Genomic DNA, 51,287 nt, shown 5'->3' with positions numbered 1-51,287 from the left:
CCGTAGCCATATCCAAGTTGGGAATGTCCAAGGATTCTTTACTAAATTTAGTTATATAATCCCTTAATGATTCATTATGACTTTGAGTTACCCTATATAAATCACTGGTTAATCTTTCAAATTTTCTACTACAAGAGAATTGGTTATTGAATAAATTAACTAAATTAGCAAATGAAGTAATAGAGTAAGGGGGAAGACTTAGCAGCCATTTAAGAGCTGATCCAGTAAGAGTGGATCCAAATCCTTTACATAGGCATGCTTCCTTTAGCTTTTCCGGGATTGGATTGATCTCCATCCTTTCCCTGTATTGTGCTATGTGCTCCTCAGGATCCGTTGTACCATCATACAGCTTCATAGTAGGGATATGGAACCTTTTGGGTACCTCTGCATCACAAATTGGTGGTGCAAAGCGAGATACCTTATGGCTTCCATCTGCGATCTCTGGGATAGGCTTGACTACCCCTGGAACACTTGAGATCATATCTTTTAGCTTCTGCAACTCCCTGGCCATAGCATGATTGATACCTGTATCCTGCATGAATCCATGGTTAGTGGTAAGATAATTATTTAAAGTGTTACCTCCTATTGGGTTCAAGTTAGTGAATCCATATTGCTGGGATTCTGAAATAACGGAGGGACCAGTGGAAGCAATGGTCTGCATTGGAATGAAGTCCCCTTGATGGACATCTAGACTTCCTGTTTGCAAACTCTTTAGGGATCCTGGCATCTGGGAGGATCCTGGTATCTGGAAGGATCCTGGTATCTGAGATGATCCTGGAACGAAGGAGGATCCTTGAACCTGGGATGATCCTGGAACAAAGTAGGATCCTTGAAACTGCTGCGCTCCCGGGTAGGCTCCTGATTTCATGAAGGATCCCATATGCTGGGGATAGGATCCTGCCGGCTGAAAGTGTGAGCCTGATGTCTGAGTCATTGCTGTTGATCCGAGGTGCAATCCTCTTGATTCTCCCATAATTTGCACGTCTGGAATTTCCGATGGCTGAGAAGTGATCATTGGAGTATCAAAGCTCAAGGATTTGGGCATCAGTGGGGAATGATCCTCTGCCGTTCTCCTTTGTCTTTTGAGATCTCCAATTTCCCTGAGGATCCTTTCATTAGTTTCATCATGCCGCTGCATACGATCCTTCATCTGCAAAATCAAAGTAAATACATCACTAGTACTGGGAATATAAGAATTCATAGTAGAAGAAGATGGAGGTTTAGAGTTAGTAGGAGTTTGTCTCTTCTCAGCATTCTTCTGGGATCCTGCCGGTGGAGGAGGCAGAGTGTTCTGAGACGAGGTGACTGCAGACATCGCCGTGGACATGTTTTTCAATGATGAAGCCATGTAATTCTTTGAAATGATTTCGAACAGAAAGTTTTCTTATGAATGAAGCACCAATTGCCCCACGGTGGGCGCCAAACTGTTTTGGTCAAAAATCACACAAGGATAATGCAACCAAACTTTATGTAAATGGGGTATGATGCTTGGTTTATAGAAAAAGTAAAGGATCACTTCAGTAAGAAATATGCAAAGACACAATGATTTATACGAGGAAAAAGCCCTTGATCAATGTATGATCTCCGGCATAAAAAACCTCGGGTGATGGCAACTACCGATCACCAACTTCAATATATCAAAATATGGTTACAACTTTGGATGATAATGAGCTGAGTACAAGGATCACTATCGTAATGTGTGTCTAAGCGTGTGAGAATTGTGTTGTGTCTTCTTCCGAATGAGGAAGAGTGTTATATATACAAGTGTAGGTGACCTATTTTAGGTAAAAAGACTAATAATCAGCTCATTACCCTTTAGAAATAAAAGTAAATCTAGCCTAAATTATCGCCCTTAAATCATGCCAAGTTTCCATATCCTTCACAACGTCCATCTCCGATTAAGCACATGCCATAGTTGTAAAGACGTGTCCTTTAATTGTGATGCTTAAGAGCGGATCCTGCTAGATGTCCTGCAAAACAACATTAAATTCAACGAAAGCAACTGTTAGCATGAGGATCCTATGATGGTCCGTGATCCTGATCCTGGAACTCTGCTGAGGATCACTATCTGCCAAAGAAATAAGGATCACTGGTTAGGATCACATGTGAGGATCATGTATTGTAAAAATCCAGCCCTAACACTTCCTATATATAAATGTTTGTATAATATTACATATCTTAGCGTTATCTAAATCATTTCAGTTTAGACATATAACATTTTATACAAATAACATACTTTTCATAAAACATTGTCTTACAAAACAACTTATCTTATTCAACTCAATTTACTAGGTTATTCATTTAACCTTACGTTTATCTATACATATCATCTGATATTATCGTTTTTCAAATGGTTTACAAAGCAAGACAAAGTACAAGGTTCATGACTGACTGTTATTAAACATTCTTTAAACTCAAGTCATGAATCCCATTTTCACAAAACCTATGTATCTCACAGGCATTTTTATGCTGACGTACCTACTTTCACATGTGTTTTCAGGAGCTGTTCCATAAGATGTTGATCACAATACTAGGGCGGACCTGTGCCTTAGAGACTAAAAGTGAAGATAGAACTAGTATAACTATGTTTTGAATCATGTACTTCCATTTAAGACAATGTAACACCCGTGTTTGATAAATAAAATGTGACTTTAAATTTCCATGGTTGTATAACAATTAATTCTGTCCACAACACTCCCCGACGTTTTCCGCCGCGATTGCATGTTATACGCGGTCGGGGTGTGACATCTCCGATTTCTTTAAGGATCCTTTTGTTGGTCTTATCCTGCTGCTGTATATGCTCCTTCATCTGCAAAATCAGAGTAAACATGTCACTAGTAGTAGGAGTATAAGAGGCAGAAGAAGTTGGAGGTTTTGAGAAAATGGGAGTTGGTTTCTTCTCGGCATTCTTCTGAGATCCAGAAGGTGGTGGAGGCAAAGGTGGAATGCACTGAGATGAATTGACTGCAGACATCGCAGTAGAAGTATTATTTGATGATGAAGCCATCTGCTTGGATGCAATGAACCGAAATGATCACGAGAATGAGAATCTTTATGAATGAAGCACCAATTGCCCCACGGTGGGCGCCAAACTGTTTTGGTCAAAAATCAGACGAGGATAATGCAACCAAACTCTCTGTTATGGGGTATGATGCTTGAATTGGCAAACAACAATGAGGATCACTCAGAAATGTATTGCACAAGTGACACAAAGATTTATACGAGGAAAAAGCCCTTGATCAATGAATGATCTCCGGCATAAAAAACCTCGGGTGATAGAAACTACCGATCACCAACTCAAATTAAACAATAATTCTTTATAACTTTGGATGATAGCGAGCTAGGTACAAGGATCACTATAGTGTATCGTGTAGAAATGTGTGAAAATTGCTAAGTGTTTTGCCGTAAGCTGTTGAGTGCAGTTGTACGAGTGTGTGTAGCCAAAATTAGCCAAGTGTTCTAAAACTAGCTCGCTACCCCTTTAAAAATAGAAGTTAACTATGCTAACTAAAATCCCGCAATTCATGCATGCCTTCCCATGACTCCATAACGTCCATTTTCAGTCAAGCACGTGCGGAATAACCGGGGAATATTCTTCAGGGACGTTGCCAAGACTAAGTCCAAGCTGTTACTCCTGCAAAACAATACCGAATTCAAAGTGAGCAATCGTTAGTATAAGGATCCTTAGGATGATCCATGATCCTGATCCTGAAGCACTTCTGAGGATCACTATCTGTCACAGAAGTAAGGATCACTAAACAGGATAACACATGAGGATCACAGGTCATTAGGAAATCCTCCCCTAACAATGACAAGCTGTGATTACACACGTTCTTTGTGGATAAGAAGCTACTAAGTTTAATCACAAAGTGAAGAAATACTCAAGTATGTCATGCACTGATGCAATATCCTGCACAGACAGGGGACATCCATGCTGGGGACATTGCAAAGGATTCAAAGGTTAAGGTTGGAAATTATTGCCTAAGTGTTTCTGGTATGATTTATTATTTTTCAAGTCTTGAAAACCTTATCTAAATTGTTTTGGTCAAAAATCACACAAGGATAATGCAACCAAACTCTATGTAAACGGGGAATGATGCTTGGTTTGATGAATAAAGTAAAGGATCACTTTAATGTAAAATATGCAAGTGACACAAGGATTTATACGAGGAAAAAGCCCTTGATCAATGAATGATCTCCGGCATAAAAAACCTCGGGTGATGGCAACTACCGATCACCAAGCTTCAATATAACAAACAATGTTTTTACAACTTCGGATGGTAACGAGCTAGGTACAAGGATCACTATAGTATCGTGTGTCAAAGCGTGTGAGAAATGTGTTGTGTCTTCCGAATGTTCAAGAGTGCCTTTTATACAAGTGTGTGTGGTTCTATTTTAGGCAAATCACCTAACTACTAGCTCGTTACCCCTTTAGAAATAGAAGTAAATTTAGCCTAAATAATCACCCTTGAATTGTGTTGAGTTTCCATATTCTTCATAACGTCCATCTTTGATTATGCGTGTGCAAAATTAGCGTGATAGATTCCTTGTTTACGTTGCTAAGACCAAGTCCAACTCGTAATTCCTGCAAAACAACATTTAATCCAAAGAGAACAATCGTTAGTGTGAGGATCCTTAGGATGATCCGTGATCCTGATCCTGGAACTCTTCTGAGGATCACTATCTGCCAAAGAAATAAGGATCACTGGTTAGGATCACATGTAAGGATCATAAGTCATAAAAATCCAGCCCTAACAATTGCCCCCAAAATATAAGGAGTATTTATCTAATATAAACGAATTATATTTTGCCGGTCTTATCTCTAACTGACTTAACGGATATATAGCCGTTACAATGGAACTATCCGTTGCAATCTGACGTCACGGAAGTGACAACCCTGCACGAATCATCATTATAAATAGAAATAAAGATAGGATCGAATGCACTTAAATTCGAGAACTCTTCCCTTTATAACCGCGATCAGAGAATTGAACAGGTATTCCCCTTCTCCTTCTACCTTGCTTGCTCTGTTTTTCTTTTTCTTTCTATCGTCTTGAAAAGATGTTGCTCCGGAACTCCCCACACAAGGATCCTAAGAAGAACAGTCCCTTGAAGGGTCAAGGGATCATCAAGGATTCTCCCACTGAGAGGTGTTGTTTCACCGATCCTCATATCGATGGAATCCGTCATTGCTTTCCGGCGAATACTATCTTCAAGTCTTTTACTCCCACTGCTTTGAGTGATTTTATTTCTGATACTTGGGTAGCTTTCCCGGTTACTCCGTTCTTGATAGGATATTCGTATCCTTTCCCATAGTTCACTCAATCCTTTTTCTCTCTTACCGGCATCTGCTATATCCAGGCTATGCCCATGATCTGGAGGGTGTTATACACCCTTGAGAGGATCATTGATCAAGAGGGGGTTGACCTTGGTATGGCGGAGTTGGCCGAGATGTATGATCTTACTACTTTCGGATCCCATCGTTATTTGTTTAAGCGAAAAGCTGGAGAGGATCACCCTGTCTTCAAAGTTACCAAGAACGACACGAACTGGAAGCGTCGGTTCTTTTTTGTTAGGAGAGATTCCATTCCTGATGGGAAGGATTTGCCCAAGGAATGGGCTACCCATGGTACGATAGAGGATCCTGGAAGGATCACCATAAAATTTGTTCCTTAGGATGAGGATCACTGATATTTTCTCGTTTGTTGTGCAGCTATCTCCATCTCTCATCTGAAGTTGACACCTGCTGCAAAAGAGAGACTTTTGGCCTTTAAGAAGCTTGATCCGGAGACAAGAACTTTCCAAGTTGCCACCCAGGATTCTCAAGAAGTGTCTTCTGCCTCTGCCACAATGTCAAGTAAGTATTCATATTTATAAAGTAATTCTGTGTAGGATTTCAAATTTAATTAGAATACTTATCTTATTTTGGTTGTGTAGGTGCTGGAAAACCTTCTAAGTCTACCTCAAAGTTTGGCATCGATGATCTGACCAACGTGAAATCCTCAAGGAAGAAGAATCCTGCTAGCCCAAGTGCTTCAGCCCCTAAAGCACCTATTAGGGGTAAAGGAAAGAAGAGAAAGGCCTCTGAGGATTTACAAGGTCTGCCCCTGCTCCGCCAACAGTTTCTGGACTATTTCAACGAGGTAAGGATCACTGCCCCTGTTTGTTATCCTGGCAGTTTTGAGGATCACTTGTTTCTGATGTTATGCCTTGTTTTCTTTGCAGAAATTTGCTGAGATAGAGACTTATGTTGGCCACGTCGAGGATCAAGATCGCCAAATCGCTGACCTCCAACAGATGGGTGTGCTGAAGGATCTCAAGATTGCTGATCTTGAGAAGGAGCTCCGGGCTACCAAGGATGAAGCTGCCAAAATGCTAATCAACTTTGATTATGAGAAGCATGACATCACCCAGGACGCCAAGGTCTCTGCTGCGATAGCCATGTATAAGATCCAACTGCAGATGGCTGCGGAAGCTCAGGATCCTGCCTTCGACAAAAGCACGTGGGACGTGGAGGGCTGGAAGGCGAGGCTGGCAGAGTTGGAGGATGATGAGGAGGCTGAGGAGATCCCGATGCTTGAAGGTGCTGGCAAGGATCATGCTGGGGAGGCAAGTGGAGCCGGTGGTGATGGTGCAGCGAAGGATTGAGCTGCAGGATTGGGCGATGAAGGAAACTTCTAGACATAGCCGGAGCCCAATTTTTTTTGTTTAGTGGTTGTGATGTTTTAAAACAATGATGGTCTGTAACTTTGAACAATAGTTTTAGGATTAAGGATCCAGGATCCTTCAGACAATAGGTAGGATCGCAAGTGGTGGAGGGATCCTTTGTTTGGGGGATGAAGCCATTGTGATCCTGCCGCCTTTTATTTACCTGCATGAAATGACCGCACAAACAATGGACAGCCTTTGCCAACCCATGTGGACGGGCCACGTTTTGCTGGTAGAAACGTGGGTTGGCAATTTTGACAACTTTGAAGGGTTTTAAACCTTTGTTAATAAAATAACTCTAATCTTTTTGGCTTATCTCGTATTGTTATCCTTTTAATTTCCAATTGTTTTTATACATATTTGTTTGAGTAAGAAAAGTTAAGCAAATTATGTTTAAGAAATTTAGGATATGATCCTGGATCAAATATCCTATAATCGAAAATTTTCAAAGTAGTTTATTTTAAGGATCATAGGTTCAGTTGTCAAAGTCTATGGGTTATTCAAACAAATAATGTATGAAATCGAAAATAATTAAGGATCATACCTGAGGATCCAAGTTAGGATCCTAACCTCTAATCAGGATAACCATAAATGAAACTTTAATGGATAATAAGGATCAAGGATCCTTAATTGTTTAACTTTGACAACCTGAAAAATAGAACATAACTTGGGACTAAGCCAATATAAAAGATAAGTTAGTAACTGGGGACATGCCCAAAGGATAACTGGGGACAAGCCCGAAGGATAACTGGGGACAAGCCCAAAGGATAACTGGGGACAAGCCCGAAGGATAACTGGGGACAAGCCCAAGGATCGTATGTAAACTGGAGTATAGCCCTCACTGGCGACTATCCAAACTTAGTGACATGAAAATGCCAAAACCTTAGCTAACGTGAAAACGTTAGAAACCTTAGGAACGGATGTATGGTACGTCTACCATTATACGTAGGATCCTAGGTATAGCCAGTACGATGAGGTTATCAGCCCCTAAAGTGGGTACTGGTCCCAAAGACATGAACTATACCAGGATCATCGTGCGCTACAGGCGAAAACTGGGGACAAGCCCAAGGATAACAGGGGTCGAACCCAAGGATCTAAGATGCTTTTGAAGATTTTTAATGATATGCTGAGGATACCTGGACTATCAGAACTCAAATTCTCGTGAGAGGAGGATGAAGGATACATGATCCTTATCCTTAGGTAAAAATAAGAAAATGGAATAGTTTAGGATTAGGACATTACCAGGGTAAGGATCATTGACATCACTGGGATCCTTCGAGGATGCTTTCAATGTAAGGATCATATGTGCCAGGAGGATCCTGCTCACATGAAATATTTCTTTAGGTGAACAGCATTCCAGGCTCTTGGTAACAAATTTCCTTCCATGGTTAGCAATCTATATGCCCCCTTTCCTGCTTCAGCTTCAATCAAGTAAGGGCCTTCCCACTTTGGTGCTAATTTCCCATCAGCAGGATTGATGGTATTTTGGAATGCTTTTCTCAATACCATATCCCCCACTTGGAATTTCCTTATCCTGACATGTTTGTTGTAAGCACCAGCCATTCTTTGTTGGTAGCTCGCCATCCTTATCCTAGCCAGATCCCTGATTTCCTCAATAGTATCCAAGTCCTGAGCCAAGTTTGCAGAATTTCCTTCAGGATCACGAGTACTTGTTCTAGCAGTTGGAACCACCATTTCTGTTGGGATCACTGCTTCTGCCCCAAACACTAAAGAGAAGGGTGTTTGACCAGTAGCATTCTTGGGAGTTGTCCTATCAGCCCAAAGCACATAAGGCAATTCCTCTGCCCATCTCCCCTTCTTGGATCCCAGTTTCTTCTTCAGATTGTTGATGATGATCTTGTTGGATGATTCTGCTTGGCCATTGGCTTGTGGGTGGACTGGTGTTGATGTTATCATCTTAATCCCCCAACTGTCACAAAAGTTAGTAGTCCTGCTCCCAATAAATTGGGAACCATTATCACATACAATTTCAGAAGGAATGCCAAATCTAGTTATAATGTTTCTCTTAATAAAGGATATAACTTCCTTTTCTCTGATTTGGGCAAAAGCTTCGGCCTCTATCCACTTGGAGAAGTAGTCAGTCATGGCAAGCATGAATACTTTTCCACCAGGTGCCTTAGGGAGCTTGCCAACTATATCCATCCCCCATCTCATAAATGGCCAAGAGGATGGAATAGGATGTAGAAATTCAGCCGGCTGATGAAGGATATTGTTGTGTCTTTGACAAGGATCACACTTCTTAGCATACTCCACAGCATCTCTTTTCATAGTTGGCCAGTAGTATCCTGTCCTTAGGATCCTTGAGAACAATGCCCTGCCCCCAGTGTGGTTTCCACAATCTCCTTCATGGAAGTCTTTTAACACTTCTTGAACTTCAGGATCCTCGATACATCTTAAATATGGTCCTGTAAGAGATCGCTTATATAACACATTATTCAAGATTGTGAATTGAGATACCTTAATCCTGAAAGCCCTAGGATTTTCTCCCATAGGAATCTCCCCGTGTCGTATGTATCTCATGATTGGTGAGATCCATGATCCTGAATAAGGTTGAGTATCCTCACTAGGGATCATTGCAGTATCCTCTTCTATTTCCATGGCCAGCTGAGTTTCAATAGCGGGAGCCAGGATATGGATGATGGGGATACTTATATCCTCTGGGATCTTCAAAGATGATCCTAGATTGGCCAATGCATCAGCTTCTGTATTTTCCTCCCTTGGTACCTGTGCCAAACTGAAGGAAACAAAGGAGAGTGCCAATTCTTTGACTATCTCTAAATGTTTGGTCAGTTTTTCACCTTTAACAGCATAGGATCCATTAAAGTGATTAGTGATTAATAATGAATCCACGTATACCTCAAGATACCTGATCCCCATATGTTTAGCAATTTGCAAACCAGTGATTAAGGCTTCATATTCAGCCTCATTATTAGTGTCTTGGAATTCACGAGCTATGGAATGGGGTATTATGTCCCCCTGTGGCGATTTTAGTAGTATGCCGAGCCCTGTGCCTTTGACATTTGAGGATCCATCAGTATGTAGTATCCAAGGATCCTTAGTTTCATCCAGCTGCTGGACTTCCAATTCAGCTTCCTTTTGTAAATCACTACTGAAATCAGCCACAAAGTCTGCTAATGCTTGGGATTTGATGGCTGTTCTAGGCTCATATCTTATATCATGGGCACTAAGCTTTACTGCCCACTTAGCCATTCTTCCGGACATCTCTGGTTTCCTGAGGACATTCTTAATTGGGAAATTAGTTCTAACAACAATAACATGGGTTTCAAAATAATGTCTTAGTTTAGTGGATGCCATAATCAGTGCAAGGATAAGTTTTTCAAGGTGTGAATACCTGGATTCAGCATCAAGTAAACTCTTACTTACATAATAGACAGGATATTGTGTACCTTCATGATCCTTAACAAGGACTGCACTTACTGCTTTTGAGGATACCGCAAGGTATAAGGATAACACGTCTCCTTTTTCTGGTTTCATTAATGCTGGGGCTGAGGACATGTATTCTTTTAGGGCTTGTAAAGCATTCTCATGCTTTTCAGTCCATTCGAATTTCTTGTTCTTCCTTAGGATATCATAGAATTCCTTACACCTTTCTGAGGATTTGGATATGAATCTGTTTAGAGCTGCTATCCTGCCTGTTAGCCTTTGCACATCCTTAGCGTTGGCGGGGGATTTGATATTCACCAATGCTTTGATTTGTTCTGGGCTTGCTTCAATGCCCCTCTGAGTTACCATATATCCTAAGAATTTGCCTGCTTTAACACCGAAGTGACATTTTGAAGGATTAAGCTTCATGTTATAATTATCAAGGATATCAAATGCTTCCTCCAAAGTCCCTTAGGTGATCCTCAGCTTTCTTGGATTTTACGACCATATCGTCTATGTATACTTCCATAGTCTGTCCAATCTGATCTTTGAACATCATGTTTACCAGTCTTTGATATGTTGCATCTGCATTCCTTAATCCAAACGGCATAGCAATATAACAATATAAACCGGTTGGGGTCATAAAAGCCGTATCCTCTTGGTCAGATGGTTCCATCTGAATTTGTTGGAATCCAGATGATGCATCCATAAAGGTTAACAGTTCATGACCCGCCGTTGCATCCACCATGGAGTCAATGTGGGGTAATGGGAAAGGATCCTTGGGACATGCCTTATTCAAGTCAGTGAAATCGACACATACCCTCCACTTTCCGTTTTTCTTTTGAACAACAACCACATTGGCTAGCCATTTTGGATATTTTACCTCTCTGATCATACCTGCTCGAAGTAATCTTTCTACTTCTTCCTGGATAATGGCATTTCTTTTCGGTGCAAACAACACCATGCCTTATTCAGAAATCGGAGGATAATCCTCATCATCCTCTTCTTGGTCAACAGCATGCACGTTCTGGTTGTCATTTCTATTGTAGGATTTGAATCTGTTGCTTTTGAAAGAGGATCCTTGCTTTTCTTGTTTTGAGGATCCTACTTGTCTTTCCTGGATCCTTTTGTCATCCTCTAGCCGGATGAACCTGAGTGCACGAGTTCTTACTTCATCTAGGTTCCTGCATGGTGTCATAACAAGATCATCATAGAACAATGAATCCCTAAGCAATCCCATTTTGAAGGCCTCAACAGCTGTGGCCATATCCAAGTTGGGAATATCCAAGGATTCTTTACTAAATTTGGTTATATAATCCCTTAATGATTCATTATGACCCTGAGTTACCCTATATAAATCACTAGTCAATCTTTCAAATTTTCTACTACAAGAGAACTGATTATTGAATAAATTAACTAGATTAGCAAATGAGGTAATAGAGTAAGGGGGAAGACTTAGCAGCCATTTAAGGGCTGATCCAGTAAGAGTGGATCCAAATCCTTTGCATAGGCATGCTTCCTTTAGCTTTTCTGGAATTGGATTGATGTCCATCCTTTCCCTGTATTGTGCTATATGTTCCTCAGGATCCGTTGTACCATCATACAGCTTCATAGTAGGGATATGGAACCTTTTGGGTATCTCAGCATCACAAATTGGTGGTGCAAAACGAGATACCTTATGGCTTCCATCTGCAATCTCCGGGATAGGTTTGACTACCCCTGGAACACTTGATATCATATCCTTCAGTTTTTGTAGTTCTCTGGCCATAGCATGATTGATACATGTATCCTGCATGAATCCATGGTTAGTGGTAAGAGAATTATTCAAAGTGTTACCTCCCATCGGGTTCAAGTTAGGAACACTGGATGTGAATCCATATTGCTGGGATTCTGGGATGATGGATGGACCAGTGGAAGCAATGGTCTGCATCGGAATAAAATCTCCTTGATGGACATCTGGACTTCCTGTTTGCAAATTCTTCAAGGATCCTGGTATCTGAAGGGATCCTTGAACCTGGGATGATCCTGGAATAAAGGAGGATCCTTGAACCTGGGATGATCCTGGAACAAAGGAGGATCCTTGAACCTGGGATGATCCTGGAACAAAGGATGATCCTAAGCTCATGAAGGATCCCATATGCTGAGTGTAGGATCCTGCCGGTTGGAAATATGATCCTGATGCCTGAGTCATTGCTGCTGGGCCGAAATGCACTCCTCTTAATCCACCCGTATGTTGAACGTCCGGGGCCTCTGATGGCTGTGAAGTAACCATCGGAGTATCAAAATTTAAAGATTTGGGCATCAGTGGGGAATGATCCTCTGCCGTTTTCTTTTGTCTTTTGAGATCTCCGATTTCTCTAAGGATCCTGTCATTAGTTTCATCCTGCTGCTGCATACGATCCCTCATCTGCAAAATCAAAGTCAATATATCACTAGTACTGGGAACAGAAGTAGTTAGAGCAGAAGATGATGGTTTAGAGGAGATAGGAGTTGGTCTCTTCTCAGCATTTTTCTGAGATCCAGCTGGTGGTGGAGGCAAAGGTGGAATGCCAATAGATGAATTGACTGCAGACATCGCTGTGGAATATTCTTCAACGATGAAGCCATGCTACACTTCCGGAATGATCGCCAACAGAAAAATTTTCTTATGAATGAAGCACCAATTGCCCCACGGTGGGCGCCAAACTGTTTTGGTCAAAAATCACACAAGGATAATGCAACCAAACTCTATGTAAACGGGGAATGATGCTTGGTTTGATGAATAAAGTAAAGGATCACTTTAATGTAAAATATGCAAGTGACACAAGGATTTATACGAGGAAAAAGCCCTTGATCAATGAATGATCTCCGGCATAAAAAACCTTGGGTGATGGCAACTACCGATCACCAAGCTTCAATATAACAAACAATGTTTTTACAACTTCGGATGGTAACGAGCTAGGTACAAGGATCACTATAGTATCGTGTGTCAAAGCGTGTGAGAAATGTGTTGTGTCTTCCGAATGTTCAAGAGTGCCTTTTATACAAGTGTGTGTGGTTCTATTTTAGGCAAATCACCTAACTACTAGCTCGTTACCCCTTTAGAAATAGAAGTAAATTTAGCCTAAATAATCGCCCTTGAATTGTGCTGAGTTTCCATATTCTTCATAACGTCCATCTTTGATTATGCGTGTGCAAAATTAGCGTGATAGATTCCTTGTTTACGTTGCTAAGACCAAGTCCAACTCGTAATTCCTGCAAAACAACATTTAATCCAAAGAGAACAATCGTTAGTGTGAGGATCCTTAGGATGATCCGTGATCCTGATCCTGGAACTCTTCTGAGGATCACTATCTGCCAAAGAAATAAGGATCACTGGTTAGGATCACATGTAAGGATCATAAGTCATAAAAATCCAGCCCTAACATAAATGATCTATGTTTTATATAAAATTATATTCAACCAAGTTTTGTTTAACATTTTGATAAAAGTATTGAACAGTATCCTGACCAGGATATTTGATCAGGATATTCAAAACATACCTTTCAAAATAAAAACATAACAACAATGAATAAGGCTAAAAGGTTAATTTATTATTATTGGTCCAAAAGATTGTATTCTTGGTTTCATTTCAAAAAGAGACCCATTCACCAAGAACACAATTAAGTTTTTAAAGCATATTTGCATAAACAGTTGAACGCTTCGTCCTGAAAACACAGGATCCCTCCACCTTCAACTATCACACTATTCTACTTGTAGGAAATTAAAATTGTTCTAAGTGCAGGACAGCTAGATGATTTAGACCCTACAAAATACAGGTATCATTAAAGACAAACTAACCAGGATACAGGTTCAGTATATGTGTACGGGATACATGATCTGGATACTTACCTTATTAGGGAAGGAGATCATGGGCTCGATGGATTCCATGAAGCCAAGATCATCATAAGAGAAACCTTCGGCAGCCGCAACAGATGGCTCCTTTTTCACCAGGACAGGCTTGGGATAGCTGTCAAGCTTCTCAAGGTCGAAGAAAACATATATCCTTACCAGACATGTTGGAATGACTAAAAAATATATCCGTTGGAATCAGGATATCCAACAGTTATATTTTTGGGGACAATTGTTATGGGTGAAATTCTGAGCCCATATCCTGACTTTGTATCTTGATTTTTTATTAGTTGTATATGATCAGGATATCGGATCAGGATACCGTATCAGGATACCAGGTCAGGATATTGGTAACATCCTGAGGCAGTATCCTGACTATTACTAACGATTGGCTTATAAAATGTTGGTTACAAGGGACTAACGTTCATGAGGACCAAGTCATCCTGAAGACCCGCTCAAATTGGTCAGGATAAAGGCGTTGATGGTGGAAGAATAGCTCTTGTAACGGTCAGAATGGAAGAAAGGCATATTCCGCAAGAATTTCGGATGCTGGTCAATGTTATTAACGTTGTAACGGTTATGTGAGCTGAAGACCCGGTTTTATAGTCAATAAGCACGTGGAAAACAAGTAAAAACAGTCCCCCAACGTTCAGAATGGAATATTCCTTATATCCGTTGGTTTGTTACGGATAAGAACGAGAAAATATAACTCGTTTATTTACACTTTACTCCTTATATTTTGGGGGCAATTGTTAGGGGAGGATTCTCCAAGGATCAGTGATCCTCAGTTACTGTCGGGCTTAGGGATCCTCAATTCTGTTTGAATTTGTGATCCTCAGAGAGTATTGTAGGATCAGGATCCAGGATCATCATAGTGATCCTTACACTAACGATTGTCTGCTTTAAATATGAAGTTGTTTTGCAGGAGTACGTGCTTGGACTTGGTCTTGGCGATATTCCTGGAGCATATTCCCTATTTATTCCGCACGTGGCTAACTAATATGGACGTTATGGAGGTCGTGGAGGACTTGCATGAAATGCGGATAGTTAGTTAGCTTAGATATTTTCTAAATTTATAAGGGGATACCGAGCTAGATTAGAACACTTGGCTAATTTTGGCTAAACACACACACTCGTAACTGCTCTCAATTGTTTGCTCGGCGATTACACACTTTTTTGCACATTACACCCTAGTGATCCTTGTAACAAGCTCGCTATCATCCAAAGTTGTAATACATTTTCTGTTTAATTTGAGTTGGTGATCGCTAGTTTCCATCACCCGAGGTTTTTTATGCCGGAGATCAACTCTTGATCAAGGGCTTTTTCCTCGTATAAATCATTGTGTCACTTGTTCATTACGTTTCTGAGTGATCCTTAATATTGTTCATTGATTCAAGCATCACACCTCACATCAAAAGATTTGGTTGCATTATCTTAGCTTGATTTTTGACCAAAACACCGATCACCAACTATATTAAACAAGTAAAGGTTACAAATCAGGATGACAACAAGCTTGTTACAAGGATCACTAATGTGCAAAAAGTGTGAAATCGCCAATAAGTTGCAGAGAGTTCTCAAGTAGTGTGTGTTTGCTAATTGTTCTATCTATTCCAGCTTTTTATCCCCTTATAAAAATAGAAATAAACTAGCTAACTAACAATCCGCAAAAGATGCTAGCTTCCCACGATATCCATAACGTTCACGAAGGCTATGCACGTGTGGAATTAGAAGGTCTATTCCCCTGAAATCTCGGCAAGACCAAGTCCCATTCGAATACTCCTGCAAAACAAGTTCAAATATAGTGGAAACAACCGTTAGTGTAAGGATAATAATGAGGATCATGTATCCTTAAACCTGCAACGTCTTCTGAGGATCCTTAATTCAAACCGAACTGAGGATCCGTGATCCTGGCTGCACTTGAGGATACGTGATCCGTTTATTAGAAAATCCATCCCTAACAGCTATATTTTGTTACAAAAAAAAAAACATTTTTTTTCGAGTAACAGTTATGGATGCACATGTGCATATGTATCATTTCTTGGACAAATTCCATAATATATTACCAGTAGTAGAAAAATGCACTTTCATTTAGACTACCATATGTAATACACTACTGTTTACATTACCAATATTAGAAATGCAATGTGCATCTATATGTATCAACATGAAATAAGGTGTTTTGTTACAAAAAGTTTGTGATTTTAAATGATGAAGTATGCCCATATACATGTGTTTTGGTTATTTATATCTAGTGGTTGATGGTTTGATTATATTTGGCACTTTATGATGTAATATGTTGTTTGGATGGTATAAAGGGTGTTGATGTACATATAATAAAGTGAAATATTGGTAATAATATTGTATTATGGATGATAAAAAGCAATGGTATTGTATTACGAATGGTAGGAGGTAATGGTGGTGTAGTATGGATGGTATGATAGATGAAAGGGAATGTGTATTCAAAGTGGTGTACTAAAACACGTTATAACATGTTCATATATATAGATGCACATGTGCATTTCAAGTGTTGTTAATGTTATAAAAAGTTCATACATATAGATGCACATGTGCATTTCTATTATTGTTAATGTAAAAAGTAGTGTATTATGAATGGTAGTGTAAATAAAAGTGCAATTGTCTGATATTTGTAATGAATTACGGAATTTGTCAAAGAAACGATACAAATGCACATATGCATGGATAACTGTTACTCGAATTTTTTTTTTTTTTTTGAAATTTTTTATATTATTGACGAAATATAACGATTTTTCCAAAAAAAAATAGTAAATTTTTTTTTGGTGTTTTTTAGATTTTTTTAGGTATATTTTTGGTTGTGTTCACATTGGTTCTCGCGGTTCTCATAATAAAGGGTGGTTCTAACGGATCCATCTCCTATATATATAGGCCTATAGGGTAGTGTTCATGCGAGCAGGGGCGGACCCACATTGAGTGGGTCGGGGTCCACGGACCCCAATCTTTTTTAAAAAATTAGTAGATTCGGTATATTAATTTTTGTAAGGACCCCATAAAAATATTTAGTTGGACCCCATAGTACCAAAAGCAAAGTTGTTGTGGTGGTTAATCCCTTGTTTGTTAACAAAGAGGTCATGGGTTCAAGTCTAATACCAGTCGTTTTTTTGTTAAAATACACTTTTAAAATGTTAAAATGAATGAAAATTTACTCAATTTATGCCTTTGTGCTTTGACATGTGTTGTTTTGTTATTTATTTATCTTTTTTTAAAGGTTCCAAGCTCAATAAATCACCTCGACCCGACCCAAACGACGACCGACTCGAAAATTCTATCGTTTGGGTGTAAAAAATCCAAGTATCGAAAAAACTGGACCCCATTGGAAAAAAATCCTGGGTCCGCCACTGCATGCGAGAACTATCTTTATTGCGAGAACCAATGTGAACATAACAAATTAAACCCACTACACCACCAAAAACCTAACCCCCCACCCGCCTCAAAAAAAAAAAAAAAAAACCTAAACTTTAATGCACATGCAAGTTCCGCCCATCTTTTTTGAACGTCAATAACTTTTTATACGTAACGCTATTTTAAAAAACTTATACCATAATAACAAGTTTTTTTTATCTTTAATATGAGTACCACATTACTATATTTATATAGAGAAAAAAATTTATTTATAACATGATATGAAGCCTGCTAGAATGCAGGTTTAAAATACCATACGGATAACATATACTGAAATGCAGGTGTAAAACACCATACGAATAACAACTATCGGAATGCAGATGTAAAACACCATGAATGCAGGTGTAAAACACCATACGAAGAACACATACTGGAATGCATGTTTAAAACACCATACGAAGAAGATCTACTGGAATTGCAGGTATTAGGAAAAATTATCAGGACCGGGTGTTACGAAAAATTATCAGAGTTTTCAAAACACCAGGTTTTTTGCCACATCAAATGCCTCCACGCCGATAGAAAGTACCCCGCCTCTTACCCCACGCCGCCCTCCACGTCGTTTGTGGTGTGCACGGCGTGGAGAGGCCACCATGCCAGTATGCCACGCCTACTCCGTATGGTCTGATAAGAAAAACGATATTGTTACCTTTGATCTCAACTATTCGTCAAAATAATTGTCTACTCATTGATCTCTGTCACGCCTAAATTTTTTGTTTGTATATATGAGGTTTTTGGCAAAGGAATCACTCACCAAACCAAATGTTCATGTATGTTTAGCTTCACGATTTATTTAACGGAGTTGTTGTTCTTGAATGCGGATTATGATCTACATTGAATAATATATGTGCCGTCGCATTGAAAAAAGGTAATTTGGTTTCATAAAATGACGACGATGAATTCATGTTGTAGTTGTGTAGAAGTAGAAAATAAAATGAAAATTGTTTAATTTTTTTTTTTTTTTCATAAACTGACAATTGTACAATTGACGGTCGAAAATAAGTTAAGAGATGTGAAGAATCAAAAGAGATTGCATTGAACTCACTAGCAAAAAAACTAAGCCTTGGGAGCTCTAATGAATTTATCTTCAAAACTTCCAACAAAACCGGCCCATCGCGGTCCATGCAGACAGCTCTCTACGTACCATCATGTCGTACACATCAAATCGTGTCAGATATACGTGGCAATTTCTTCTGAAGTTGATCGTTGCTGGGACGTATGGATGTGGAAAGTGTAGATCTATCAACTCTAGCAGAGTGGTGGGGCTCTCTAAATAATTGAGTTATTTATGGCAGATCGAAGGATTAACTAATCTTGGAGTTTGCTAGTATCCAATTAAAACTATTTGGATGTTAATATAATATAGGGTTGGTTAACGTAGAATATTTTTTAACGTACGATACGTACAAGATAAAATAACGCACGTTATAAAACTTAAAACCCTAATCACGCATGTTGAAAAAACATAATCACTCATGTTGAAAACCAAAATCACGCATGAACATAATCATGCATAGGGTAAAACCCTAATCACGCATGTTATAAAACTAATCACGCATGTTATTATTTCATCTCATGCGTATTGTACGTTAAGGAATATTGTATTTTACACTTTCACATATAATATATATGTTTAACAAACTGTACTGACTAAAAGTCTATATAGTATATAAGATTGCTATTTCTTTTATTATTTATACGTTTTAATATATAGGTTTAGAATCAAATACAAAGCTCCTAAAATAAGAAATCGTACAAAGGGTATCAAACGAACTCCAATTGATCGAGCTCATTCAAGCGGTGTTAGAACCGTCTCATCGAACTCTACGTCTTTTTTCCTTGACATTGTGTTATATTTTTCGGCATTGTGTTATATCTTGCTTGACATTGTGTCATCTCGTGTGATCCATTGTGTCTTTGTACACTTCTCACTTTTAGAAGTCTTTGTTGAATAACTAACCCTTAATATATAACATATATGTGACTAATTATCTTTCTCATATTAACTTTCATAAAACTAGCACAAATAGTTATGTTTCTCATATTATCTTTCATAAAACTAGCACAAAAAAAATCAAATATATTTTAACTGACTTGCAAAGTAATTCGTTATTTAAAAAAAACTTAATACTTGTTTTATTTAATATGTTTTTATATATTAAAAATAAATAATTCAGGATCATATGGACATTAAATTGATGTATTTCTAAAGTTCACGTGATGAATACGGGATAAAGTTAGGCTTGTGATAAATAATGGGTGCAACAAAATGAAAAGGCATCTTCCACGTGGCATGTACAGTCAACTGCCGGTGGCAACAAAGGGACCAGTTGTCAGTTGATACCCTAACTGTTTATTTTGACATTTTAAGAAATTTGACTGCTTGTAAAAGTTGACAATTTCCTCAAAGGATCAACTTTAAGACCAACAGATGCGATTAAGAATTTAATTAAAGAGTTAATTATTATTTTCATTCGAAAATATCTTCCCACTACTAGAAAATACACCTATCTTGACACGTGAACAATGACATACGTTCATTTTATTACATCTGAAATGTCATTGTTTACAAAATATAATAAAGAGTTAAATGTCATTTTATTCCCTGTGTTTTGTGTTATTTTGTTAGTTTAGTCCAAATGTTTCATTTTTCACATGTAGGTCCAAAAAGGTTTCACTGTTGCCATTTTAGTCCACTAGGTTAACTTCATCCATTATTTCTGTTAACGGAAGGGCGATTCGGTCATTTTGTATGGCCGAATTGTCTTTCTAGTTAACAGAAATACATATAAAATGGCCGAATTGCCCTTCTGGTTAACAGAATAAATGGATGAAGTTAACACATTGGACTAAAATGACAACGGTGAAACCTTTTTGGACCCATAGGAGAAAAATGAAACCTTTAGACTAAACTGGCAAAATGGCCCAAACCACAGGGCCTAAAATGACATTTAACTCTATAAAAAATTTATGACATTTTTTTTGTGTGTTATCTTTTTAGCGTCATTAAAAAAACAGATCTATCTTGATACACAAACAATGACACACGCTCATTTTATGACATTCGAAAGCGTATGTCAAGAAAAAAATGTCATGGTTTTACAAAATTCAATAAATTATGACACTGTATTTTGTATGTCATCTTTTTAGCGTAATAAAAAAGGATCTATTTTGATATGTGAACAATGATACACGCTCATTTTATGATATTCGAAAGCGTGTGTCAAGAAACAATGTCATGGTTTTACAAAATTTAATATGTTTATGATACTCCTTTCCGTGTGTCATCTTTTCAATGTCGGTTTTAGTGAATGACGCTCCCACTTTCGACTTCCAATGCGGTAAAGGTATGATACAAGGTGACTCTTTTTTTTTTTAATCTTAATTGTTATGGAATGTTTGATAAAGCTAGCGAAGTTGGGGTTGTTCACGACATCAAACCCCCTAATGAAGGCCCTAAGGTAGTGTTTAGTATATAGGAATGAGAGGCGGAATGGAAAAAAATGTGTTTAGTTGATCAAAGTAACGAAATCACCCCCCACAAATTCATTCCATCCAACCCCATACTGCATTTTCGTTATGCATGTCAAGAAAGGTGTTTTTTCTAGTAGTGTCCAATAGTTTAAAAATTATCAAAACAATACTAGAGGTTTATTTGTCAAAACAATACTGCATTTTCGTTATGAAATAATTGGTACTGTTTTGGCAATTTTTAAACTAATAAACTCTAATAGTTATTCTCGACAAATTACATGGAAGAAAATAGTAATTAACTCCTAATTAAATAATATCCTTTATACACGTACTTTCAAAGTTTCTTTTTACTTCAAGTAATTAGTTATAACAAAGCGCCACTAATGAGGATTGTAGACTTTCTAAATCGTATATATAACTTTCAGATTAAATTATTTCGTAGATACACAAAATCATCGGATAATACAAAAAGTATATATGTGAGAACCAGATGTTCTTCTATGTGAAAATGACGTTATAAGTTTTTTTTGTTAAACATACTAGTTGATCCCTTTATATAGGTGGGAATAGGCACAACAAAATGTTACAACTCTTTATGAAAGAGTAAGCTTAACAACTTTTTTTAAACAACCGAAAGCAATTTTATTCTATCAAAACATGAAACAAACATCAACAGCCTTAGCAAGCAGCTAAGACTGCATATAATAGACATCAAACAACAAAAGCTACCCCCCAAACAAAAAGAAAAAGGAAAACACAACTAACCAAAATTTATGACAACAAATCTCCAAGTTCTTCCTCGTCATCCCCAAGTTCTAGATGTACCGAAGCATTTGAGCCACTGAATCAAACCAATCAGGAACGAAGATCTTAACCCAAACACAAATTTGCAGCTACCCCATTTTCGCGAAAACAGATCCCACTAAAATGTGGTCAGCATCTTCATATATAATACCACAGTTTGGGTATAAACGGTCACCAAAAGGCCACACTCTTCACCGCTAACATCATAGCCTTAGGAATCTTACCACTTAGCACTCTCCAATCTTCCTCCATAGAACCTGCTACTGCGAACCAGACGAGACCTGCTTCTCTTCAATGTCACTTTTAAGTTACTTGACGTTAAACTCAATCTTCCCATCTTCCGTAAGCTAGAGCCAGGTTTCATTCTTTTTACCTATCAATTGTTGCTCCAAAACAGCCTTGAGATGCTCATAAACGCACCTCTCAACATGAGAATGTGGTAGCGTTTTCCAACACCTATTCCCAGCACATTCTCCCTCCAACTTCTTTATAATAGTCCTTAACTCGGGCCTCTTTGTCTTTTGTACATGTGAACAGGGATGAAAACCTATCTTTCGTGAAATCTTTGTTCACTACTACTGCTACAATGGGATTCCAAACACAACTTTTGGCTTTCTTGGAAGGGACTATGCCGCCACCTTTACCACCACTATGAATTGCTAAGACAACTTTTTCCCACAATTGAGAGTTGGGCGTCTTGTCCCGCCACCACTATTTAGTTACAAGACCTATGTTCATTTCCTTTATACAATTGACACCCAATCCACTCATTTTCTTATATTGTAAAATTCTATTCCATGCCACCCACCATATTTTCAGAGACAAATCCCCCCCCCCCCCAAGGAACCTCATTTGGATTCCTTCCAAAGATTTGATCACTTATAAGGGGCTTTGAACACAGAGAAATAATAGTTGGCTAAAGATCCCAAAACCGCTTTAACAAGAACACCCTTACCCGCAAAAGACAAAGTTATAGCCTTCCAAGAAGTTATCTTAGCATTAAACTTGACAACAACCGCTTTCCAACTAAAGATCCGAATCATATTAGCACCTACAAGAAGCCAAAGATACAAAAACAAAAAATTCACCTTTTTGACAAATTGATGTTAGCCATCTCCGACATCTCCTTGTCTACAACCCTCGGTACCCCCATACACCTTACTTTTAATAACGTTAAATTAGAGGCCCGATGCTAAATAGAAGCATCTTAACATTCTATTGAGATTCCAAAAATAAGTTTCGGACCATTCACTAACAAACAAGGAGCCATCCGCATAAAATAAATGGGAGAGAGTGGGTCCATTGTTAGGTAGACCGATGCCTTTAAACGTGCATACTTCCATCGCCTTGTGAACCATTGCGTGGAGGGCCTCCATAACCAAAATGAACAAGAAAAGGGAGAGCGGATCGTCTTATCTAAAACCTCTCTTAAATTCGAACAATTCGGTAGGAGCCCCATTAACTAGGATTGATGCATGTTACATTATATTAATATTACACTATATATATATATGTGTGTGTGTGTGCGTGTGTGTGTGTATATATATATATATATATATATATATGAATTGGATGGGAGTTGGCTACAAAGTCCATTTTTCCTACAAAGTGTACAAAGTCATAAAACACCACAATTTCAGCCATAAAACACACTCAAAACCCACAAATAACAAAGTGAAGATTACTAAAACACCATATTTATGAGTTTTGTGTTGCATTTTGGATGATAAGGCTTTGATTATCGAATGACTAACATTAGTGTGTTTTATATTGATTATCATGTTGTGTTTTATATTCATAGTTCTACAATGTTGTGTTTAAAGTTTTTATGGACTGATAGGGTTTGGATATTGTGTTTTAGTGATCTTTACTTTGTTATTTGTGGGTTTTGAGTGTGTTTTATGGCTGAAATTGTGGTGTTTTATGACTTTGTACATTTTGTAGGAAAAATAGACTTTGTAGCCGAACCCCACCCTGAATGAATTATAGGACATATAATAATGACAAAACAAAACATTAGATTAGATTGAAAACAATAAATGAACTTATTGATATGATTTTTTTTAATATGATTAATGCTACATTATTTTCTTCACATTTTAGAGAAAAGTATTCCTTTTACCCTTAGATATATAATATCTTAATATCTTCAAATAAACTCACTTCTTCACAACTAACCCATAATCATATAACAATAGGAACCATATCATACGAGTCTAATTGAGTAATTAACAGTATTTTTTTTAAAAAAATCACAAGTACCATATAATTGCGATTGAATGGTATAGTAATTTTTATACTCAATAATCTTTAAGTGATAAAGAAAACCGAACGATAATACTTTTTATAACCAATAACCTTTAAATTATGATAAAAACATCTTTCAATAATAACCCTAAGACTATTAACTAGTAATTATTTTTAAAACTATTATATCTTATAGTAGCAAATTTGGGTACGTTCAAACTTGTTGATACCATTACCATCTGTTTGTGGTTTGTATACGTTGCCTAAAAGTCAAATACTATGTTTCTAGATGGGGTGGGTATGTATATATTGTTACCTAATTAAGCACAAAGTATATTTAAAATGAGAATTCCCTGTACCATAGACAACGTACATGTATACTTTTTTTTATACAAGACTCGTAATGATCACTATTTTCGCATGCAACCTTTCATACATTTTTATTTTTGCTATGTAAGGACTTGAAACATAATTTATTTTCTGTAATTATCAATTTTATAAATCCAATTATCTTTATCTTTTATATGGATCTAGAGAAAATAAGAGAAGAAATAGTCCCAAAGTGGGCGACACCAACAAAAAGTATATATGTGGCCTAAATTATCTCCCCAAAAATGGACCGCAACGTTTTTAACATTCAACTTCCACCCATTTGCATGTGAGAGAGACAGCATTGGCATCTTTATGGTCCAATTTTGAAAAATTCAAAATTTAATTACAATTAATATGAAAAAGAAAAACAACACTTGACCACGGCCATTAGGCCACACCGTAAATATTGAAAACACACTTTTTTTTCTCTTAAACGAATGGCTCGTTTCCTTTCCAAAGCCAAATTCAATACATATCATCGACTTGTGCACAATGCTTTACGAGTTGTTCTTTTGAGGTTTACTTAGTACCGTCTAATTAATTTTATTTGTTTGTAAAGAGAGTTTATTGAGTGTATTCTAGTTCTAAAAAGCTATAATATATATGGATCTGTAACTCAAATATCTTAAAGCAATCTCAATTATTTAAATGGATCTGCAACTCAGTATAAATATCTTAAAGCAATCTCAATTATTTAAACTGTCATTAGTATATAGCAGGGCTAGAAATTTATGTTACATGTGTTTGAACAAAGAAAATATTAGATAGTTAGTAATAAAGATTTAGAAATTATAAAACCACATTTTAAGATAATATATGATTGATTTTTATAATAACTTTTTAAATTAAGAAAAAAATTAGTGGAAAAAGAGGAGCGGGAAAAAAATAAACCTAATTCCAAGTGGGCTAAATTCTAAACCATAAAAAATACTTTGTAAATGGGCTTGAAAAAATTTGCCATTCCGTTATGTTTTGTTATTATTTAAAAAAATCAAATTAGTATTGGGTTCAATAAACCTAATTCCAAGTGGGCTAAATTCTAAACCATAAAAAATACTTTGTAAATGGGCCTATATTGGAAGTAGTATGTGTTTACTATTTAGAAAAAAATAACATATACGTATCGGATTATTTTTTAAATCGCATGCCATTCGAAATCGCGGGCCTTGTGCGAAGGTTCTCCCCGCACACCATTAAAGCCTCCCAGGGCTTGAATCATGAGAGCCACAAAATTAGATTCTTAATTTACGTGTAACTAAGTTTATTCATGTGTGAATCTTAATGGAAATGTTATATAATTAGGATCATATAAAACTAAAAGAACTATCAAATTGTTTTACAATATAATTAAACGGATCAAATAACACATTTAAAATAAAATAAACTTTATTATTTTGTTGAGCTATAACAATAGTTCAGTGAATTCTAGTTGACTATGTATGGGATATTCACATATATGTATTCACTACTTTACCTTGTTCTAGACATGAGACTCTAAACTTTTAATGACATTAAATTATTATGTGAATACACATCTCTATCTGTTATCAACATTGTTACCATATACACACTCATGTTTTGAGCATTTGAAAATTTTATCAAAGTCTTAGGATCTAACAAGTAACCAACATCCATCTTTTTCAAACATGTCTTTTAGATAGTGGGGTTAGCAACTCTCATTCAAATATTCTCTCTCTCCAATAAACACATAAACATTGTCAAAGCATAAATAAAGACTCCTCTCCTATTATTTGTCAAACTTCCCTACTTCTCTTTCTAATTCTTTGTCCATTTCTACTTCTTCTCCATCTTCAGCCATGTCTGATCAAGACCAACAAAGAGAAATCTTCTACCATGATCCATTTAATGATGATCAACGAACTAGTGAGACTCTTTTTTCATTCTTTGGCCCTAATTCCACCATTAGAGATGATTCTTCACCACCAAATAATCAAAGATTTCATGACTACATGGGTTTAACACACTTCTTAACTGGATCTACCGACTATAACACACCTGCAACCAGCTTTGGTTACTCATCTTCTTCATCACAACTACTTTTCGCTCCTGAAGGTGATCAAAAGCCAGTGATGGATACCGGAAACTTGCTTGGTGTGACTGAGACTACTCCCTTTACACCCAACTCTTCTTCGGTTCGTTCATCGTCTACTGAGGCTGCTGAGGCTGCTGAAGATGAGCATGAGCTTCAAGAAGGTAAGAAGGAGACACAGTCGAAAGACGTATTGGAAAATGAAGGAGACGGCTCTAAGAAAGTGTATGTTTGTATAATACAATAATCACACTAGTACAAAATAAGTTTTTTGGTGCTGTATTTTATGCTTTATTTTATGTTGTACCATAGAGCACCAACAAATATACCACCAAATAATGGGATTTGTTGGTGCTCTTCAATAATAGCACCATTAAATCTCCAAACACACCACCAAAAAATCAATGATGAAATACATGTCCCACCACCATTAAATCTTCAAACACACCACCAAAAAATCAATGATAAAAAACAAGTCACTGCACCATTAAATCTTTAAACACACCACCAAAAAATTAAATATAGAACTAACACGTGTCAAATAATAACAAATCTACATATCACCAAAAAACAAATCTCCATAGCACCAAAAAATAAGACAAGAAAAAAATATAAATTTTTAATATTTTTGCAAAATTCCAGAATTTTTGGTAATATTTCCCAATATAATTCCAATTACACACAAATGCACATGCTCACGACAAAAGTTAACTAGTATTAAACAACCCAACAACAGGTTCAAGTATACGGAATTACAAAAGTATGAAACACAAACTAATGCTTACAAGATCAAAACATCTTTTTAATAAAATCCGACATTAAATCTACCACTAAATTCTCAATTTGAGATTCTTCAAAATACCCTTCTTCATTCCAAAGCTAAAAACAAATAAATACAAAAGTTAGATTTCAAATATATATAATTTAATGCAATAAACAAAGTTTATGAATATTTACGAGAACTCACTCGGTTAACCAAATCATGTTGTATAGAGTCGATAAACTCTTTCATATGTTTGATTACCATGTACCCACATTCACAACTGTCTTTCTGTTGTTTGCACTGCATCATATTCACAATGAATTACTTTGACTAGACTATTTTAAACAAATAAAGTATTCACATACCTGTGCCATGTGCCACTTAAAATTAATCTCAAAAACTTCTTCAGTGATCTTGACGAGCTTGTAATTTTTATGGGTCTTCCCTTCGTTATAGAATCAACAATATTGCCGAATTTGAAATCTGGGCAAACAATTATAAGCGACCAATGTTTGCTACAAAAATAAAAATTATAGAACATATTAAGTATGTATTGTATGCGTGTGTGTATCTATGGTGTGGACTTTATATTACCCGACTAAGTATGATGCAAGATAGAACACTTTTTTAGAATGAAGCTCACATATTTCTTTTACGTTTTTTTAACGTCTTCAAGAAATGTTTTTATAATGAAAGTTTCTTGACAGCCAGAGTTGTACTCCACAGAAGCTATACATGTTCAATTGTAAAGAAGTGAACTCCATGTTACCAAAAGTAATTTGGGGATATAATCAAACTTTAAAGCTAAAACAGTAAACAAATAAGAATTAATATAGGAATATACCAATATATTAAATATAATTAATGTTTATTTTAATGAGTTAATAAACTCATTAAAACCAAACATGACATACAGCCCCCAAAAACATCATTAGAACCTTTAAAACTTAAATTAACATGAAACTTAACAAACCAGAACTTCTTACCGAAGATTGTAGGTCCAATTTTCCACCAAAACAAGTAGTTTAAACCCTTTATCTTGCAGTAAACAGGAACCAAACGCATCAGCTCCTTAACTTATTTACCTTCAATAATAGATACCAAAATCACTTACAATCTTGGTAAACATTAAACATAATGAAAACAAATCGTTTACCATCGATGACGGGTCGATTCATCCACCAAAACAACCCAAATCAAAAGCTTGCAACCTTTATATCATAGCAGCCCCGAACCGGTTCAAAACAACTTACAACTGCCATACACCTAAGTTTTGCAATATCCCAATTCTGGCGTCAAATAGTTAACTAAGAAATCAAGAAAAATAAATAAATAAACTGCATTTGCATAATCAATAAATATTAGCTAAAAAGGACCTTGAGTGATGAATAAGAGAATCCACCAGCAACTAGCGATCCATGATGGGATATTGATGAACCTTCTAATCTAAAGCAAGCAGACAAAGATCAAAGACTTATGAGCTCAAAGCAGACCTAAAATATAAGGCTGGAGGGTGTGGGGGCACCACCCCCGCCAACTCATCATCTATAGCGCCCCGGGGAGCTATACCTCCACACCCTCGGATTTAAGCGCTATAGGAGGGGTTTCATCATGGTAAAGATGGAGAAGGGGCGCTATAGGAGGGGCCCGCTTGATTTAAACCAATGAAATCTTTTTTTTTATTTTCTTTAATAGGGGGCTCCATCCACACCATGCAAATTAAAGGAGCTCCATGGTTGAGGTGGATCCTAGGTGGCGCTAACGTGGCCTGATAAAGCCCCTAGGGGGCTCCAACCACACCCTCCAGCCTTAGTGCAAAATGAAATTTTGCAAGAGGGCACATAATAATTATTATGGCTGTAAAGAAAGTGTAGAAACAAACTGGTGGAAGTGTTGATTTGCTCAATTGTACACAATTACAAAGGTCTTCAAGTATGGAATTGTACAAACTCTTGTTCACAACAAAAAATGACCATTAAAAGCTCAAACAAAACTGCTTAAAATCAGAAACAAAATGTTGATAACATATCTGTAGACACGAATGATAACATGGCTGAATCTAAAAGACATACCTCATTTTGTTAGGTTTTCCTTCTTTAAACTTCACTTCTGCAGACATGAATGAGAAAAAAAATATATCAATACCATCATCAATAATAGATTAAACGTAAACATTTAAAGATCTAATTCAATATTAATCAAGAAAACAAGTTAACTATACTAGTAACAAACGAATATAGTTCTATTTATCAACGCCTGCGAGAGAGGTGTTCGTGACAGGGCAAAAAGCGAACAGATCTCATCTTCTATCGAACATACAAAATCCCTAATTCAGTCATCACTAATACCGGCACATAAGCTCTAATACTCTTCACATATCAAAAACTAAACCCTAGATATAAAAATAAAACAAACTAATGAGAAGCATTGGTTAGAAATCAAACCAGTTCTTATGCATTTTGCTCAGAGACGGGAGGAGAAGAAGAGGAAGACGGAAATGGCACCGGTGAGGAGAACATTTATGGCGACTTGGAGAGCGGACTTGTCATCATAGGTGGAGATGAAAGAGAGCGGAGAGAAGGGGATCTCGACTTGACGTCTTCAGGGAATGGATGGAGAGGGTGGAATGTTTTGAGATAATGGAGATTGGGGGAAGTTAAATGGCATTTGGGGGGAAAGGATGAATATTGGGGAAAGAGGGCGGGATCATCCAAATTTTTTCAAGGAAAGAAGAAAGTTATAGTATAAGACCATGTGTAGTAGTGGTGAACAAACATAATGCCTCCATCATGGGGTATTATCTAACACGTGGCATCCTAGTCATTGTTGGGTATTATAGCAAAAGTGGCGTAGTGGGGCATTATGCCAATAACCCCATTCAATCATTTCACAATTATTTTTTTTAATTTAAAACATAAAAAACTTTATTAATTTAAAATAAAAATTACACTACTTGAAATAAAAAAAAAAACAGAAAAAAAATAAAGTTAAAAAAAAACATGATTTAGAGTCCATATTTTTCTCTAATTTTTTGGTAACGCATTTGCGCAAGGATCAACGCATCGCCTTGTAGGTGGTCGATAGGTTTGGACAAAAACTCAATGTCCTTTTCCATTTGTCTCGCCTCTTGCATCTCGTTAAACTTTTTGGTTTCGGCCACTCGTTCTTTCATAATCTCATAACGTTGGTGGCCGAGGTCGCGAATGTTTTGGAGACGACGGTTCATCTCCTCGAAATCTTCCTTTAACTCGAGATCGGAAGACGACTCGACCGTTTTTTTCCCGGTTCCCTTTCTTCTACCGGTGGGTCGGGTCAACTCTTCTTGAATTCCCTCGTCAACGTCCACCGCCTCATTTAAATCAACATTGCGGGCATCCGATGTCGGAGTTGACGGGTCAACGGAGGATGATGTTTTTGACCTTTTAGCTCGACGTCTACTACTAGACGTCATTGGATTAACTAGCGCCCACTTTGGACTTTTTCGTAGTAGCTCCCAACACTTATAGTACGTGAAAGGGCATTTCGTCCTCTCGAACTCCTCCAAAGTCCTCGTTAAAACCCCGACGTCACTTTCACCGCTCGGGCGAGTATCGTAGTTACGTTGGTAAACTTCTTGGAACGCGTGAGACTTGTTGTTGATGTCGGTCCATTTGCTAGAAATGGAATCTTTGTCCCGATGTTCGCCTTGACCCCACGACTAAAAAAGAGTGCACGAACCCTATCCCAAGAAACGAGACCCGTTTGAAAGTTTGCTACAAATTAAAAAAAAGTAAAAAAATAAGTTGTATGTTAAAAATAAAAGTAAAAAATAATAAAAAAATAATAATAAAAGAGTTACCCGTTTCTTCGTCCTCCGAAACGTCGAGCCACGCCCGAGTCAACGTGAATTCCTGCTCCTTCGTCCATTTAATGATAGTTTTTGTACGTCGAGGTTCGTCCTTATCCTTCTTCTTATGCGACCTTCTGCCGCGTTTTGATTTATCTTGCACCGGTTCGGGTTGCGTCTCCGGCACGACATCGACATCGGGTTCGGATTCGGGTTGTTGTTGTGACGGTTGCGACCCTCCGGCTTGACCATAGCCGAAGGTGGGAGGTACAAACGGAGTGGCGCCAGTCAAGTAAGCCGCGTACGGTAAAAAGCTCGGGTCCATGTCTTGAAGGTTATACGGGTTTTGCGGTTGGGTTGTGTTCGGGTTCGTGGGTCTTGCGGGGACACCAAAAGGGGGTCGGAATGGATGCATGATTATATAAAAAAGTATGAGAAAGTGGGTGTTTTTTATAAAAAAAATAGAAGAAAGTAGGAGAAAGTGGGTGTTTTTGTATAAAAAATATGATAAAGTGGGTTGATATATATAGTGGGGTAAATTTTTAAATTAAAAAAAAAATAACTATTTTGACCGTTTGCCAACGGTCTAATTTGGATCCCCAAGAATTTTTCTAGCGTTTTAATTAAAACGCCACATTCGTTTTTTTTTCAAAAATAACGCCCGGTCACGCCCTGTGTAATGGGGGCCGGGGCGTTATAAGGCGTTTTTTGTGAAAAATTTTTAAAAATCACGCCCCACTACGGGCGATCTAAGAGTATTCACATCCATTCTATCAACTTTTCACCCTAAATTACACTAAAAAACACTACATCTTCTCTCTTCTTTTTAATTAAATAATATTTTTTATACCTTTATCATTATCTTTTCTCTCTTATCCACTCACAATCACTTTCAAAATATAATTAAAAAATTATAGAGGTGAACAGTGTCCCCTCAAATATACAGATGAATAGTAGCATTTTCTCTCTCCTCCACTCACAACTACTTTTTATACTCTTTATATTATAAAAACTCCACTCACATATTTTAGTGGGTTAGATGTGAATGCTCGCATTAGACCATGCGTACTGGTTAACCCCTCACATTTGGGCGTTTTGCGTCATGAGACAGTACAATCAGTAATGGGGCATTATGGGGCGTTTTCTAAAATGAGTGTAGTGGGGATGTGGGCATTGTTGGGCATTATGTTAAAAGGGGTGTAAAAATTAAATAAAATTAAAAAACTAACAAAAAATACTATTGGACAACAAAAAGTAGATTAAGCATCATTGGTCAAATAATTTCTTCTCCGGCGTTGTTTTAAGAACGCCTCATTCAAAAAAATTGCAAATCAACGCCCAACGGGGTGGAGGAATTGGCGTGGTGGGGCTTATAAAAAAGTTCCAAAAACGAACGACTACGGGTGGTCTTACATCCCTTCCCCTGTTTTTATGTGAATATTATGAAAAGTTGTTATGAGGGGTTATGAGTGAAGAAGAGAGAAGATGTTACTGTTCATCTGTAAATTTGGGGGGACACTGCTCACCCCTATAAAATTTTTAATATTTTTAAAAAGTAGTTGTGAGTGGAGAGGTAAAAAATGTAATGATAAATGTAGAAAAAAATCTTATTTAATTGAAGAAGAAAGAAAAATGTAGTGATTTTTAGTATAATTATAGAGATGAAGATAGGGGAAGGGATGTGAATGCTTTAAGAGCTATATTAATTGTTAATATATTTTTTTTTTGAACGGCAAATTTGGATCACTGACGGACCACTGGAATATCATCGTGCCACCCGTGGAACCATCCGATCATATCCATCTCCACTAGGCATAATGCCTATACACCAATTCAGGAGGAAACCCAATAAATGTGGGAAAACACCCTTGTGGGAATCGAACCCAGGACCTATTAGTCCCAAAGCTTTATCCCACCCCAAGATGCCACTAGGATATAAAGTCATGTGCATTAATTGTTAATATTAATTATTTTATTTTTATTTGTATCAAAATATTATATTAATATTATAACTAGGGGAGTGGTAAACCCATACGTTACGTCGGGACGTATCGCAATAGGGATGAGCTAGGTACCGGTATTCAATACTGTCAAATATGGGTACCAGAATCGAAAATACTCCGTACTGTACCAAACAGGTACCGATCCGAAAGTATCGTTACAGAAAACGTCAAAAGTGGGTACCGAATAGGGGTTGAAAATAATTCGGTATCCGTACCCAGTACCAAATGCTCATCCTTATATCGCACACCATAACAATAGATAAATAAATTCATAATATAAAAAATGATATCACCATTAGTAACCATTTAAATTGCCATCGGGTTCATTTGAATCTGAATGGTTATTATCGGCATCAAGGTATGTATCGTTGTTCTCTCTGTTATCATTAATGCGTGAGTTGATCGACGACGTGCTATGATCAAGTAGTGACTCTCCATGCATTGACCAACAAGTGTATTTAGGCATAAAACCATTTTTCACCAAATGAAACTCTGTGACTGTGATATCATTAAAGCTCATAAAATTATTACAAACTTGACAAGGACAATAAATCATCCCACTTCCTTTATTCACCCGATTAGATTCGACAGCCTTACGAAAACTTTTAACACCCACTATATATATTGATGAATCATGCGAAATTTCGTTCATCCAATAAGCACGCGCCATCTAAAAATTAAAATAAACAAACAAATTATATAAACTTATGTAAACCAACGCTTTAAGATGGTGGATCCTAACCCACTTTTTGAATATTCTATCTCATATGTATACATCTTAACGGGTTGACTATATAAGAAAAAATGGGTAGCATTTCCCCTTAACTCTCTAAGTATGCGTATACTCATGACGTATCATACATACAAATGTCCACATATACAACTTTATTTTGTATAGTTTGGTGTTTTGGTGCTATTTAAAAGTTTAAGCCTAAAAAAATCAACTTTATTTTGTATTACGCCTAAAAAATCAATTTTATTGTGTATTTTGGTGCTATTAGCAACCTTAGCATCAAATAATTAATTTTTTGGTGGTGTATAACTTGTAAGCCTCAAATAATTATTTTTTTGGTGGTGTATAACTTGTAAGCATTTAATAGTGGTGTGTAATCTATTTTTAAATGGTGTGCTTTGTTATTTGGTGCTTTCTATTATAAGATAGCACCAAAAACATGAAATTTACACCACCAAAAAATTGGTTTTGTACTAGTGTCATGATAGTATTATAGGGTTTATCTACTATTAGTGTTTTAATTTGTACTCAATATAATTGTCTCAATATCATATATATAGGATTAAGCAAAAGAAGAAAGATGAAAAGAAGAAAAGAGAGCCACGGTTCGCCTTTATGACAAAGAGTGATATTGATCATCTTGAAGACGGATATCGATGGAGGAAATATGGACAGAAAGCTGTCAAGAATAGCCCTTATCCCAGGTACGTATTGATTATCTTGAAGACTATTATCTAGTTCTCAACTTGTTATTGATTCTGAAATAAAGAAAACCCTCTTTACATAAATATATATTCATTGCCATATATGATCACAAGTGGTTTCTTGAATTCTGATTGTTTGGTATTAACTTGACGTGTAAATCTTTAATGGGTTCATAATTAATATAACTTAAAATCAAACCCTATATTCTCTTCAACTACCAATTGTGTGTTTTATCTCCAAAGTCATAGATTAAGTTTGTTTCACATTCTTGATCAAGATCCTATGGGAAAATGAAATTTCGTTTCCCACATATAGTGTGTACAAATAATGCAATCTCTTTTCTCAAGAATTGTTTTCTTGATCATGGTTACAGAAGCTACTATCGATGCACAACTCAAAAGTGCACAGTGAAGAAACGTGTGGAAAGATCATATCAAGATCCATCAACTGTGATAACCACTTATGAAGGACAACACAACCACCACTTGCCAGCAACACTTAGAGGAAATGTTGGTGGTGGAATGTTGTACCCACCATCAATGATGGCTGCACAAGGTGGATCAAGCTTTCCTCAAGAGTTTCTTGCTCAGATACCTAATGGTTTCTATAACTTCAGTGGCAGCGGTAGCCGCGGTGGCAGCGGTGGTTTGAGCTACCAGCAAAGCACCCTAACCCCAATTCAACAGCTTCAGAATCCTGATTATGGCCTTTTACAAGATATGGTCCCATCCATGACTTTTAAACAAGAGCCCTGAACTTAACCAGCCATCCCCCCCCCCCACCCCCCCCCACCCCCTCTAGGTGGGGGATCCCTACCGACCTTGATACAACCTCTGACATTTTGTTGACTTTTACAATTCTATTCATGGTAGGGTGTTGTTTTTGCATCATACAGAGAAACCCTACTTGCTTAAGTTATGTAATTACACACTTAGTGCATCTTCTATAGACTTTAATTATTTCTTGGTTGATTATATAGAACTTTTTATCCTTCTGGACTCTTACTTTATGGTTATATTTTTTTTTTTTTGAACGGCAAATTTGGATCACTGACGGACCACTGGAGTATCATCGTGCCACCAGAGGAACCACCCGATCATATCCATCTCCACTAGGCATAATGCCACACCAATTCAGGAGGAAACCCAATAAACATGGGAAAACCCCCCTTGTGGGAATCGAACCCAGGACCTATTGGTCCCAAAGCCTTATCCCACCACCAAGATTAATTACTATCTACTTTTGTGCTAAAAGGGTTTCCACTGAACACATTTAATTAATTACCTACTAGAAGTTTTCCAATCATCTTATTAGTTTAGATGTTTACAATCATTATTTGATATTAATGAGGTTGATTGCATTTTTAGATAATCTTTATACATTTTATATATATATTGATTAAAAGGTATATTTTAAATATTTTAAGTGATGATGAAAGACTTGTAACAGATTGATGAATTAACTAAAACACAAAAAGTTGGAAATATTAACTGTAATTTTATGTTCAAATTTATTCACATATTGAAAAAAAAAAATTATGATGTGTGTATTGGTTATGATATAAGATATAGAAAATAAATATGATGGTATAAATATGAATAAAATTGAATCAACTTCATCTATATAAGTTTGATTATTTTTTTGCCATTATTATCTTTTTTCAGACGCAAATACGTCCAATCTGTATGAGAAAAAAAAAACAGTTCTATTTTTTAAATCTTTTGATTGGTTAGTGGTAACAAAAAGATTAGGTTAAACCTACTACACAGATATACACACTATTGTCAAAGTTCTTATCAATAGACTAACTTTACAAGGGCATGAATAGTGATGCCTTTGTTTGTGAGCAAGGGTACAAACGACTTACATTGATGGGTGTCTGCATTTAGCTTTAGAGGAAAAGTTCATATATAGTGACACTTTGTGACGGTGTTAAACTACTTTTGATATTTTCTGTGAGTGTGCCTATTGGCACACTAAAGTGCCTATTGGCACACCAAACCCTAGCAAAAGTTAGGGTTTATCTACGCTGCGTATTGGTCAATACGCAGCCTATAAGGTTAACCCTAGACGCTGCGTATTGACCAATACGCAGCGTAGATAAACCATAGATCTCAGTGCCTGATTACCAATCATTGCACAGAAAACAAGGGCCCTATACGCTGCGTATTGACCAATACGCAGCGTATAGAAAACTGATGCACATTTGGGGTCATTTTGGTAGGTTTGAAGTGTCAAATGTTTGCCAGGTTTCTATACGCTGCGTATTGGTCAATACGCAGCGTATATAAACTTGGTAAAATTTGACACTTCATACCTGGAAACATTTTGTGTCAATTTCAGAAACATAAGGGACCATTATTGTAAATCCTGGAATCATCAGGGACCATTTATCTAAATTATGAAACAACAGGGACCATTTTTGTCTATTCATGAAACTTCAGGGACCATTTTTATAAAAAATGAAACACCAGGGACCAAAATGTAAATATATATAAAATCAGTATAAAAGGGGGTCTTCTTTAAAGAACCGGCCCTTATCAAGAATCGAACTCGTGACCTATCATTTAGAACCGTAAAGCCTTAACCAGTTTATCCTCCGTTCCGGAGCTGTTAGAACATGGAACTTAATTCATATATGCAGTAACTGCTAATAGGCTGCGTATTGGCCTATACGCAGCGTATACTGACACCTTGTATACGCTGCGTATTGACCAATACGCAGCGTATAAAGCCTTCTGAACTTTAAATTCACACAGAACTTGTTGTATTCCAGATACAATCGTTAGGCCCGTACGCGCCTTACGGACGACGTCGACTAAATAATAAAAAAAATATTATTTAGTCGACGTCGTCCGTAAGGCGCGTACGGGCCTAACGAGCGTCGAAACTAAGTCCGTCGTTGCCCGTTAGGCCCGTACGCGCCTTACGGACGACGTCGACTAAATAATAAAAAAAATATTATTTAGTCGACGTCGTCCGTAAGGCGCGTACGGGCCTAACGAGCGTCGAAACTAAACCCGTCGTTAAAATTTTAACGACGGGCTTAGTTTCGACGCTCGTTAGGCCCGTACGCGCCTTACGGACGACGTCGACTAAATAATAAAAAAAATATTATTTAGTCGACGTCGTCCGTAAGGCGCGTACGGGCCTAACGAGCGTCGAAACTAAGTCCGTCGTTGCCCGTTAGGCCCGTACGCGCCTTACGGACGACGTCGACTAAATAATAAAAAAAATATTATTTAGTCGACGTCGTCCGTTAGGCGCGTACGGGCCTAACGAGCGTCGAAACTAAACCCGTCGTTAAAATTTTAACGACGGGCTTAGTTTCGACGCTCGTTAGGCCCGTACGCGCCTTACGGACGACGTCGACTAAATAATAAAAAAAATATTATTTAGTCGACGTCGTCCGTAAGGCGCGTACGGGCCTAACGAGCGTCGAAACTAAGTCCGTCGTTGCCCGTTAGGCCCGTACGCGCCTTACGGCTGATAAATTTACAAAAATGGTCCCTGAGGTTTGATGTGTTTACAAAATCGGTCCCTGAGATTTGATGACTTTACAAAAATGGTCCCTGGTGTTTCCAGGATTTACAAAAATGGTCCCTGGTCAATTTCTGAAACACAAGGGACCATTTTTGTAAATCCTGGAAACACCAGGGACCATTTTTGTAAATTCATCAAACCTCAGGGACCAATTTTGTAAACACATCAAACCTCAGGGACCATTTTTTTAAACATAAACTTAAATTGTTTTTTTTTTAACGACGTCGGGCCTTACGGGCAACGACGGACTTAGTTTCGACGCTCGTTAGGCCCGTACGCGCCTTACGGACGACGTCGACTAAATAATAAAAAAAATATTATTTAGTCGACGTCGTCCGTAAGGCGCGTACGGGCCTAACGAGCGTCGAAACTAAGTCCGTCGTTGCCCGTTAGGCCCGTACGCGCCTTACGGAGGACGTCGACTAAATAATAAAAAAAATATTATTTAGTCGACGTCGTCCGTAAGGCGCGTACGGGCCTAACGAGCGTCGAAACTAAACCCGTCGTTAAAATTTTAACGACGGGCTTAGTTTCGACGCTCGTTAGGCCCGTACGCGCCTTACGGACGACGTCGACTAAATAATAAAAAAAATATTATTTAGTCGACGTCGTCCGTAAGGCGCGTACGGGCCTAACGAGCGTCGAAACTAAGTCCGTCGTTGCCCGTTAGGCCCGTACGCGCCTTACGGACGACGTCGACTAAATAATAAAAAAAATATTATTTAGTCGACGTCGTCCGTAAGGCGCGTACGGGCCTAACGAGCGTCGTAACTAAACCCGTCGTTAAAATTTTAACGACGGGCTTAGTTTCGACGCTCGTTAGGCCCGTACGCGCCTTACGGACGACGTCGACTAAATAATAAAAAAAATATTATTTAGTCGACGTCGTCCGTAAGGCGCGTACGGGCCTAACGAGCGTCGAAACTAAGTCCGTCGTTGCCCGTAAGGCCCGACGTCGTTAAAAAAAAACAATTTAAGTTTATGTTTAAAAAAATGGTCCCTGAGGTTTGATGTGTTTACAAAATTGGTCCCTGAGGTTTGATGAATTTACAAAAATGGTCCCTGGTGTTTCCAGGATTTACAAAAATGGTCCCTTGTGTTTCAGAAATTGACCAGGGACCATTTTTGTAAATCCTGGAAACACCAGGGACCATTTTTGTAAAGTCATCAAATCTCAGGGACCGATTTTGTAAACACATCTGACCTCAGGGACCATTTTTGTAAATTTATCAGCCGTAAGGCGCGTACGGGCCTAACGGGCAACGACGGACTTAGTTTCGACGCTCGTTAGGCCCGTACGCGCCTTACGGACGACGTCGACTAAATAATATTTTTTTTATTATTTAGTCGACGTCGTCCGTAAGGCGCGTACGGGCCTAACGAGCGTCGAAACTAAGCCCGTCGTTAAAATTTTAACGACGGGTTTAGTTTCGACGCTCGTTAGGCCCGTACGCGCCTTACGGACGACGTCGACTAAATAATATTTTTTTTATTATTTAGTCGACGTCCTCCGTAAGGCGCGTACGGGCCTAACGGGCAACGACGGACTTAGTTTCGACGCTCGTTAGGCCCGTACGCGCCTTACGGACGACGTCGACTAAATAATATTTTTTTTATTATTTAGTCGACGTCGTCCGTAAGGCGCGTACGGGCCTAACGAGCGTCGAAACTAAGCCCGTCGTTAAAATTTTAACGACGGGCTTAGTTTCGACGCTCGTTAGGCCCGTACGCGCCTTACGGACGACGTCGACTAAATAATATTTTTTTTATTATTTAGTCGACGTCGTCCGTAAGGGGCGTACGGGCCTAACGAGCGTCGAAACTAAGCCCGTCGTTAAAATTTTAACGACGGGCTTAGTTTCGACGCCCGTTAGGCCCGTACGCGCCTTACGGACGACGTCGACTAAATAATATTTTTTTTATTATTTAGTCGACGTCGTCCGTAAGGCGCGTACGGGCCTAACGGGCGTCGAAACTAAGCCCGTCGTTAAAATTTTAACGACGGGCTTAGTTTCGACGCTCGTTAGGCCCGTACGCGCCTTACGGACGACGTCGACTAAAATTTATATTTTCTGTTTAAAAATATATATTTTTCTGTTTTTTAAAAAAAAAAAACAATTTAAGTTTATGTATAAAAAAATGGTCCCTGAGGATTGATGTGTTTACAAAATTGGTCCCTGAGGTTTGATGAATTTACAAAAATGGTCCCTGGTGTTTCCAGGATTTACAAAAATGGTCCCTGGTCAATTTCTGAAACACAAGGGACCATTTTATTAAATCCTGGAAACACCAGGGACCATTTTTGTAAATTCATCAAACCTCAGGGACCGATTTTGTAAACACATCAAACCTCAGGGACCATTTTTGTAAATTTATCATCCGTAAGGCGCGTACGGGCCTAACGGGCAACGACGGACTTAGTTTCGACGCTCGTTAGGCCCGTACGCGCCTTACGGACGACGTCGACTAAATAATATTTTTTTTATTATTTAGTCGACGTCGTCCGTAAGGCGCGTACGGGCCTAACGAGCGTCGAAACTAAGCCCGTCGTTAAAATTTTAACGACGGGCTTAGTTTCGACGCTCGTTAGGCCCGTACGCGCCTTACGGACGACGTCGACTAAATAATATTTTTTTTATTATTTAGTCGACGTCGTCCGTAAGGCGCGTACGGGCCTAACGGGCAACGACGGACTTAGTTTCGACGCTCGTTAGGCCCGTACGCGCCTTACGGACGACGTCGACTAAATAATATTTTTTTTATTATTTAGTCGACGTCGTACGTAAGGCGCGTACGGGCCTAACGAGCGTCGAAACTAAGCCCGTCGTTAAAATTTTAACGACGGGTTTAGTTTCGACGCTCGTTAGGCCCGTACGCGCCTTACGTACGACGTCGACTAAAGAATATTTTTTTTATTATTTAGTCGACGTCCTCCGTAAGGCGCGTACGGGCCTAACGGGCAACGACGGACTTAGTTTCGACGCTCGTTAGGCCCGTACGCGCCTTACGGACGACGTCGACTAAATAATATTTTTTTTATTATTTAGTCGACGTCGTCCGTAAGGCGCGTACGGGCCTAACGAGCGTCGAAACTAAACCCGTCGTTAAAATTTTAACGACGGGTTTAGTTTCGACGCTCGTTAGGCCCGTACGCGCCTTACGGACGATGTCGAGTAAATAATATTTTTTTTATTATTTAGTCGACGTCGTCCGTAAGGCGCGTACGGGCCTAACGGGCAACGACGGACTTAGTTTCGACGCTCGTTAGGCCCGTACGCGCCTTACGGACGACGTCGACTACATAATAAAAAAAATATTATTTAGTCGACGTCGTCCGTAAGGCGCGTACGGGCCTAACGGGCGTCGAAACTAAGCCCGTCGTTGCCCGTAGGCCCATACGCGCCTTACGGATGATAAATTTACAAAAATGGTCCCTGAGGTTTGATGTGTTTACAAAATTGGTCCCTGAGGTTTGATAAGTTTACAAAAAATGGTCCCTGAGGTTTGATAAATTTACAAAAATGGTCACTGTAAACCCTAATCAAACAAATCAAAAAAACACCCCTAATTTACTGTAAACCCTAATCAAACACATCAAACAAACACCCCTAATTCACTGTAAACCCTAATTTACCTATGATACAGCCCTAATTTACGGATAAAATAGCAAAAAAATCAAAATTACTTAAATAGGTTGAGTATATACCTCGATTATACTTCGAATTCGCGTGTATACGGTCGGAAATACGTAGTCGCCTTCGTAGGGGTTCGTAGTGGGTTTTTTTTGTAATTTGGGGAAGAACATACGCTGCGTAGGGGTTTTCCTGATTTATATCAGAAGCTATACGCAGCGTAGTGACCAATACGAAGCGTATGTGGGTGTCCAAAATTACGATTTAGCCCTTCTATCAGTGCTATACGAGGCTTAATATAAGGGCAAAAACGTCATTGTGCACCTTTATATACGCGTCGTATTGATCTCTACGATACGTATATAAGATGTCATCACAATGACCTTTATACCCTTCTGTTTAGCCTATACGAAGCATCTGTAGAAGGGCATAAAGGTCATTATGAAGACAACTACATACGCAGCGTAGAGACCCATACGAAGCGTATTTAAAGGTCCAAAAATGACATTTTTGCCCTTATATTTAGCCTCGTATAGCCCAAAAAGAGGGGCAAAATAGTAATTTAACATGTTTATATTTTCAAACTTCAATTTGGGGGGAAAATTGTCCGCCTTTGACATAGGCTGCGTATTGATCAATACGCTGCCTGGGTTTTCTCATTTTACCTTTTTGCCCTTGTTATGAGGCTAAAGGAAGCCAAAAAGAGGGGCTTTATTGTAATTTGGATAACATACGATGCGTAGGGTTCCCTACGCACCTTAGAAGACCTTTTTTTTTTTTTTTTTTTTCTTGGTTTGTATTTAGAGAAAGTAAAAATAATCCAAAAATTATGTTTATAAAAATTATAAATTATAAATTATAAATTATAAATTATAAATTATAAATGAATTAAAAATTATAAATTATAAATTATAAATTATAAATTATAAATTATAAATTATAAATTATAAATGAATTAAAAATGATAAAAACTTTATAAATTAAAAAATTTCTACAATTTACAAAATTACAAGTTTCCGCTTAATCTTCGATAACATTTAAACTCGGTTCTCTGTCTTTGTCTCGGTCTGATTTATGATGCATTAACTCGTAGTAGTGCTCTAACTGCGGTGTATACATTTCTTCCCACCGTTTCGCAGCTATTGATCGATGTGCCGACCACATCGGGTTCACTAAAGGCATGGGGTAGTCTCCTTCCAACTTAGCATGTATGAAGTGTCCCCCGTGAACATGTACAAGCGTTATCGCTTGAGGTCGTGGATCTAGTGGGGCATCCGTTAATGGGAAGTTGGTAGAGCTCCATTCAATGCTTAGCACGTGGAGGACAATATTATACCTTTGCGCTATGAGAAGCCCTACGTGGGGCATTTCCATCCAGTGACTTCCATCGCACCCTTTCACTGAATGCCATTCGATGCTCTTACGTATTCGTTTAAAGTCTCCTTCGTTATATGTTTCGAATACATGCTTCCAACGCGGTTTGTTATGGTCAATCTCCAGTAGTAAATCTCTACGAATATTGGGCCATGCGTGTTCCGTAAAACCTAACCCAACAGCCACAGACCTGTACCCACAATGACCGTCTGGGGTCACATCTTGTATACGCGATATGTAAGAGCGAAACTCTGATGGAATTTGATTCTTAAACCTCTTAATGCATAACAAGTGCTCGTCCCCTTTTATTAATGGAAAAACCTTATCATCCCTCGTCTCCTTCTTTTTAGAACTTGTTGAACTGTTTGGTTGCATTTTAGGTTTTTCAGACTTCACAAACGAACCAGTTCGACGAGAGCCCTCTGACGGTACGTATGAGCTGTGTCGGGGTAAATCGTACTTATGCTTGGGGGAAGCGGTAATTACGTTGCTGTCATCGCCATAGGAGCTGTATCTCGCAGCTTGGTCTAACCTCGCAGCTTCATCTAGCCTTTCTTGTACTTTCTTTGATGTAGGCCGACCGCGAGTGTTTTGCTGGACGATCGGTGGTTTCTTGGTTGACGATTTTGGGGTGAAAACCGCTTTTATCTTTGAAAGCATACTCTTTTGTTGAACGGGGGACTGCGCCTCTAAATGTTGCCGCACATTATTGAGCTCTGCTACAATATCGACCTCCTCGTCTACCAGTTTACAAGGGAGCAAGTCAAGCTTGCGCCAGAATACATCTATCTCGTCGAGTTGTATTATACGCCCTGCACAGTTAAGTTAATACGGTGTGAGAAACAGCTAAATCGTACAAAATAACAAAAGGTTTGTTGTTTTAATATTTTTTACCTGTACGGTTGTAGTTTTCCAGTCTACAAGCACACGGCAATCCTTTGCTAAGCCACATATGGCAACCACATGATGCGTTAAGTTTCCGCAACACATCCATCTTCCTCAGTAGCTCTTTTTCCAGCAAATCAAGTGCTTCATGGGAAACCTTTCCACGTAGGTTGTCCAACATTCGGTGTCTATGGTGGTTCATCGTTTTTTCGATGCTCTCAGTGAAACTTTTTTGTATTTCATCATACTGAGTTTCAACTATATCAATGATGCATCTTGCTATTCGCTCCAATGAACTCCCGCGCGTAATGTATCTTTTTAAATTTGCGTGCTGGCTCTCAACTCTGTTGGTGGTGCGCTGACCAAAGTTGCGACACTTATCGGTCCACGCATAAACGAACATTTCTTTATAGTCTTTGAGCCAGTTTTCGTAGACGTAATCATAGACACCTGTAAAAATAAAATAATGAAATGTAAAAGCGTGTGTGAAATATAATAGATTGGGTGAGTCGTTTGTTGAAGGAACACTTACTTTCTCGGTTGGCAACCACGAGTCGGTTATACATTTTCTCCAAGTTGTACTTGTACATGGGCTCTGATGAAGATTCGCACAATGTCCGCCAGTACGACATAAATTTCCCCCAATCTTCTTTATCGAACCCTTCCTTGCACTTTCTAGCTATATTTTGTTGGATGTGAAAGTGGCATAGAAGCCTTTTTGCGTTCGGGAATACTTTAGAACACGCGTTTATCAGGGCAAGCTCCCTATCCGTGACTATCACACGCGGCATCATACATTCATGCAATATTGACTTGATCCGCTCAAGCACCCACACGTAGTTACCCCTTCGTTCCTTACAAATAACGGCATGTGCGATACAAAAAGACTTCCCAGTCGACGTCATACCCACAACCTGGACAAATGGCATGTTGTAGAGGTTTGTTTTGTAGGTCGCGTCGATCAACATCACGTGCGGGAATGCACGCCACATAGTGATTGAATAAGGATGAACAAAGAAAATCTCTGTTACGACATCTGTTTTGGGATCTTGTCGGGTGTCGTAAATGAATCGGCGGTCATGCAGCAGGCTTTCCAGTGCCTGAATAGGATTCTTTCCGTCCATTATTGTCGCTCTAATTTTTTGTACCGCATTTTGCACGTCTTTCTGAACGTGCAGGCTGTCGGGGAACTGCTTTCTTAGGGTTTGAAATATGATACGTGGCTCCATGTTTTGAGCAGTTAGCTGCTCCACTAGCTTGTATTCGGCTTTAGTGAATCTTCGCACAAAAGCGTGGCCCAACAGACTCGTCGTAGGTTCGTGGTTATGGTTCGCACAGTCCACTTTTAACTCCCACGTGTCGTTCGTCACGTCCCGGATGGCGAGTAATGAAAACGGGCAGCCGATTTTTTTGCTACCAGCTTTCCTAACTGTTGCTTTACTACGGTGTTCACCACTACGGTCGCACACAAGCCATACCATCCCAGTAGTACCGCCAATATTTTTTGATCGGCGGGTAACAATTACGTAACCATTATCCTTTCCCGTTTCTTGTACCCAATTCTTCAAATCAGTTAGAGACATGAAACGCTAAAAAAGGTTACGTTAATAATAATAATAATAATAATAATAATAATAATAATAATAATAATAATAATAATAATATAATCGAAACTCATACTTCAGGTACTAATTTTTGTCAATTTTCGAAACTTTAGGGACCATTTTTTCAATTTTAGAAACTTTAGGGACCATTTTTTCAATTTTAGAAACTTTAGGGACCATTTTTTTCAATTTTAGAAACTTTAGGGACCATTTTTGTCAATTTCAGAAACTTTAGGGACCATTTTTTTCAATTTTAGAAACTTCAGGGACCATTTTTGTCAATTTTCGAAAGTTCAGGGACCATTTTTGCAATTTTCGAAAGTTCAGGGACCATTTTTGCCAATTTTTGAAAGTTTAGGGACCATTTTTGTCCATTTTCGAAAGTTCAGGGACCATTTTTGTCAATTTTCGAAAGTTCAGGGACTGTTTTGTCAATTTTTGGAAACTTCAGGGACTATTTTCGTAAAATTTGAAACTTCAGGGACTTTTTTTTGTTTTTGGCACTTAACTGGACTAACTGAGTTCTCTAACTCAGTTAGTGGTCCCTTGTATTAAATGCTAACCTAGTTAGGATATAACTATGATTTAACTAACTAAGTTAGGTTTAAACTAACCATTTTAACTATGATTTAACTAACTAAGTTAGGTTTAAACTAACCATTTTAACTAAAAATCAATTTCATGATTCTTTTATTTATTTACAATACTAATTTATTTAAAATATTTTTTATTAATTTATTTATTTAGAGAAGAAAAATAAATTGTTTATTAACTTAACTTTCTTAACTTGTTTATTTACTAAATCTTATAATTATTTTGTTAATTAATTATAATATTTTTAACAACAACAACAACAACAACAATAATAATAATAATAATAATAATAATAATAATAATATTTATAATTATATTTATAATTAAAGTATTTTAACAATAATAATAATTATTATAATTATATCATTTTTAACTATAATAATAATGATACCTCATTTACTTGAAATGGATTGCTCGGGGTAGATGGTTCATAAAGTGATGTGTTACGGGACTCATAACCATATCCAACTTCATCCCTATATCTATCGTATACACTGTCGTATACACTGTAGCCCCCATATCCACTGTAACCACCTTCACCCCCGTATCCACCATCACCACCGTATCCACTGTAACTTCCGTATCCACCTTCGTCCCCGTATACCCCATAACCCGGATACGATGGTTGCGACGGGTAATATGGTTCATCAACAGGTGCATTCTCAGCACCGTATCCACTTTGTTGCACGTACGGAGATTCATACCCGTATCCGTAATCTGGACACACTTGATGCACCGGATAATTTGGTTCATCAACAGGTGCATTCTCAGCACCGTATCCACTTTGTTGCACGTACGGAGATTCATACCCGTATCCGTAATCTGGACACACTTGATGCACCGGGTAATTTGGTTCATCAACAGGTGGAGTGGGAGTCTTGTTCAAGTCTGGCAACTGTGTTTCTTGATCAACAGGGACTCCAGACACAACCTCCTCCTCCTCATTGGCAGCATTTGATCCCCATGTGTCGTTAGAATAGCGATTACCGAAATAATTATCCTTCCAAAATGATGACATTTTAACAAGGTTGAACAAAAAACAAACAATTTACTTAAGAAGAAGATGAAGGAAAGCAAAGTATATGAAAAGGAAAGCAAAGTATATGTCGGATGATGGGTAACAGACATGAATGGAGGGATAAATAGACTTTCATCTGGCATGTCAATACGCAGCGTATTGATCCCTACTCACCGTATTACTTTATTCACGTGCCCTGGACAACATCGTATCAGGTCAAATCAGTCTGTCAATACGCTGCGTATTGATCAATACGCACCCTATTTAAGACTGATTTGACATGGTACTAGGTTTGACTGTCTGGTCGTGTACCTACCACTTATATACGCTGCGTATTGACCAATACGCAGCGTATTCAGGTAACCCTATACGCTGCGTATTGACCAATACGCAGCGTATCTAAACCCTAAATGTGCAGATAGCCTGGCTTGGTGTGCAGATAGTGAGAGCCTTTTCTGTAGATGGAAAATGATCGTACAAATGGGTTGATTGGACTTGTGACCAAAATTCCAAAATTCCTCAATAGTACGCATTTTTCCATTTTTGCACCTAGCTACTTTCTGGGTTGCAATAACACCCAAAATATTATTGCCTTTTATGCTCTTGTATGGTATTTAACAAACAACTTAGATCATTGGTTGATTGCAGGATTAACTTGTAAAAAATTGTGTATATAATCAATTGTTTATGGTTTTTTGAAAGATTAAGTTTAGATTTCCTGGAGTGTAGGACAAGTTTGTTATAGTTGTATATATATAAGTCTTCTGTTATATATTTTATTTAGGTCAAAGTATTTAATTTTATTTTTATTATACGGACGTTACAAATCTGCTTATGTCATTAAAAGTATAATTAAGTAGAAAACGACATGGACCAAAATGATTCACGCGGAATCAACAATGTATTCTCCTTATATTTACTAGAAATTGTTTGTGGGCTTGAGTTTGACACCAACACAAACTTCTTAATTTATCAATTTCATATACTATAAATTATGTCTCATATTGTATGTCTCTAGTTCATGTATTGTAACTTGTTAGATAAACAACATAATTCGTTTACTAAAATGAAGCTTTGGAACATAACTCAAAACATAATATATGTCATCTGAATACAGGGGCGGAACCAGAGGGGGGTCAAGAGGGTCCGCTGATTCCCCGGACATAGAAATTTGTAAAATTTTTATATGTACAATCTGAAATTTTTATCGGAAAAAAAACATGTTTTAGACTCTCTAGTTGTAGCCGATAGAAAAAGAGAGTCTTATGATGACTTCCTGACAAAGAAGTTCTGGTTCCGCCACTGTCTGAATATATTGTTTATTATCTTTTTCCTGAACTTCTAGTTTTCTTTTCAGTTAAGTTTATATTCAAACATGTATACATCTATCTCTAGACATCAACCTTTGATGTTTGAGCTAGATGAGGATTAGTATTTAAAATCAACTTTGAAAAGACCTTACCCTAATTACCCTTGCGCACTATCAACAAGCTTTGTCTAGATGAAGATTGGAGACACGATGGGAATTGAATGATGATATCTGTGGGTATAAATCTTGTGTATATTGTTGTAGATTAAAATTGCTTGGGTTACTTCGAAAGAGTTGTATGATGTGGTCGCATGTTGACTCGAATTGCATCCTTTGTGGGCTGCCTAGGTATGTATAAGTTGATTGCATGTTGATCGACATAGAGGATGTCACTAGGTGTCTTGAGCCACTTACATCTCATCATGTCACTTGAAGAACCTTTTGTAGTTCACGAAAGATTTAAAGAGTCAATAGAACCTACAAGGATCAGGAGAATAACCAAGGTTAATATGAAATCTCACGTTCAGTATCATTATGAAGACTCTTTTTTGGTTATTCCAAGTCCAACCTCTTAAGCTGACTGTTCCAAGTTCAAGCACTTCTATTGAAGGATAACGACTAAATTGTTGCATGCAAAGTGATTTGATTAAAAGTCAATTAATAGATATGTTTATTGTTAATCCTAACTAACGGATGATATGCAACGTTTGAAAGATCTAAAACACTGTACAAAATAGAAGATGTGGGTAGGTGTCAAACAGCATACAAGTAACCTCAAGCCATAATTTTTGTTGCTAAAAGCTCAGGAATAACATTGTACAAATACAAACTATATTACACAAATTTGTAGGAGATATCAACACTTGGTAATCGTACCAAAAGAGTGTCAAAAGAGTATGCAATCACAAGTTAAATCTTATTATGTTCTAGGGTTTATCTACTATGATTGTGATTTGTCCATGGATTAATTGTTTATGTCAACTGTCGGTTTGTTTTCGTCAAAAATACGTTGGTTCTATTTTATAAGTTCGTTATATATATAAATAAAACGTTAGAAAAAAATTTTATGTTTTCAATCTATCCTTTATTAATTTCAATATGAAAGTCTTGCACAATGGACCAACACATATATTTCAATATCTTTATTCAATGGATGATCATAAGTGATAATTGTCCTTTAGATTGCCAATAATAAAGATGGTTTGTAAACAAAAGAGGATTTGGGTGTAAGAGAAAATGAAGTATGGTTTCTAAGTTACTGATTTATTCAGTTTATTGGGTGTCCATTCTTGTTGCTTTTACACTGCACAATGCAAATTTCATTTAAATGGAATCAAAAGAAAGCGAAAAAAGTTATCCGTTATTTATTAAAAACAGACTATTAGAAAATAAATATGTAGGAATACCGTACTCAATAATGCCAAAGTCGCTCATATCATCACTGGTGAAGCTTGAGATTTCTGACCGCGGGGTCGAAAACGTATATACCCAAAAATTTCAATAAAACGAGGGTTCGAAAACGTATATAACCAAAAATTTCTATACGAAAACTACACACTCTCTACTACTTAGCGAACAGTTCGGAGGGTCGACCGCCCCTACCACCCCACTATGTTGCGCCCCTGCATATCATATTTTAAGGATAACCCATAGTTGGATACAAGCGATTCGTGCTAATTACACGCCTAATGATCCTTTGTTTTGATATTGATTAACATTAGTAACTTGTGTTATTAAAATGATAAGTAAGAATGGACAAGGGTTGTGCGTGGTTCGGTTTTTGGGCAAAACCAAAAGTGAAACCGAAATGTCGGTTTTCGGTTTCTGAAAACCGTTCGGTTTCAGTTTTTATACCGATCCGGTCCGGTTTTTCAGTTATTTCAGTTTTGGGAACAAAATTACGTACACTACAAGAAAACACAGCAATAGCCGCGACAAATGTCGCCGCTAAAAGGCCTGATCCGCGCCGCTAAAGGGTCACCGCTAAAGGTTGGCCGATAAAGGGCCTCTTGTCGCCACTATTGATATAAACGAATAGCGGCGACATGTATCCCTGGTAATGATTATTTGCTAAAGGTAAGTATCAATAGCGGCGACACATGTCGCCGCTAAAAGTCTTTTTTTTTTTCATTTTTTTGGCTGCATTTTCAATATTTCCGTTTATATACAAATCTGTCAGATTTCCAGTTTTACGCAACACAAACAAACTAAAGAGTAAATTTCAAGTTTTGTCCTTTATCTTTATAGTAAATTTCAGACGATGTCCTTTATCTTTCAAATTAACGAGTCTTGTACTTCATGTTTTAAAATCTTGGACATTATATCCTTTAGCCCTAACCCAGTTAGATTTTTTCGTTAAATCAAATCACACAAGGGTAATTTAGTCATTTACCATATATAAATAAATATTTCAAATAACAATAAAACAAAAATAAATTTAACAAATTAATATTATATTACATATATAAATATAAATAATATATGTATGTGTAGATTACACAGATAGATGAAATCACTTTACCTCTCTATCTCTCTCTAGCTCTATCCACCAGACCATCACCACCAACAGACACCAACCACCACACGCTCTCTCTGACACAGAGTTCATCCACCGGAGCTCCCAACCCTACCACCGTAGCCGGCAGAGCTGATTCTGTGGCCATCATGTTGCTGTTGTTGCTGCCATCACGTCATCGGATCCTTCACGGCGCTGCTACTGTATGACGGAGATTTGGGATTTAGGGATTTTGTATGGGTTTGGGGTTAAAGGATTTCGGGTAAGTGGTGGTGGCAACAGGTGGATTTGGGGGATAAAGGTTGATTGTGGTTACGAGATAGAGGTACGATGGTGCAGCCATGGTTTTAGAGGTTGAAGGTGGAGAGGGGTTGTGGTGTGTTTTAGATCGGGGTTGACGGTGGTTTTGGGTTTCAGG

General features: G+C 37.8%; 2 protein-coding genes and 1 long non-coding RNA gene across 11 annotated transcripts; 1 reads left to right on the top strand and 2 right to left on the bottom strand.

Moving 5' to 3' along the window:
• The first annotated feature begins 25,998 nt into the window (after positions 1-25,998).
• LOC110937474 (WRKY transcription factor 71) lies at positions 25,999-35,371 on the top strand. The gene is made up of 3 exons (XM_022179899.2): positions 25,999-26,590; positions 34,251-34,394; positions 34,769-35,371. Exons 1-3 carry the CDS (start codon positions 26,133-26,135, stop codon positions 35,148-35,150), a joined length of 984 nt encoding a protein of 327 aa, XP_022035591.1. The 5' UTR covers positions 25,999-26,132; the 3' UTR covers positions 35,151-35,371.
• On the bottom strand, positions 27,061-29,665 carry LOC110937476. 9 transcript variants are annotated; one of them, XR_002590806.2, is made up of 9 exons: positions 29,573-29,665; positions 29,201-29,237; positions 29,011-29,121; positions 28,505-28,574; positions 28,285-28,435; positions 28,115-28,213; positions 27,494-27,643; positions 27,333-27,428; positions 27,061-27,244 (listed from the first exon to the last, which is right to left on the bottom strand). It is a non-coding gene; the product is annotated as an uncharacterized LOC110937476 (long non-coding RNA). The 9 variants fall into 9 exon arrangements; XR_002590808.2 differs by having other exon boundaries at positions 28,285-28,394; XR_004890642.1 differs by lacking the exon at positions 29,011-29,121 and adding an exon at positions 27,723-27,857 and having other exon boundaries at positions 28,285-28,394.
• Positions 35,372-42,590: 7,219 nt separating the features above from the next.
• LOC110883186 lies at positions 42,591-51,017 on the bottom strand. The gene is made up of 5 exons (XM_035989497.1): positions 50,909-51,017; positions 46,419-46,849; positions 44,362-45,418; positions 43,839-44,279; positions 42,591-43,756 (listed from the first exon to the last, which is right to left on the bottom strand). Exons 1-5 carry the CDS (start codon positions 51,015-51,017, stop codon positions 42,591-42,593), a joined length of 3,204 nt encoding a protein of 1,067 aa, XP_035845390.1.
• Positions 51,018-51,287: the final 270 nt, after the last annotated feature.

Source organism: Helianthus annuus, chromosome 4, assembly GCF_002127325.2.
Source record: "Helianthus annuus cultivar XRQ/B chromosome 4, HanXRQr2.0-SUNRISE, whole genome shotgun sequence".
NCBI lineage: Eukaryota > Viridiplantae > Streptophyta > Magnoliopsida > Asterales > Asteraceae > Helianthus > Helianthus annuus.
The sequence above is the reverse complement of the archived record's forward strand: the minus strand, read 5'-3'. Positions and strand labels throughout refer to the sequence as shown.

Coding starts and splice junctions, on each gene's coding strand:
- LOC110883186 (XM_035989497.1), bottom strand. CDS start 51,017: ATGGCCACAGAATCAGCTCTGCCGGCTACGGTGGTAGGGTTGGGAGCT. Junction 46,850..50,908: donor GGTGTCTGTTGGTGGTGATG/GTCTGGTGGATA, acceptor AAGTGTGTCCAG/ATTACGGATACGGGTATGAA. Junction 45,419..46,418: donor ATCCATTTCAAGTAAATGAG/GTATCATTATTA, acceptor AACCTTTTTTAG/CGTTTCATGTCTCTAACTGA.
- LOC110937474 (XM_022179899.2), top strand. CDS start 26,133: ATGTCTGATCAAGACCAACAAAGAGAAATCTTCTACCATGATCCATTT. Junction 26,591..34,250: donor GGAGACGGCTCTAAGAAAGT/GTATGTTTGTAT, acceptor TCATATATATAG/GATTAAGCAAAAGAAGAAAG. Junction 34,395..34,768: donor AAGAATAGCCCTTATCCCAG/GTACGTATTGAT, acceptor TCATGGTTACAG/AAGCTACTATCGATGCACAA.